The sequence below is a fragment of the Capsicum annuum genome, chromosome 3 (genome assembly GCF_002878395.1).
Source record: "Capsicum annuum cultivar UCD-10X-F1 chromosome 3, UCD10Xv1.1, whole genome shotgun sequence".
Taxonomy (NCBI): domain Eukaryota; kingdom Viridiplantae; phylum Streptophyta; class Magnoliopsida; order Solanales; family Solanaceae; genus Capsicum; species Capsicum annuum.
Genome location: NC_061113.1, coordinates 162,103,414 through 162,175,502, shown reverse-complemented (window position 1 = coordinate 162,175,502; position 72,089 = coordinate 162,103,414). Strand labels below are relative to the sequence as shown.

Genomic DNA, 72,089 nt, shown 5'->3' with positions numbered 1-72,089 from the left:
AGTTAAAGAGGAAAAGAGTGAGTTTAATTATTGATACTGAAGGCAAAGAGGTCCTTTAAGTGTTTTTAATTCATGGAAAAGAGTGTGAAGGAAGGAAAAGACCAAAAAGACCCTAACTAAAACATGCAAAAAAAATTAAGAATAGTCATCACGACTTGGGTAACGACTCGTGAGGCTTGACCATGAGTCATGGGCAGAGTCGTTACCTAAGGGTCAAAAATTAGGTCCTTACTTTCATGATGATGTTTCACTCATCATGACTCATTGTCTGACAACACAAGTCGTAACAAAGACTCGTGGTCAAGGGACTGAACACCAGAGTAACTTTCTATTGTGACAATGAGTCCCTCCTAACGGATTATTATGTCTCACAATGAGTCATACCCTAGACTCATTGTCAAGGGACAAAAAACTATATTCCCCACTACCTTGATAATGAATCCTCATCATGACTCGTTATGTCTCACAATAACTCATACCCTGGACCATTGTCACTATCAGTTTGGTATCACTTCAGAAACTTGGCTAATTCAATTACTTAACTCTTGAAGAGTCTAGAGTTCAAGAACTTAGGGTGTCATATATGGTCAAGAGATTCAACAAAACTATGAGCTAATACCTTATTAGACTACTGGTGATGTGGACAATCCCTAAGAAGTGATTTAAACCTCTTCCAAGCATGATATAAGTATTCATTCGACCTCTACTTAAAACTTAAAATCTCACTGTGCAACCTCACAATATTATCGGATGGGAAGAATCTTATGAGGAATTTTTAGACTAAGTCATCACGTGTAGTGATGGAAGTTGTTGGTTAAGCATTCGACCACTTCTTCCCTTGCCCTAAAAGTGAAAAGGGAAAGAGTATTAGCCTCACATAATCAGTGGACACTCCAGTTAGGATGAATATATGAATGATCTCCAATAAATTCTACAAGTGAACATATGGATCTTTGTGTGACAACCTAGTGAACTGACCATTGTTAAGCAAAAGTTTCACCATTTCTTGTTTTAACTCAAATGTACCTCCAGTTGTTGGTCTGTGTATTACGAAGGTGACATTTATTATAAGTGGGATTGCTACTTTACGTAGGGTCCTATGGGCTAGTTGATCTTCAGCTATAGGAGCATTAATAGACTCTTCTTGATGAATTTGTAAGATCCTATAAAGAAGTACTGCTTCTCTCCTCAGTTTATGTAAGCATTACTCGAGCTTAGGATATGGTTCAACCAACTCCCTATCCTGTGCTAGCTTAATTGATTTTCAAACCTGTGCCTGTAAATTTGAAGGCTAAGATCAAGTAATTAGCACTTAAGAAATCAAAAAGTAAAACTAAAACTAAGGTTGTTGCCAACGTACAAGTTCCCTTTCAACAACGCCAAAAATTTTACTACGCCCAAGCACATACGCTGGTCCAACTAAGTAATAAAGTCGCCTTAATAAAGACAAGTATCGATCACTAAGGGACTTGTGTTAAACAACTATCCAATTATAGCTTAATCGTGAAGATTTAAATAAGTGCTAATGTAACCAAAATAGAGTATGAAAGTTATTAATACAAGAAGTAAACTCAACAATATGGAAAAATAAAAGTTTTAATCAATTATGTGGAGAAACCCAGGTCCAAGGCACTAAGAATAATCATACCCAGCCATATAACTTCATTGGTTAAGTTAATTATCTTGGTCGTTAGTTCTCGAGGTTGACTATATGATTACAACCATTCCAACCTCTAATCAATCTGTTTAACATGTGCTTACAACTATATCATTGAGTGGGGATGCAAGTACTAAGCTAAATGCCTTTATATTTCCTCTCATTTTTTAACCAAATAGATAGTATTAGGTATATTCCTATCTTAAACACAAATTATAACTTCAACTTAATATTCATAATAGAATTAAGCATCTATCCTGAGGGCCTGAATCCTTAAGATAGTTAAAACAAGGATATAAGAACAACCAACACTAATAATAATAATAACAAACTCAATTAATTAGCAAGATTAATCATGTTCTTGTCCTCAACCCCAAAAAAGGCTTTTAGCCACTCATGAAAATACATATAATCCCAATAGATGAATCCATGTTATGATCCATAATAGAAAAACTAAAGTAAAATAGTAAAAACCCTAATTTAATCCTTTTATAGTGTGTTTTAATTCCTCAAGGTCGTCCAATATTAATGTACAATAGTTGGAATGTCCTATTTGTACTATGACCAAGCTGCCCAATTTTGACATAGCACCATAGCATACCAAACATAAAGAGGGATAATGTAATTGACATTTCTCAATGCATACAAGGTTGTTCAACTCCCTTATCGTGGTTCCTACACACTGTGACACGCCAATGAGTCCAAATTTTGTAGATTTTGTAATGCTATGTCCCATGTATTTGTCTTTCAAGTACAAGCTTTATGGTAATATTTCCTCTTGATTTCTAGATTTTATCCCATCTATATTTCATGCCAATCAACTCACCAATAATCCTACAATATCAAGAACCACAAATTAGATCTCAAAGCATAATTGAATTCAACATGATGAACTAGAATAGAAAATAGCTCAAGCTAAGCGTACTAGTTTTCTTGTTTGAACTTTAACTTAATTTTTTGACTCCAACACACATTAAACTTTATAAACACATAAATTCATATTTAAATGCTTATTTAAACAAATATTAACTTAATAAGTACAAGCAAAGTCCCCAAAACTAAGCTAAGTAAGCATAGATAACAACACTCAGGTGCTTAAATCCACCTAAGATCAGTATTTAAGTGATTATTGAATAGCCCTTGTATATGATTCTCTATTTGTTTCCAAATTTATACCTTTAGCTCTTTTATAGACTGAGTTACCTCTATCATCCCTTATACAATATCCAAAAAAACTTAGACCTAGATTTTCTCTACTAGCCCATCAATGTTACACTAAAATTTTTGTTCCTATGGTGGTTTACAAGAAATACTATGATAATTTATCTTGTGTTTGTACTTTCTTAGTTTTCCAAATACCTTTGTCCAAGTCTATGTGTCCATTATAATTAATGGATACACCATCTTAATTAGTTTATTCACTAGTTATGTATCTACATCACCTTCCTTGTAAGGGTTATGTTCCCTTAATTTCTTCTACTATTCCTTCTCTTCTATTGAGTTAACATGATGATTACTAGCTTAAACCTATATAACATGTAGTTTAGTTAGAGTTTTATTTCTCTACCTGGTGATTATGAGTTGCTACAAATGCATGCCTTCCATGTTAATACTAGAAAAAATAGAAAACTGCCTCCATAACCTAGTGGCTATGAGGTATGTTAGAAAAATATATGACGTTCTCCTCAGCATTTAATTTACAGCACTAGCATCTATAAAAAATGATAATTTTCATCTTTTTAAGATTTTCATTAATGTTAATTTTCTTCTTTCATACTCTCCAAAGAAAGAAACTAATCTTTAAAGGTAATCCCTTTGTCCATATTAGATCATAGTCTCTCCTACTTTCCTTCTTTTGCCTCAATAGGTTCCGAGCAGACTTCATTGTGAATATCCTTTGAGCATTTACCATCTATCATGGTACATCATTTACTTGCTTATTGCTTGGAGATTTGATGATTTCAATAATGTATTATGTCATTTTCTCATAGATCTACAAAGGATTTGACCTCTAACTCTTCTTCCTTGGCATTCTTCCTTTCTGCAAAATAAAGTTCCCCTTGCTTTGTCCAGCTGTCAAACTGATAGTTGCATTTCCTATTCTGATCTACCACTAAATGTTGAGTTCTACCTCTTTCTTGACTATAGTGATCTTCCTCCACACATGTAAAGATCCAAATCCCTGTGCCACACTAAGGTAGAGTTTCTCACTATATTTATACCATATTAAAGAACTCCACATGGATGTGGTTAATGTTCTAAAGTTCTACTAAAGCTTTCCAAGAAGATCTTTCTATACATCATATAGAGATCTGAATCCTAAAACTCTCTCTTGATAATATATTTTCTTCTATGCAACCTAATGTTTGCTTTTGGCCCCAACTATATTTCTCTAAAAGAATTTAGAAAAAATTATATTTAGTTGGTTTATAATACGGGTAAGGGGTTCATTGCAATAATAAGTAAAAGCATGGACACTAAAAATGATAAATAAGGATGTTCCTTCGTCCGAATTTCAACAACCTATTTTTCCATAGAGACTGATTTATCATTACTTTTTTTATCAGTTCTTCAAAGTGGCTTTTCTTCTTTCTATCATAAAAATTAGGAACAAAATAGGTGAAAGAAAAGAATCACTACCTAATCCCTCTAATTATCTAGATATAATTTCATACCCCAATAGTAACCATCTCATAAATATACTCCAAACTCTTGTGTAAGTTTATCATTTGTACTGACACCAATTCATAGTTCTTCAATACCTTTATCATTTTCCTCATATAAGTTGGCTTTCCTAAGTAAAACAATATAGTGTCATTGCATATGATAAGTGGTTTATCTTTGTACTCTATTTAGGCATTTCATACCTACAACAATCCTCATTGTAATTTTTTAGCTTTTCATGTTTAAACTATTTTGCCTTTTCTTATTATTGCTTTATTCTTTTTATAAGTTATGGGGATGGATTGGCATGGTCCCTGAAGCATTTGGAATTGATTTATATGAGTTTTAGGATTTTAGTAGGTTTAAAGTAGTAAGTTTACTTTGGTCAATATTTTGTGACCCAATTGTCAGAAGGTGGTTTCATTAGTCTCATTACATTCAGAATATCATTTTTTTCAATAGCATAATTAGTTTATACTTGAGTCTTTATTAAGTTTTGAGCATTTAAAAGAGAAATAGTTTATTTGAACTAAAAGGGTTCCCCAAGGTAACTTATTGATAACAATATCTTTTGGTAAGTCTAAGAGTTCCACTGAGTCTGAAATGTCAAAATTAGCCTAGTAGAATTATTAGCTTATTTTCTTATGGGGACCTCTAGTAGATTATTAGTTTATTTTTATGGGGCCCTAAATGAATTCCAAAGGTCCATTCAGAGAGATTTGTAACCTTAAACCACTGCTGGTGTAAGGACACTAGTGCAGGAATCAATCCTTCTTTGCATTCTTGACCATGTCATTGTATTTTTGGAGAAGGAATTTATTCTCCTTCATGAATGCAACGGAGAGACCTCATTTGTGAAAAGCATTATGAGGTCAGGTTGGATTCTATTCATCCTGTTTATAAGTAGGTGATCACATTTGTGGTAGCTCTGGGTTGGTAGATCTTAAAAAGTGAGGGGTTGGCCACATTAGCAAGTCATTATTCACAGAACATTATAAAAATCCTATATTCATGATTTTACTCTGTTTTCACCAATCTGTGAGCTTTGAGATCTCAACTTTGGATGATTTCACATAGGGTTTTCCTTAAAAAAATTTTGAGTAAGATTCTAAATCTAATTTCTATCATACTCATTGATTATAGTGCTTAAACGCCTTCAAAAACATGGATTTTAAACTTGAGATTTTAGGTTTTACCCAGTAAAGTGAGAAAATGATTTTTTAATAATTACAAGCTTAATTTCAACTTGTTTTAATGGGTTTACATATTTAAAGTATGGGTAACATCATTCCTTATTAAAATTTCAATTTTATCCTTTTTATTTTAGGGTCAATTTTGAAGTATTTTTGAATCTGAAGTAAAAGTAGCTAATATGGATATCAATAGACTAATAATCATTTATAGAATCTATTTTTGATACATTAGAAGCATTCTGAAGCTGTTCATAAGGGGAAAGCTTCTTTTTTAGGGGCCTAGGCTCTTGCTTTGGCTTTTAAGGTAGGTTATAGCTTAACTTTCTTCAGATCGATCTAGGTAGTTGTCTTTTATTATTATTGTAATTCCCATATGAGGTATTGGATTGGTTTTACTGATACCTTATATAACTTTTAACTATTGTGTTGCCATGAGATGGCTTGTACCATGATCTATTGAGATTTGAGGTGACTTAAGCTCATTTATACCATCAATGAGTTAATTCATCATATGATGTTGAATAATATATGAGCATACATCCTCATTTATTCATCCATAATGATGGGATTGGTACTACTAAGAAACTCTATTTTAAAAGAAATAAACACTTTATAAAATGTCTTATCCAAGGGATGTGCTTATATAGTTGATTGAGGAGAAATAAAACCCTTTATAAAATGCCATAATTGAAGGATATTCTGGTAAGGTTGATTGATGACCCCATGGGTCATCCACTGGAGCTGTATATGAGATGATACTAAGACATCATATTCTTATCATTTCATTAAATTGCATCACTTGCATTTCTTTTATATGATTGATATCATTTATTATGGTCTTTGTTTTTACGTGTATCTATTGTGTAGTTACTCTTATACGATAATTGTAGTTGTATTATTTATATTGTTAGGAGTTTTACGACTTAAGCCATTGGAAACTTATCTATATACAGGTAGAAGCGTTATACGACTTATTCCATTGGAAACTTATCTGTATGCAGGTGGAATGATTGCTTATAGTTTTCTTTATATGTTTAATTTTCTACTTTTCTTGGTTAAACTATGATTCCTACTAAATAAAAGTAGACCATACTCACTGTTACTTTTTTATACCCTTTTGATTCAAATCTTAGTTCTAGTGCAACTCGTAGAACTATGTCAGATTTTAGAGTGGTCTTTACTCATGCCGCTAGATTTTTGGATTTGAGTTATATCTATTTAAGATTCTAGTATTTATTTATATAATTAGCTTGATTTTATTATAAAATCTTATATTTGATTATTATTTATATTTTTTGTCTTTTATATTTCCTGTAGAGTTAGACTACCTACCAGATTTGGATTACAGTAGGTACCATCATGACATCAAATTTTGGATAGTTATAAATTAGTATCAGAGCATTAGGTTCATTGGTCTCATGATAAATATGTCAAATAGAGTCTCTCGGATTGATATGTTAATGTCTGTGTCAATCTTTAGGAGGATATGGTACATTTTGAGGAAAACTTCTCTAATTGTATTCCTTATCGTTCGTGTTGTTCATGCTCGGTATTCTAAAATTATATCTCCATCTTTTTGTGCTTATGGTGAGTACTTAATCAGGAGTTGTAGAGGATGCTTAAGTTATTGGTTGATTGTCAGGAGAGCTTCCATAACCTTGATTTTCATAAGTACTATAGTGTTGATTTCACTACCTTCTAGTTAACTGATTGGCCAAGCAGTGGTAGAGGTCTTTTGTCAGTTGTAGAGTTGTGGGTTCCCTACTTTTGACTTTATAATGACCCTCCACACAATTTCCTTGATTTTTATGTATTTTTGATATTTTAAAACTTCTTATAATAGTTATAGGTTATTTATGACTTACCGAAACTATTGATTTCATTATCAAATAGTTCATCTGGATTTCAGGTTCATTTCCCTATTTTGGAGCTTATGCTGATTAAGGTTTGGTCTTGGGCCAAAAACACCTAGTATATAAAACACCTTGGGTTTTCGCCCTTGGAAATTTCCTGAGTTTTGAACTTACTATCCTAGTAATGACTCACCATATGAGATATGGTGCGGGTACAGTTTAGGGGACCTAGTCGTTATGAGGCCATTAAAGGGTATATGGGTTTCTGTTGTGGTTACGGTTAGTAGATATGGGTTATTAGGGGTGGTTATGTTTTATTTAGTTGGTCCCTTAATCAAATCAGTAACTTAGTGACTTGACTTGGCTCTAAGTATGAGTGGGTCACTAAGAGCCATGAGGATAGGATGCGAGTGGTAAGCTTGAGTTGTATGTTTTCCAGTGTCCAATCCCTTTGGTTTCTATCTTGGGTACGACTAGACCATACCATTCATATGGTATGGTCATGAGTGGGGGTTAAGGAGTCATATGGTGGAGAGTGTATGGGTGTTCAACTCATTGTATTAGTGATGACTCTATGGTACGAGTCATATGTTGTGGTCACGAGTCAAGAGATCGACTCGTAACCACCTACGGTAATTTTACAATTTAAGTTAGGGGTATTCTAGACATTTCTCCCTTTGTAACTAACTCCCTTAGACATAAAACAGCTTTTGGGGCTTCATTAACCTATTATTCTCAATAAAACACTCTTAAAATCTCTCTCAAACTCCCTCTCAAGCAAAAGGCTAGGGTTTCTCCAGGATAATCAATTAAGGCTTTCAAGGGTGGGTTGTCTTCGCCTTCCTTGGTGTATAAGGGATGTTACCCCTCCCTCATTGTTATTTTACAAAGAGCATGCTTTTAATGTATGATTTTCATGATATTGTTATGGTTTGAAATAATGGTTGGGGGTTTTGGATGTTCATGGTTGAATAATGTTTCTTATGGTTTAATGATGTTTCTTTAATACTATTAATATAAATTTGACATTCTGGAATGCATGGTTATGGTAAATGGATCTAGGGCTACATTGGATTCCCCAAAATTACTTGGTTTTGAAACACATGTGCCCCCAACCTATTTGTTAAAATGCCAATGAGAATGATTTTGTCGAACAGTTTGACTATTCTTGAAATCCTTGCATTGCATAAAAGGTAATGGAACTTAAATTGGTTTGGTTGGTTTTAAATGGTTTAGATAGTCCTTGATAGCCATGGTTTTGGTTTAATTAGAAACTTGGGAGTCAACTTGGTTTAATGGTTTTGGTATGGCATAAAAGGATAGACTTACAAGCTCTAACTGTGGTATGGTGATACCAACAGTTAATGCCTAAACAAAAGACTCCTTGGTAAATGGTTGGAATATGTAAATGGTTTTAATATAGGCTTAAAGAAGGTTGAGTAAAAAAGTCATGGAAGTTGGGCGTCTCGAGCAGACCGGCACTGAAAACTCACATTTGTTGGTGTGAGGTTAGTCTTGGTGACCATGTGCATGATATCACACTTTATATTTTGGGAGATGTACTATTCATCTCAAGTTCTTTTCTCCAATCGTACAACTAACACGCACTGGGGTCCTTTCAGCAGAGGGGATAAACCTATATAGCCGCCCATGGGAGGTTTTACGATGGTAAAGCTACTTATCCCAGGTAAAGGTTTTAAATGCATGCTAAACTTGGGAAATCTTTAAGAGCTCAAAGAGAGAGAAAAGTGGGAAATCTTTCAAAGAAGCTACTGTAAGCTAGCCTAACTCTCTTAGGTCATTCTCCATTAATTTTCCTTTTAATTTCCATTATAATTCATGGTAAATTCTTAGAAATTAGGTCTTAAATTCCTAAACTTTAAGGGTTGATTTGAGACCCGATTTATGCTCCATTTGTGCGCAACTTTTGAGCACATATTTTTTATCCTTCGTGGGACCTCTTGGTGGATTCAATTTTGGATTCTTGTGGGGGCCGTGGTCCTGATCTTGACCTAAATTTTGATCCGATCATTAATATAGTAATATAGCTCTCATTTTACTCCAATTATATGTAGATTACAATTTTGATGGTGTGGTAATATTTTGGGTTCATAGATCAAAGACGAATGATTTGGGGGTGATTTAAGGATTTGCAGTTTGGCATCGAGATAGGCTTTTGTATACTCTTCTTCATAAGATAGTTTAATATATATATTACATGTTATATGGGGATGTTAGGATGTAATTGGGTGTATAACACTATGAATTAGCATAATTTATGATTTTGGGGATAGAAGGGTGAATCGGCCCTTAAGGTCAAATACCTATTATGCTTCTAGGATCCTATTATCCTAGGTTGCAAGCATGTTAGGCATAGTTACACCTAATGAACATTTAGAATAATGTTTACTATGATAATAGGTAGATTGTGATGGCTTCTGAAAATATATGGTTATGTCAGATATATATTATTAGGCCGAAGGCCATGATTATGATATTGGTTGGATTCAGAAAAGTGTTTTATCCTTGTAAAGGACGTGGTCGTAGTTTATACACATTTAGATACTTATAATTGTATTTTTTGGATACTAGTAATGTATTCATAGATTCGGTACATTCATGCTCACTAAGACTGTAAATGATACGATTCCAATTAAAAATATGAATTTACTACTATTCTTTCTAAAAAAGGATTTATTACAACTTTTCAGTGTTAAATGGGTTCTTTCATAATGGGAATTATACCATCTTAATGAATAACCTATGAGATTTTAAAACTAAAAATAATGTTTTAGATATTTGACAAAAATATATTTTGGTCCACAATTTTGCTGCTTCTATTTACCTCGATCGAGAGAGATTTTAACCCTTTCTACACTTTTATAATGATTTAGTCCTGAAGTTTACCCCGGTCAATAGATTTACGGACTTACACTCTTTTAGTCATAGTTTATAAATATGTGTGTGTGTGTGGTACTGGATGGAGTAGATTGATGAAGATGGTTATTGGAAATCCTAGATCAGGATTAGGTCAGTGTATACAGGTACTCCGAACCCCCTAGGGGCTCTTTCATCTGTGAGCCATCATGTTGGATAAGAGAGACCACCGTAGGACTTGCCTTTATGAGACGTTGAGATGGAGAAGGTGTATACACTGGGTTACATTATAGTATTTGGTCCAGTTATACTAGTTAAGATTATTCTTGTATTCATCCTTGCATGTTCATTGTCTATCACAAGTATGTGCCTGGATGTGCTATAAATTTATAGAACTTATGATGATTAAAATTGGAGAATATGCATTTACTTAAGGCTATTTTTTTGGATTTGATATGTTTTTGGAGTGTTTTGCAGGAAACTAGGTTTTGGATGCCGAATTGAAGAAAAAAGATGAAAATTGAAGTTTTTGGCTACTTATCGAGGCATATTTGGGCGTGAATGACACTAACCGAGTGTAGGTGACCTAAGATGTATCATAAATCAAAGTCCAAAGGCTCAGAAGCAAAAATAAGAAGGGATCATGATCAATGGCAGCTCTAACAGTGCTGTAGTAATTTTGCCAAAACTTTTCACCCCGATATCAGATTAAGGAGAAATTGTTAACTTTGGAAAGCTAACTCAATTATCTATCTGATGGTGGGGAATTTACACTAAACTATGTCCACATACAATCCATATATGGTACATACTATCCATATATGACCCAAGATAATGTAGAGATTAAAATTCCAGAGAGCTGCAGGATTTGTACTTGAATTCTGGCACTTACCATGTCCATATATGGTCCTTATGTGGTACCTACGATCCATATATGACCTATATAAGTTGTCACCGACATTAAATTTTTTGGATCATGCCAAAATCATTTCTTAGGGTTTCCATGTATCCTGCATACACTCCTATGATGTTTTTAAGTCTTTTTATGTACGTTTAGTCAAGGTTTTCCTATTTTATTTAGGATTTAATTTCTAGGGTTTTTTTAATCTATAAATACCCTTTAGACTTTATTAGTAGGGAGACTAGGATAGGCCCTTTGGGGCTAAGGTTACAAACACCTTTTGATTCCAAGATTGACTTGTGATCTTACGATCTTATTGTTATTAGTTTGTTCTTGGTTTTGTTATTCAATTTAAGACTTTCGAATTTCTTTTTTCATTATTATGAGGTTGATTTTGTAATTTTGTCTATGGATTCCATGATTGATCTCATAACTATGAGTGGCTAATTCCCTTAGCTAGGGTTGTAGGAACCTTGGAAGATTAACAAAGTAGAGAAAGTGCCAAGTCGTTCTAGATAAAGATTCTTGCATGTATTGGGTTTTCTTTGTTCTTATTGATGTATTAATGTGTGCACACATTAAGATCCCGCCTACAATATCACTACTTACTCCATAAGAGGAGTAGTGACTGGGAAAAGAAGATCACAATAGTGATTTAGGGTTAACTACCAAAATAAGCCTACCTGTACTATCTTCTTAAGAAGGTTAACTCTCTTATAATAACTTGAGACTCAAAAGGTAATCGTTAAATTGGGATCGAGGATAAGAGTTAGTAAGGTGACACCCTGAGACTCAAAAGGTAAAGGGTGAGATCCGATAATGAGTCGACAAGATAGTTGATGGTACATAACTTATTAGATTCTAAATGCTAGATATCAGAATAGTTTGATAGTTCACGATAAATCTGTGGAGTTAAGAAGCCAGGGGGAACACAAGACTAGAGTTCTTCTTAGATTATTTATAACCAAAAGCAACCAATTCTTTTCCTTTTTACTATCTAAGCAAATCCCCCTTAGATTATTTGGCACCGTTGCAAGGGAATACTGTTGTAGATTGACTGATTATAATTGTTGAAGTTGTTAGGTTTTTCTCTTTTATTCTTCATCAGGCATACGTTAGTGTATGCCTACTCTTCTTGATATGACAACTTGGATAGAGGATGTATGGAGTGATGAAGACTTCTTTCTTATTGCTCCTTATCCTTTTGACATGGTGCAGTATTGTAAAATTTTAGCAAATATAATGTGTGAACACAAGGATAGCCTAATTGAAACATTGACTCACCTTGCACACAATAATTATGAGCTTATTCAAAGGTTGACATGTTTGGCTTGTATATTTACGATTTACTAGTAGATTTAGATGCAAAAGTTGTTGTGTGTAACACCCAGCAACTTATTTATGGGTAGTGTGAGGCTCAAAAATTTTCGAGAGGCCAACTTAAGGAGCAAAAATTAGAGGAGTCTAAAATTTCTCACTCTTATGGATAGTGTCACTCTTAAGGAGAGCATACTAAAGTAATGTAGGGATACAAATAAGATTGCAATTCCTGAGTTGGGGCATCTTGGACCACATTCGATGCATTTTCCCACATTATTTTTAGATAGTTAAATCTTTATTGAGCCATTCAAACTCGAAAAAGAGTGTAAGAAGGAGGAAACATATGTCTATATTCTTGAATTTGCTGATCCAAAATCAAAGAATTACATTTCTCATGTAAGGGCTAAGAAGTACGACATGCCACATCTATTTGTCAGGTCCTTTATTTTTTTACCTCCGTTTCATGAGCATAATGGGAAATTAAAAAAATGATTAGGGGTGAAATTCATAAGTTCAAAGTAGAAAGATAAAATTTGAGGCCATCTCTCAGGCTACCATGATGAAGTCTGAGTAATAAAAGTACCCATGGGCTTGTTGGTGAAGTTTTAGTAATCAACATAGCCCCCATAATGTCGCGACGTGAAACTAGGCACTGCTTGGGAGGCAACCCAAGGTATTTGTTGTTTGTATTTATATCTGTGATTGATGTTAGATCTCTACACCTATAGTGCCACAGGTATATTCCTAACTCTCTTGTTTTGTAGCAGTTTGATACATTGAGGACAATGCATGATTTGGAGTTTAAGGTGGGGTTGGTTGTAGGTCTTATTGTCCTATTATAGTTTTTATTATCGTGCCTCTTTTCCCCAGAGTCCTGTTCCTAGTAGAGTCGGCATGTTTAGGCATATTGTGTTTTGTTTCGTGATGTTTTGTGTTTAACTAGGAGAAAAATGAGTATATAGTGTAGTTGACATATTATTTTTTTTTATTTTTGAGAAAATGATATCCCTTCAATAGATTTTTTTTTGAACTATGTGATATGTATATATATGTGACTATTGTGAATCTTGTTATGGCATTAGGATTAGGGATATGACAATCATAGCTAACAATTGCATGAACCGGATAGGTAGTAGCTTGTGATATAACCCTGTGCCATGTGCATATGAGATACTACTTAGTTCCCTTTCTATGTTAAATCTAGAACTTGCTCGATTAGTCTTAACTAGGTTGTAAGATAGTCAGTTAGGAAAAGGTCATAGGCTATTTTTTATATTAGTCCACTTTTGGCCTAAATGACCTTCCATGTGTAAATTAGTATCCATTGACCCCTATTTCGAGCCTGTGTGCCAATTTTTCTTGTTACACCTTTCACCTTGTGTTACATTTAACCTATTTTGGCCCTGTTCCTCCTTGGACATTGTGCACCTCAACTCAGGTAAATCACCTAAGTTGAGGGTGGCTATCATAGGGGTACATAATGTAAAGAGGGTATGAAGAAGGAAAAAATAAAAGAAAAAAAGTAGGGCTGGGTGTGGAAGAAAAGAAAAAGGAAAGAATGAATAAAAGAAACCACACCTAACTTGAAAGCGCATTAAAATAAAAAGGGAGAAATAAGGGAGAAAATAAAAAATAGAAGTTAGTTGACAAGTGGACCCCAAAGTGTAGTAACAAGGAGGTTGAGTCATTAAATATATCCAGATGAACCATACCAGGCCCCAGGCCTACACTACAAGCCAATAAAATTCCTATAGTGCTCCTAACTTGACAGTATGAAAACTAAGGTAATGAAAATAAGGGCAAGCCTATGGTATTTAATGCCCGTTGGTGGAACGTCTCTTTTGCGCATGAGTGTCTCTTGATCGTACCCCCATTAACATGCATGACTTCAAATGAGTGAGTGGTACTTCTTTGACGTGAGGGCACATGGGTTGTATTGCTAGCTATTTACTTGTTTGGGTAGTCTGTCTTGTATATATGCATGGTTGTTTGTTATTAATGTAATGCCATATCTTGATTCCCTTGTGTCACATTATTTCACTTCATGTATATATACAGTTGGTTTTTAAGTATTGAACTTGGAGAGGGTAATGTGTTTTGAGCTAAATTTGATGATTGATTGCCATAGGTATCTTAGGTTTCTCTTGATTAAGCATCGTTGTGTATTGTGTTGTATTTTTGTTTCCTGAGGACATGCAATGTTCAAAGTTGAGGGTCTTAATGTGCTATGAATTTTGTAGAACTTATGATTCTTAAACTTGGATAATATGCATGTACTTAAGGCTATTTTGTTAGATTTTATGTATTTTTGGAGTGTTTTGTAGGAAACTAGGTTTTGGATACCAAATTGAAGAAAAAGGATGAAAATTAAAGTTTTTGGCTACTTATCGAGGCATTTTTAGGTGTAAGTAACACTTATAGGGCATAGGAGACCTAAGTATGTATCAGAAATTGAAGTCCAGAGGATCAAAAGTAGAAAAAAAGAAAGGATCGTGGCCAATGGAGCTCTGACAGTGCTTCAGTAATTTGGCCATAACATTTCACCCCGATATCGGATTATGGCAAAATTGGTATCGCTGGAAAGATAATTCAATTATCTATTTGATTTCAGGGACTTCGTACTAACCTATGTCCACATACATCTGTATGTGGTAAATATGGTCCATAAGTGACCTAGGTAAGTGGCCACCGACCTCAACTTTTTCAGATCATTCCAAAATCATTTCCTAGGATTTTCATGTATCCTACATACACTCTTATGATGTTTTTAAGTCTTATTAAGTACATTTATTCAAGGTTCTCCTATTTTATTTATGATTTGATTTTTAGGGGTTTTTGTATCTATAAATATCATTTAGACGTTGTTTAGTAGGGAGACTAGGATAGGACCTTTGAGGCTAAGGTTACAAACACCTTTTCATTCCATGATTGACTTGTGATCTTGGGATCTTATTTTTCTTAGTTTGTTCTTGGTTTTTTATTAAATTTAATACTTTGGGATTTCTTCTTTCATTATTGTGAGATTGATTTTGTAATTTTATCTGTGGATTCCATGATTGATCTCATAACTATAAGCATCTAATTCCCTTAGCTAGGGTTGTGGGAACCCTTATGGGTGAACAAAGTAGAGAAAGTGCCAAGTGATTCTGGATAAATATTCTTCCATGTATTGGGTTTTTTTATTCTTATTGATTTCTTAATAGGTTCACACATTAAGATTCCACCTAGAATATCACTACTTACCCCACAAGAGGAGTAGTGACTAGCAAAAGAAGATCACAATAATGATTTTGGGTTAGTTGTTGAAATAAGCTTATCGTACTATCTTCTTGAGAAAGTTAACTATCATCTAGTAACTTGATACCTAAAAGTTAATAGTTCAATTGGGATCTAGGATAAAGGTTAGTGAGGCAACACCCTAAGACTCTAAAGGTAAAGGGTGAGATCCATTAATGGGCCCACAATACAGTTGATGGTACATAACTTATCAGATTCTACATGCAATATATCAAAATAGTTCGATAGTTCACAATAAATCTGTGATGTTGAGAAGCCAGGGAGAACATAAGTCTAGTGCTCATCTTAGATTGTTTACAAACAAGAGCAACCAATTCTTTTCCATTTTACTATTTCAACAAATCCCTTATTTTTAGTTTTCCACACAGCCTAGTGATTTTAATAAGTTTGAAAAAGATTTCTGACGTATTTCCTGTAGGATATACCCCAACCTAGTTGAGTTACTATATTTGATAAAGACTCTTTTATCCTTCTAAGAAGGGTTAGTTTAGGTGTTATCACCTATATCTATCAGCCTTATCAGGGGTTGCATATGTATAGGTGATGAGTATTGGTCGTGTTGTGTTGTGCGCTGATTGGACTTCCAAGTTATGGGGCTCATTTTAAATATTACTTGTCCGAGCTACCCGGTTACTTTATATTGTTATTGCTATTATGGTTAGTATGTGATTGGTTGATTATTAGATTAGTACTATGATTTAAGGTATGATTCTGATTTTTTTCTCTTATGGTTATTTTATTATGGATAATTATCTCATATTGTGACACATAATTAGAGACCTTGATTATGTTAGCTAGTTCCTACTATGATTAAGAGGCCTAATGATGCTAGTATGACTACTTTCATTGTACCTTTAAGTTAGCCTTATTTATTTGTATGTATGTATATATATAATTGTGTATGTGTGTGTACCTATGGTATTACCATATGTCCCTTCCTTCCTTTATTTATTCATGTTGTATACATTTTCTTGGCCTTGAATACTACTATGTTTATCCTTCTTCAGCTCTTTATTTGCATATTGGCCACCGATTTACTATATAGTGCTTAGGTCCTAGAGTATGCCTAGAATAGGATAGTTTATCCTTATCGTATCCTTAGCTTTACTAAGTTCCTAGATATTTAGGTGTATTTTACATTCCTGCTTGCATGTTATTTATATTTGCATTATCTTTGGAGCTTAGCCAGTATTTGCCTTCTAGTACTACGTGTTTAGTATTCATACTACCCTTTTTCAGCTGGCAGATCATAGTGCAGGTTCTCGCCATTGTTGTGTACGTTGTGCAGAGCAGCTATGGTACGGAGACGTAGTGTAAGCTCCTGGTATTCAAAGTATTACTATTCTTTATGTTGTGTAATTAGACTAATATCTATATTGCATTCAAAGATAGGTTGTATTAGTATATTTATTTAGTACTTCATTTGATAGTTGTATTATTAGAATCTCTTATACTGATTCCACTAGGTTTTGAGACTCTCTTATGTATTTTAGCCTTTTTACTATGTTTATTCTGCATCCTTTTTTTATTTTTCTTTACATTCCATTACTAGCCATTCTAGACTATGGGTTGGCCTACCTACTAGTGGATTATAATAGATGCCATCATGGCTTGAGAAATCGGGTCTTGACAGACTTCAACCCAAATTTTTGAGACTTTCCTATAGAGAATTATTACCTTTAGCTTGAGGGACAATATCAGGGGTGAGTTTGATGATTTAGAGCAGGGCTCTAGAATATTCCTACATATAAGGGTCATTTTCATGCCTTAACTAGCTAGGCCTTTGGTAGTATCTTTATAAAGCATGATAGAGTTAGAAATTTTATTAAGGGCTTGACTATTTACTATTAATTGATGACGGCTTAGTAAGTAATTTTAGGTGAGTCCTTTAATTATATTATAGATCATGCCAAGATGATTGAGACTATTCATCAAGGTACTCAAAGTGGTAGCGGTAAAAAGAAACGCTAACAGAGCAGTTTTAATGGTCATTTATATCGAGGTAGGGATATCTTAGGTAGATGTTCTCATGGTTACCAGAAAAACTAATTTAGGTAGATTTGTAGAGTTCAGAAGGTAGGGTTGCAGTTTGTAAAGCTTTAAGTGGTCAGATATCAAGTCATGTAGGTTGAGGGTCTTATTATATTTTATTAGGTTATGGAGGGTTTATTAGTTCTTTTGGGCCCTCATAGCGTGATTCAAGTAGTAGGGAATCTTTTATGTGTAATAAGTTTTGATACTTAGTGAGGAATTATCCCCAACGTGCTATGGGTCCTCCCCAACGATGTTCCCAGATTTAGCTTTTTCCAGTGTCAATGTTATTAGTTAGATATGGTACACAGGGTAGTAGAAGGGGATCTAAGGGTGTAATAGGTTAATCTATAGGAGCTCATGGTAGTGTACAAGGAGTTGCTCAGTCTATTATAGGATGTGGGCATTATTATGGTTTTCCTAGGAGACCTAAGGCAGAGGTCTCTGATATTTTGATTACACATATCGTCTTGATTTGCCATCATCCTACTTTAGTGTCATTTTACACTGGGTCTACTTTCTCTTATGTTGTTGTATGTTTTGCTACTTGTGTTGATGCTATATGTAAGTCCCTTGCTATGCTCATTTGTGTTTCTACCCCATAGTCGATTCATTAGTGGTAGATCTAGTGTACCTATCATGTGTGGTGACCTTTTTAGGGCTTGATACTTAGGTAGACTAGGTCATCCTTGATATGACTTTCCAAGAACAAATATCCTCTTCTATATATTAATGACTTATTTGATCATCTTTAGGGTGTGATAGTGTTTTCTAAAATGGATTTAGATCTAAGTACCATCAACTAAAGATTAGAGCTTCAAATGTTTTGAAGACTTCTTTCAGGATACAATATAGCTATTATGACTTCTTGATTGTGTATTTTGGGTTGACTAATGCCCCAACAATGTTTATGGAGTTGATGAACAAAGTGTTTCAACCTTATCTTAATTCTTTTGTAATTGTGTTCATCTATTATATCTTAGTTTATTCCAAGAATGAAGTTGAGCATGTGAGGCATTTGAGGGTTATACGACAGAAATTAAGGGATTAGCAACTATATGTCAAGTTCTCTAAATGTAAGTTTTTTCTGGATTCTATTTCTTTCTTGAGTCATGTGGTGACCAAGAATGTTATCATGATCAATTCGACCAAGGTGGAGGTGGTGCGTGATTAGGCTAGAACTACTTCTCCTATTGAGAATTGGAGTTTTGTTGTGTTAAAGGCATATTATCAACTATCTGTGTGGGGATTCTCTTTTTTTGTGGCTTGTTTGACTAAGTTAACTAAGAAAAAGGTTTTATTCTAGTGGTCAAATGATTGTGAAAGGATATTTCAAAACTCAAGGAGGTATTCACTTTAGCTCTTATCTTGAATTTGTTTGAGGAGAGCGTGGGTTTCACCATGTTTATGATTCTTCTAGAGTTGACTTTGGTGGTGTGTTAATAAAGAAGCATAAGGTGATAGCCTATGCTTCTAGATAGTTGAAGGTCCATAAGAAGAACTACCCTACCCATGATTTGGAGTTACCTGTAGGTGTGTTTGTGTTGAAATTCTGGTGTCACTAATTGTAAGGAGTTCATTATGAGATTTTCTCCAATCATCGTAGCGTCCAATACCTCTTCACTCAGGAGATCCTAATATGATATAGCATAATTGGTTAGAGTTCCTAAATTATTATTATCTCACTATTATATATCATTCGAGAAAGGCTAATATGGTAGTGATTGCTTAAGTTGGAAGGCAGTGAGTATAGAGAGTTTGTCTCATCTTTTGGCAGAAGGGCGGCATTTGGCCTTAGATGTTCAGTTTTTGGCTAACTAGTTGGTTCGACTTGATATTTCAGCACCTGGCATATTTTGGCGTATGGTGAGGCTAGATCTTTAGTGATCTAGGAGTTGAGAGTAATTTGGGATAAAGTGGTGAGTCAATGGAGACATCTCTTTATCCCAAGAGTGTTTCGAGGATTAGTGATCATATTATGTGTTGAGAGTTAGTAGTTGGATTGGATTAATCTTGGAAGAGCCTCATTGCTTCAGGTATTCTATTCATCCAGGAGAAGCTAAAATGTACTACGACTTAAAGCATCACTATTGGTGGTGTGGGATGAACAAAGACATTGTAGTGTTTGTGCTCAAGTATTTGAATTGTCAAAAAGTGAAGTATGATCATCAGCAACTAGGTTGTACGATGCAAATAATGCCTATCCAAAAGTGGAAATGGGAGCATATCACTATGGACTTTGTAGTTGGTCTACTCCCAACTTGGGGAAGTTTGATTCCACTTGCGTGATTGTGGATAGGTTGACTAAATTAGATGATACTTTGTACTTGTGAAAGTGAATTATAATGTAGAGAAGTTGGCAAAGATATACATTTGAAAGATTGTTTGATTTCGTGGGGTGTCTATCTCCATTATTTCTGATAAAGGTACATAGTTTACCTCAAATTTTTAGAGTTCTATGTAGAGTGAGTTGGATACCCAACCTGAGATGAGCACAGCTTTTCACCTCAAATGGATGGTCATCAAAGCAGACCATTCAGGTATTAAAGTATATGTTTTGAACTTGTTGATGTTGCCCAAAACAAACCTCCAAAGAAGTATGTTGCGGTCGATGTCAAATATAGTACCCCAAACTAGATTGGGTTCAAACCTACAGGGAAAACATTGAACAGTCTGTCAAACTTGACAAATTCATGAGAAATATAGAAAACTAAATGGGGGAATTTGAAGTCAAAAGTAACAAGCAGCAGAACTTGAATTCTTGAGGGTGTAAACAATAGAATACGAACACTAGGACTGTGTTCCCCCTGACTTATAAACTCCGTAAACTTATTGTGTTCAACTCACCTATTTTACTGCACTGCATGTAAAGTTGGAAAACTATGTATTATCAACCATCTTGTGAACGTATTGATAAATCTCACCCTTTACCTAGTGAGTCTTAAGGTGTCGCCTTATTGCCCCTTGCCTATAACCTCAGTTCAACTTTCACCCTTTTAGTTTCAAGTTGATTAGATGAGATGGTGGAATAATAAGATGGAAGTGAATCTCAAACTACTATCTTAATCCCTTTTTCCTAATGTCAAACTCTCCTTGTGAGGACGTTCTCGAATACGGGCAATCCTCAAGCTACTACAGTATCTATGAGGTTAATTAATATGAAGAAGATTAAGATACACGCAACTATAATAGAATAGATGAATCTCCCACTTTCTCTGCATATCTAAGCTACCAAGGTTTCCCTAGTCAAGGAGATTAGCCGCTCATGTTCATGCAACATCCATGATACGAACACATATAATTAATTTTACAATAATAAGAGAGAAAATCCAAAGTCTCCCATTCAATAAAAACTAATCTCAAGAATGAAATCTCAATGATCAAAGTATGCTAAAAGTATCAAAACTAATGTAAAAGTGTGTAACATAATAAAGGGATAACCCTAAGGTATTTATAGTATCTCAAAACAATAAAGAAATTCTAATAAAAACGAAATAGGAAAGGTAAGTCAGCACTCGTCACCAAGTCGTACGATGCTAATCGTAGGCATTCCAGTGAATGACTTTTAGGGCTTCAAGCTTCTTTTATCCATATTATTCATCACCATGATTCTTAGTAAGTCCTTAAGACTCGTTGTCTTCACTCGTCATCACTAGAGCCTTACACTTTCAAGGCCCTAAACACTGGTTTCTTTGCGACTTCTCATTACGAGTTGTAATACAATCTTATAATTCGTGGCCTTGTATGAATTCACCTCTTAGCTTTGGATTCTTCTCTCTTTATGAATGCTCATGAGTCGTAGCGAGTCGTAGTGACTCCTTACGAGTTGGGGTCATTCTTCACTTAGCTTCATTGGCTTGACTTTAGCCTATTTTGTTCATGAGTAAGGCTGCGGATTAGATAATACTCGATGACTTATAGGCAAACTCATAAGTTGATCAGACTTTAACATAGTCAAATCATTTTATTCCATTTTAATTCAAAGCTACTTCCTTCCTAAATCCCCTGCACTCAAGCAACAAACACATCATATATCTCAAAATAACTTAAGTCCAAGCATAAATTCTTTGTTTTAAGCATCTATTGTCTTGTGTTTCCATGATGCATCAACACCCTTAACTTAGATGTTTGTGTGTCCTTGGGAAACACAAAAATCAAAGACACAAAACACGATGCTTAAGCAGGACAATCTTTAGCTACCTTTGGCAGTAAATTTTCAACTTTAAGTTTACAACCCATTATTCCCCCTCCTATTCTTAACCTTTTCAAGAACCCAACTATATATATTTATTTGGTACATGATGTGATAGAAAGGAATCCAATGATGGTATTACATTAGCAATGGACAACTCGGATTGAATACAAATTACCTTAACCAAAAAATCTAACAATCTAACAACACAACCCTTGTACTCTCACCATCAAAGAGATCTCGTTCACTCAGATAAATCAATAAATTTATTCAGGGACAGTCAAGAGACACTCTCACACATAAAGAATTTTTCGCTGGTGTACACAGAATGCCATAGGCTTGCCGATATGTTCTTTTCTTGAGTTTTCAAACAATCGAGATAGGATCACTATAGGACTTCGTTAAGCATGTAACATAGGTTTAGGGCTGGTATGGTATCTTTTTGGAATTTTTCAGTGAGTAAGCCTCCTTGACACTATGATTACTTTGGGGTCCACTTATTTTTCAACTTTTTTCCTTTTATTCCATCTTTATTTCTCCTTTTTTTTACTTTTTCAGAATGGGTGTGGTTTCTTATTCTTTTTCTTTTGCTCATTTTTCACAATTTTCTTTTTCTGATCTTTTTTTATTTTTCATATTTTTTCTATTTTTCTACCACACCCAACCTTTTTCCTATTCACACCCTTATTTACACCCGCTCTATACTATGCACCCCAATGATAGCCACCCTAAACTTAAGCGGTTTTCCTGAGTTGAGGTGCACAGTGTTCAAGGAGGACCAGGGCCAAAATAAGTTCATTACAGTTTAAATAGAAAGGTGAATTGGTGTAAACAAAAAATAGGTCTATTACGGCTCAAACATCCGGATCAAAGGACTCATCTATCATATGGTTGGGCAATTTAGGATAAAGTGGACTAATAACAAAAAATGGCCAATGATCATCTCCTAACTGACCACCCTAGACCCTAGACCCTAGACCCTACGTAAGATCAACCGACCAAGTTCTAGATTCCATACACACCATGAACTAGGTAACACCTCACACATACATCGTACAGGGTCACATTTCTAGTTACTACTTGTCCAGTTATGCAATTGTTTGACATAGTTGTTATGTCCCTTATTCTTACTCCATTATCAAATTTACAGTCATTCCCTACGCATACACATATAACACAATTAGCAAAAGTTTGGGAGGGGCACCAATTTTTCACCACAGTTACTACAATTTCAGCACAATCATTAAAAATATGTCTACCGCCTTAAGTGCAAATTTTCCTCCCACTTAAGCATCACTCAACATAACACAGAAACAACACAGAAATGCAAAACGTGCTAATTTGGTAATTTTCAAATTGTGGCCTACGGGTTTTGAAATATGGAAACCATAACCCGTGGTGACTGTGCTACACCCCCACCCCCAACTAAAACCTATACTCTTTCCCCAGTGTATTTAGCAATAAATCATAGGGATCGATGGCATACTTGGGCACTCTAGGCGCCAGCTCATACTATATCATCATGGGGACCCTCAGATTGGGTCCCGCTCTCTGCTGTATTGGTCCCATCAACTAGAAGGACCATCTTCACAACAGTGGCACTAGTTGTGGATGGTGCTCTTAATTGTATATCAGGTAATAAGGTTGTGTCACTGTCTCTTTCAACATCCGTATTCGGTTTTGATCTACCAACACTAGCAGCCATCTCATGGACCTTTACCTGCTGAACTTTTTCATTCACGATGCTATCTCGTACCAATGTCTCAATATTTTCATCTTCGATGCTCTTTTTTTTTCTTATTATTATTTTCATTTCCTCCTTCTTCTCCAACTACAACATTCCAAAAAAATTTTATTTCTACCTCTGGCTAGATCTCCTGATAATAGGCATTGGAAAAATTGGTCTTTCATTCAATTCATTAACCATCTTTTGCAACTCAGCTACCTCAGTTTTCACCTCCAAAATATCAAAAGTTTGACCACTTTACAACTGATGTGTGACTCTCTGCTCAAAATTATTTAACCTTCTCTAGATTTTTATGCTTTGTTCTTCCAGTTTGTTCTAAACCTAGGGTTACACACCCTCCTCCACTAACTGGACCTTTTTCTCTAAAGTCGTCAACCTTGTTATAACCTCGTTCCACATAGTTTGTGAGATGCCAGAAAACTTGCTGAATCTAGATGAGGATGGGCATAGTGGTGGAGATTGTGAGAAAGTGGGGGCATTATATGTACAGGCTACATCAGACGACTTGGGCTCAGATAGCGCACCTTAAACCAAAATTTCATTTGTCTCATTCAAACCAACATCCTCAGAGTTCGCATCCCTATTCTTGAGTATTTCAGCTAAAATTATAGCTCCTTATTTTGCTTTCCTAGTCATGGGGTTAGCTGTATCTCTTCTAAATCCCAGATAAGTGGAGGTCTTCGGCTCAATGTATTGATCAGTATCTAGGAGTTCTGGCACCCCTGCTTCCAAGTAAATCTGCATCAACAAACATGGAAATGCTAGAATTACCTTTTCACCACCCACTTCTCGATCACGTATCTCTCTAGAGATGAACTATGTAATATCAAACTCATAACCTACCATGATTCATGCTATTAATGCTATACGGATAGGACTGGGCATTTTGTCCCCAGTAGTGGGACACAATCTATGTCAAGCCAATGTCTACCATGCCTTGGTCTCAAAATTTAAAGTCTACTTTGCAATCTGCTGCGAGGTCACTCCTGGGCCACCTACCAACCAACTTGTTTCTTCCCTATTTATAGCAATGAGATTAGCTATCTATCTAAAGTGCATCATTTTGTCTATCAAAACCAGTTACTTCTTTGTAATCTTCCATATCTCCTCGATGCGGTACTCAATTTTAGTGATGTTCACTGGACATTGAAACTCAGGTTTATGTAGGAATCGAGAAATAGTTCTTGGGTAAATATTTACTCGAACACCACTAAGGATCAATGACGTCATTGGGTCACCACCCTTCCACAAGTTTCCCTGAGGGTATTTCCTTTTTAATTCACCTTTTTATGTAACATAAAACTCTCATACCAATTCTGGACAAAATTTTCTAGGTGCAAAAGTCATCCACTGAAATCCATACTGTTGAAACATACCTGTGAACCCAGGCATCTCAGAAATGCCTGCTGTCGTCAATCTTCATTCTAGGTATATCCCTCCTCCTTGGACTTTCTATAGTTGGGTTTATCTCCAACCCTATATTATATATTTCCTAAATTCTAAGTTACCCTCACCATTCAATGATGGGCATCGGAGCGGGTTCAAAGGACAACTGTCCTTAGGGTGGTGGGGGGGGGGTTGAATGACTGTAGGAATAAAATCCTCTTCCTCTTTACTTCCATTCTTTGATTCTACCTCTTAGAATCTTGATTCTTCCACACCTATATCATTATCATATTCTTTTTCTTCATCATCCGCATCATCCTCAGAAGATATGATAAGTGCGGTAGGGAAGTACTTGGATTTTTTATTTTAGGACCCCTTGAAGGTGTGTCTTCTCTGTGACTATTTTCTTTACCCGATGTCATTTATTCCTAGGGTCTGTATACCCCTTGAGTGGGCATTCTATGATGTCACCACTTGACTCATCTGTTTCCTCATTTCTCAGTTGGTAATCAGACATAGGGGTCATTTTCTTCTTGGTGTTCTTTTTTGGGGTTTTCTTGGATGATGAGCCACCTTTAGGAGCCATTAGTACCTGCTTGCATTAAACCAATTAGTGAGTTCTTATAACTCTGATATGAGTGTACATGTACTGGACTATTTACAACTGGGTATAAGTCATGAGCACTAGGTATGACTCATATAAATAAGTCGTAAGGTAAATAGTAGATAAGTCAATGTTTGTTGGTTAGGTTATGAGTCCTCCTAACAAGTCGTAAGGTTAGTTTACAAATCATTACCAACACTCATAATCTAACTAAAAACATATTGTATTATGTATAACCAAACCCAGTCATTATGAATTTTGTGGATGAGTCTTAAGGATTGATTACGACTCACATGGTTGATTCATAACAATACTACAACCCACACTCATCTAATCCTCCATGGTATCAGTGGTTATAAGTCTCGTGATGACTTGTTACTTGTCGTTATAAGTTGTTAGGAGCCTCGTATCTACTGTAAAATGGGGGTTTAGCCTAAGTTAGTTCCAATTTTCAATCCCACGTGTTATAACATACTTCACTACACCCTATATTTATCCAAAAACATACTTTTAAAGAACAAGGTTTGAGTTCACTCCTATTATCATTACGTAGCACAATTTATCAAGAAATAGGGTTTTATTACTGGTGTATACACATATTCAAAGAACAAATCCTAAGACCTCGTAGCATTTTTTGTATTTAACTTAACACATAAAGATTTTAAGTATAACAACTTACTTGATTTGTTGAGGTTTTAGGTTTCTTGAGTTCGAATGTTATTGGGCCATATTTATGGATGAATTTTTAAATTTTGGGAGGAATATCTTGTTTGATTTGATGCTTTTAAGTGAATTTGGAGTTCATAGAGATTGAAAATCAACAACAATGGAGGAAGTATTCATTTAGAATTATTGACTACCTGATTTGGGTGCCCCTTTTTTGTTTAAAAGTTGATTTGGGCCAAATTGACCCGCGACCCCTGAGCTGTCAAAATTGGTTACGAGTCATGCATATGACTCATAACCAATGATTTAGGATATCATACTCCCTTCATAAAGACTTGGAACCTTACCTGGGTCTGGATTCATTACTATTAAAGGTGATGAGTCGTAACCAGGTTACGACTTATTCTAAGAGTAGTAAGGACTCTAGTAACCAATTACCTGAATGTGATCTAAGTTCCAAGCCCTTACACCTCCTTCTCATGAGTTATAATGTTTGGTTATAACTTGTAAAGAGCCCGTATGACCTTATTTCTGCATTTCTAGCTAACTCTTGCAATATTCAATCCTGCACACTTAACACACATATTACCCTATAATTTATTAAGTACAAAACATGGGTTGCCTTCCACGCAGCGCTTGATTTAACATCATGGCATGACATGGCTAAGTTGGATACTCAGACTTCACTAACTAGCCTCATGGGTTGCCTCCCATGTAGTGCTTGATTTAACGTCGTGGCACAATGCAATTGCCTTGGTTACTCAGTATTCACCAAGGTCCATTTCAAGAACCACTTTAACTTCTTTAGTATTACTTATATAGTTCTTAACCCTTTGCCCATTTACTTAAAACATGGTTTCGACATTACGTTTCAATTTTAAAGAACCATATGGAAACACTCTTACCACAGTGAATGGACCATACCTCCAAGACTTCAACTTACCTGGAAACAAGCAAAGTCTTGAGTTACATAGCAATACCTTGTAACCTTGCTCAAATACACTTTTCCCAATTTTGTGTTCATAATGCAGCTTCATCTTCTCCTTGTAAAGTGTAGAAATCTCATAATCCCAGAGTCAGAATTCATCCAACGCATTCATTTTACTTATCCATGCCTTTGCCACATCTTGCCCCTCAAAATTCATCTTCTTTTATGCCTACAGTGCTTTGTGATCAAGTTCAATAGTCAAGTGACATACTTTTACATACACCAACTGATAAGGACAAGAACCTATGGGAGTCTTGAAAGTTTTTTGATAGACCCATAATGCATCATCTTTCTTAACCAAACAGTCCTATTGGCATTCACAGTCTTCGCCAAATGGACTTTATCTCTCTAATAGACACCTAAACCTGTCAACTAGCCTATGGATGGTAAGGCGATGCCACCTTATGCTTTACTTTGAACTTCATAATCAGACTCTTGAGCAGGCGATTAGAGAAATATGACCAACCATCACTAATGATTGCACATGGTATGCCAAATTTAGAGAAGACATACTTCATCAAAAAGAAGGTGACACTTCTTCCTTTATTATTAGGGAGCTCAATCGCTTCCACCTATTTCGACACATAATCCACTGCCATGAGAATGTACTTCATACCAAAGGAGCTCACAAAGGGTTCCATGAATTCCACACACCGTACATCAAACAACTCTAGTTCTAAAATAGGGGTCATAAAAAGTTCATGGCACCTAGAGATACCTTGACGCTGGCATTAGTCACAGGCTAAAGCAAAGTCATGAGTGTCACTGTATATTGTAGGTCAATAATACCCACATTGTAAGATCTTGTGGGTTATAAGGGTTTCTCCACAGTGTTACCCAACTGGTGAAGAATGACAAGCCTCAAGGATGCTCATTATCTCCACTTCAGGGATACATATATGAATAACCCCATCCGCACAGATTCAAAATAAGTAAGGTTCATCTAAGAAAAAATTCTTTACCTCATGCATAAATTTCTTTCTTTACTGGAAGGACAGATCTTCTGGGACTAGATCACTTGCTATATAATTTGCATAGTCAGCAAACCATGGAATTTGATCTTAAGAAGAAGCCAACACCTATTCGTCTAGAAAACTATCATCAATTTTGAGCCCATCTTTAACTTTCTGCATTGATTTCTCCTCAAGTATAGATAAGTGATCTGTAACTTCATTTTCAGTGTCTTTTCTATCCTTGACCTTAAAATCAAACTCTTGCAGCAAAAGAACCCACTTAATTAATCTAGGATTTGCCTCCTTTTTTTACATCAAGTACCTCAATGATGCATGATCAATGTGCACTATTACCTTCGTCCCAATCCAAAAGGACCAAAATTTCTCAAAGGCAAAAACAACTGGTAATAACACCTGTACAATAACTGTGTAGCTCTTTTGAGTAGGGTTTAATACCTTGCTACCATAGTAGATGAGATGATGGATCCTTTCTCTTCATTGGCCTAGGACAGCACCTAAGGCCACTCTACTTGCATCACACATGATCTCAAATGGCAAGGACCAATCCAGGAACATGATGACAGGAGTCATTGTCAACTTTTGTTTTAGACATTCAAAAGCCTTCAAGCATGCTTCTTCAAAATCAAACTTTAACTCTTTCTCAAGAAGCTTGCAAATAGGTTCGGAAATCTTTGAGAAATCCTCGATGAATCACCTGTAAAAACCCACATGTCATAAAAAGCTTAGAATACCCTTCATGGAAATTGGTGGAGGTAATTTCTCGATTACTTCTATTTTAACTTTGTCTACCTCTATAACCTTTTTTTGAAATCTTGTGCCCAAGCACCAGAACCTTCTTTAACCATGAAATGGCACTTTTCACAATTAAGTACCAAGTTCCATTCCTCACACCTATGAAGAGCATTTTCCATGTGAACCAAGCAATCATCAAAAGAATCACCAACTATTAAAAATTTATCCATGAATACTTTGATGGTGTCTTCTAACATATCAGAGAAGATTGACATCATACATCTCTGAAATATGGTTGGAGCGTTAAACAACCCAAATGGCATGCACCTGAATGTAAAGGTCCCAAACGAACAAGTGAAGTTCATCTTCTCTTGGTTTTCAAGCACAATAGTGATTTAGTTTTACCCTGAATAACATCCAAAAAATAATACCACCCCTGCCCATAAGTATGTCGAGTATCTATTCCATAAAGGGCATGGGGAAGTGGTCCTTCTAGGTCCATGTACTCAATTTCCTATAATCTATGATTAATCTCCATCTTGTGACTGGACTCATTAGCACTAGCTCATTATTCTCATTAGGCACTACAGTAATACCGCCCTGCATAGGAGGATTAATCTAACACTAATGTTCTATAGTTGGAATACAATGTGGTTCAAGTTGGATCTTATGAGTACAAAAGCTAGGTGAAATACCTAAAATATCTGCAATGGACCAACTAATGGCCCTCTTGAATCTCTGTAGCACTGATAATAAAGCTTCCACTTTTTTCTGTATCAAGTCAGTTATTATTATTACAGATAAAGTGTTATCGCCCCTAAAAGTGCATATCACAAATGAGAAGGGAGGGCCTTCAACTCCAAGATGGGTGGCTCCTTAATAGACGGGCGAACAGGTGGAGTGGTTTTATTCTTTAGATCCAAATCAAGCTTCTTTGGTGCAAAACTATAAGAACTATTCCCATAGTCATCAATACCATTGTTGTCTAAGTTTATAATCATTGCTGCTAAGGCTTCAACACCCAGCCTCTCTTCAATAGTAATAGTCATTGTACCCAGATCTGAATTATCAATAGTCTTTATCACAAACACAACTCTTATATCATTTGATTGTCGTATTGACTGGTACATATTGAAGATTACCTATTCATCATTGAGTCTGAACCTCATCTATCCAAATTCCATATTAACCAATGCCCTACCCGTAACTATGAAGGGTCTGCCCAAGATGATAAGAACTTAGAAGTCTACCTCACAATCAAGTATTACAAAATCGATTGGGAAGATGAAAGATACCACTTTTGCCAACACATCACATAGAATACTAATCGGATTTTTTATTGTATAATCAGCAATCAATAATCTCATCAATGTTATTTTGGGTGCTCCTAACCCCAACTGTTTAAACACAACAAGTGGCATGAGATTTATACTTGCTCCTAGATCATATAACTCTAGAGAAAAGATGAAAGACCCAATAATACATGGAATAGTGAAGGCTTTGGGGTCATTATTCTTCTCTACTAACGATCTAGAGGCAACAACTCTATAACGATGAATATTATCCATAAGCTCATAGCTCACAGTCTACTTTCTAGTGACCATATCTTTCATGAATTTCTCATAGCCTGGTATTTTCTCCAACACTTCAACTAATGGAATGTTTACCAACAACTTCTTTAATATAGATAGGAAATTCTAATATTTGCTCTTTTCCTCCTTCTTTTTCAATCTCTAAGGATATAGTGGTCGAGGTCTTAGAATGGTTTTCAGAATAGGCTCCTCAACCTTACCCTTACCTTTGTCATCTATACTATTATCCTCAATATCAATAGGATCAGCATCATTCTTTGGCTCATTCAGGGTAGACACGTGTAGATCTATGATGGTTTTGCCAATCTGAGTAATAATTTCAAGGAAATAACTATCATTATTCTAGTTCTACACTTTATTACTAGGAAGAGTGTCAGGCTGCCTTTGATTTAACGTGGCCGACATCTGGCTGAATTGCTATTCCAAATGTTTGATCATAGTAGCATATGACTCAACCTATCAGCCCTGATAGATCTGACTTAATCTCTTTAAGACAGCTCTCTTGACTTTCTTGGCCTTTAACTCATTTTAATAGTATTTTTTATATTCTAGATTTATTATCTCGGCTACCTGGTGGGACATATCTATCACTCTTCTCTTTGTATTCATCCTTGTGCCTCCAATCACCATCTTGTTCTATGCTTCTGTCTTGGTACCTATCACTATAATAGTTCCGACCTTGATTTCCTTGCCCTTTGGCTCAAAAACTCGCTACTTTGTGATCTAAATACTATGTTTCCTCATCTATATCAGACTCATATGTTCTAGAAGTAGATCCCTGTGTTCCCACTGTGTTCACTTTGTTAGCCATCATTGCTGCAAATTGTTTAAAAATAACCCAATATCAGTTCTGAGTTGTGCAACTTTTTGTGATACCGTATCATCATAAGCTCTATAGTCAATTGTAGCCCCAATAGCATATGTACCAGCTCCTCTATCAGCCTCCTGAGTATGCTATCCTCAGTTAGTGACAAAAATTTCATCTAACAACTTTTGGTCCATCTCCCAACATAGACGCATCTGCCATTGCTCTAGAGCTGATATTCAAGGATCTATAGAACATCTCTAATAAATTTGATCTTGATATTTTGTGATGAGGTACCATACTCAACTTTTTTTTGAATCGTAACCACGCTTCATACATAAACGTCGCAAATAAATGCCTAAAATTATAGATCTCATCTTTCAACTACAGTGTCCTAAAAGGAGGGAAAATCGATTCAAAAATTATTTGCGCGGCTCATGCCAAGTCATGATTAAGCCTTTAGGAAGGTCTCCTAGCCACAATGATGCTTCACCGATTAGGGAAAAGGGGAACAATCATAATCTCAATGCATCTTGATCCACCCCCGGAATGGTATATGAAGTATATATCCCAGTAGAATTGGCTAAGTACCTATTTGCATCATCTGTTGCTTTCCCTAAGAAGACACCCTTAAGATTTAGCAACTAAATCATTGCACTAGTAATATATGTTGCCCCTGAGAAGACACCTTTAAGATTTAGCAACTGAATTATTGCACTAGTAATATCAAACTTCACATTCGGGGGTAACTCAAGTGGAACAATGGCTCCAGTCTCAGCAGGCTCTACGTACCACATGTCTTCATCCTCATCATACAGTGGTAGATACTGATATACAGGTATAACTCGATCTATGTATCCCTAGCTCTCTTCTTACCACATTGACAACTGCACGTGGATCAATTATTGGTCTTGGCCTGGATAGTTATGCTTGCTGAGCTAACTTGGCTTCCTCAGCCACTCTTGTCTCTTTAACTGCCTCTGCTAAAAATTGCTCTATTTATCTATCTACAACATTCTGTGGATCAGCAGGTAGGGGAGGAGGTACATTCTGAGTGTCTCGAACCCCAGCAGGGACACCATCATGAACTTACTCTGCCATCCTTCATGGTGTTTGTAGAATTTTTTTGAGCTCTGAATCTAATGGGAGTAAGTAACTACCTATACTCCTAGTGTTTGGCATAAACGAGCGTATGCCAAATGAAGAACAAGAAATAAAACCCATGAGCTTCACCAACTTCAATCAATAATTCACACCATCTTCCCCAGTAATGGTGTAAAATTTGATGTTGCCCAAACCCAAACCAATTTGGGGTCAAACCCACAGGGAAAACATTGAACAAAATCTCAAACTTGACAAAATTTACAAGCAATACAAAAATTTAAATGAGGGGAATTTGAAGTAAAAAGTAACAAGTAGCAGCACTTGAATGCTTGAGTGTGTAAATAATAGAAGACGAACACTAGGACTATGTTCTCCTAGCATCTCAACTTCGTAAAATTCTCATGTTTAACTCACCTATTCTACTGTGTTGTATGTAAATTTGGAAAGCTATGTATTATCAATCGTCTTATGAACGTATTGATAAATCTCACTCTTTACCTTATAAGTCTCAAGGTTTCACCGTATTTCCACTTGTATGTAACCACAGTTCAAATTTTACCTTTTTAGACTCAAGTTGATTAAATGAGATGGCAGAATTATAAGATGGAAATGAATCTCAAATTACTATCTTAATCCCCTTTTCGTAATCTCAAACTCCCTTGTAAGGATGTTCTTGAATATGGGCAATCCTCAAGCTTCTGTAGTAGCTCTAAGGTCAACGAATATGAAGAAGATTAAGATACACGCTACTACAATATAATAGATGAATCTCCTACTTTATCTACATAGCTAATCCGCTAGGATTCCCACAACCCTATTCAAGGAGATTAGTCTCTCATGTTCATGCAATAATCCATAAAAATCAATAAAGAACACATGTAATTAATTTTATAATAGTGAGAGAGAGAAAATCCAAAGTCTCTAATTGAATAAACACCCAAAATCGTAATGATCAAAGTATGCAAAAAGTATCAAAAGTAATGAAAAAGTGCATAACCTAATAAAGGAATAACCCTAAGGTATTTATAGTATCTCAAAAAATAAATAAATCCTAATAAAAATGGAACAGAAAAAGTAAGTCGGCACTCATTACGACTCGTGTAGTCTACTTGTAAGGTCTCCTTATGAGTCATACGATGCTAATCATAGGAATTCTAGTGACTGATATTCAGGGCTTCAAACTTCTATTGTCCTTACGATTCATTACCATAATTCATAGTCTGTCCTTACGACTCGTAGTCTTCACTCATCATCACTTGAGCCTTAGACTTAGGGATTTGAACACTGGTCTCTTTACGACTTCTCATTACGAGTCGTAATCAGAAATTATGACTCATGGTGTTCTATGACTTCACCTCTGAATGTTAGCTTTGGATTCTTATTTCTCTACAAATACTCCTCATGACTCGTAGTAACTCTTTACGAGTCATGATCATTCTTTATTTAGCTTCTTCATATTGACTTTTTCTACTATTTTGTTCACAGGTAAGGCTATAAAACATATAATGACTTGATGGCAGACTCGTAATTTTATCAGACTTTAACATATTCAGAGATTTTTTTTATTTTTTTATTCCAAGCTACTTCCTTCCTAAATCCTCTGAACTAAAGAAATAAACACATCATATCCCTCAGAATAACCTAAGTCTAAGCATAAATTCTTTGTTCTAAGCATATAATGTATCGTATTTCCATGGAACATCACGTGTGTTCAGGATTTTAGTAGTTATTGGGACTAATTCTTGTCCTTAAAAAAGTTTATCAACAATAACATTTACCATTTTAGCATTTAGAATATGTCTTGTGAGGCTTTGTATGGAAGGAGGTATAAATTCTCCCTGGGATGGTTCAATACTTTTGAGGTTAGGTGATAAATCCCAAGCTATAAATTCACTCTGAAAATTATACAGTCGCTATCAAATATAGTAACCTAACAAAGGTTGGGGTCGAATCCTAAGGGAATACATGGAATTTTAGCTCTCGGATGCTTTAATCAACGGGCAAAAATTGGAAAAAAAATAGGGGGATTTAAGTAGCTATATCGAACAAGTAGCTACTATCAACTTCGGTTGTAATTAGTCATAGGTGAACACTAGGATTGTATTCCCCCTGTCTTCTCAACTCCATAAGATTATCGTGCTTTATTGAACCAGCCTGATACCTTACATACAGAATCTGATAAATTATTGACCATCAACAGTCTTTTGGACTAGTTGACAGATTTTACCCGTTACCTTTTGAGTCTTAAGATGTTGCATTACTCATCCTTATCCTAGATCCCAATTAACTATTATATTTTGAGTTTCTAGTTATTAGATGACAGCTAACCATATTACTTAGATAATATCTAGTAGCATGGATCGATAGTTAAACTTCAAATCACTATTGTAATTATCTTTTCCTAGTCACTACTCATCTTTTGGAGTAAGTAACAATAATATAGGTGGGATCCAAACATTTTCAACCACTAAGATAACTATTAAAGTGAATAAAATACAATGCGTGCATGGGTATTGGTTCATAACAACAATCTCATTTTCCCTACTTTGTCAATCCGCCAGGGTTTCCACAATCCTAGCCAAGGGTTTTTAGTCACTCATGCCTGTGAAGTAATTAACAACATTCATAATTTAAATCATAACATGAATCACAATAATAACAACTAGAAAACCCAAAACTTTAACTAAATTAATCAACCAAAATCATTACAAGAGAATTCCAAAACCAAAATCAAATCTTAGAACTAAAATATGTTTGTAAGTATCAAGAGTGTGTAACTTGTACTAAAAAACACATAAGGGATATTTATAGTTCATGAGGAAACCCTAAAATCAAAGAAAGGACAAAAAAATATTGGTGGCCACTTATTTTTTTCCACATGCGGCATGGCCCAGGGCGCATGTGCTACATGCGGCCTGAGACTGGGCACATGAAGACACCTACAAGTGCCAAAAAAAATCCTGCAACTTTTGCTCTTGGTATTTTGGACTTATATCACTTACCTTACCTACATGCAGTCTACATGTGCTACATGCGGTTCACATGTTGACATAGGTAAGTGCCAAAATTTCTTTTTCAACTCTTTCACTCTCTGGATCATTAATTCTGATACTTATCTTAGTCTTGTACAGATCATATATGCTACATGTTTTCTATATGTAAACATAGGTAAGTGTCAAGCCTTCCAATACTTGCAACCAAGCTTCAAATATTCAACTTCCATCACATGCTTTGGTCACGTACATCCAAAAGTGTCACGAATACCCAAAATTAATCAAGTAGCCTAAAACTCTATTTTTTATCTTTTTCATGAACTTAGAATCCAAAACCTAGTTTTCTACAAAACATACCCAAAGTACATCATAGCTAACAAAACAACCTAATAAACTTACATATTTTCATAGTTTTAAGCATCAAAAGTGCTATATTCCTATAGCACATCATCAGGCAATGGGACACTAATTTGTTAAGAGACTCAATGGATTGACAAAGATGATTCAGCATAGACTTGTAGCTGCCCAGAGTAGGTAGAAGAGTTACATCGATCGATGGGTTTGCAATGTGGCATTCACTTTTGGTGAATGGGTTTTGTTGAAGATATCACCCATGAAGGGTGTAATGAGATTTTGGGATAAAGAGGAAGCTTAGTCCAAGATATATCATCCCTTTTAAGATTTTTGAGAAGTTTGGGGATGTGGACTATACGTTGGTTCTACCTCCGAACATGTAAACTATTCATCCGATACTCTATATTTTGATATTAAAGTAATACCGTCCAATGATTATTATGTAAGCCAGTGGGATTTAGTTACATTAGATTGTGATTTTTCCTTTGTTGATGAGCCTTTTTCTATTTTGAATAGGTAGATTAGAAAGTTGAGATCCAAGAATATTGATTATGTGAAAGTTCAAGAGAGACATCACCTGATTGAAGAGGCTCTACATGGGAGGTTGAGTCCGATGTATGAAATAGATTCCCCCAAATTCTTACCAACTCAGGTACTTCTTTGTTTTTTTATTTGAGAGCAAATACGTGTTTTAGTAATGGATATTGTAACAATCCTCACTGTGATTTTTCAAATTTTTCTATATTTTAATTATTTTACCCTTTCCCATTATTGCTTTATATAATTTATGAGGTATGGAGATAATTGTCACAATCAACGAAGCATTTGGGAATGATTTATGTAAGTTTGAGGTTTTAAGTAGCCTTAAAGAGGTATATTTGACTTTGGTCGATATTTTGTGATCCAAGTGTCAGATGGTGATTCTGTTAGTTTTATAAGATTTGGAATACCAATTTAGGTCTAGTAGCATGGTTGGTTTGGTCTTTGAGTTTTTATTTTGAGTTTTGACTGTTTAGATAAGAAGCTAGTTTATTTGGCCTAAAAGGGGTTCTAAGAGGGTAACTTCTAGATAACGACCTCCTTTGGAAAATCCAATGATTCCATTAAGTCCAAAATATTAAAATCAACGTAGTAGCATTATTGGTTTGTTTCTATGAGGCTTCAAATGAATTTTAAGGGTCTATTTGGAGGAATTTGTGGCCCTAAACTATTACTGGTGCAGGCCTTAGGCCTTTTTCGCATTTATGGCCATGCAGCCATATTTGCGGAGAAGGAATTTATTCTCCTTCTTTAGTGCAATGTAGAGAGTGCATTCGCAAATAGCTTACAGGGTCGGGTTGGGTTTGTTCTTTGTGTTTGCAATTGGCTATTGAGTTTGTGGTAGGTTTGGGTTGTTAGCCTTCAGGAATGCAAGGGGTTGACTATGTTCGTGAGTCACTGTTCACATAATAGTATAAAAACCCTATTTTTGTGATTTTACTCTATTTTCACCAATTTGTGAGCTTTGAGACCTTGTTTTGGATTATTTCAATAAGGAATTTTCTTCAAATATTTTTTAGGAAGCTTCTAAACCTAATTTCTATCATTACCCATTGACTATATTGTTTAAAACCTTTAAAATATGGATTTTAAACTTGAGAGCTTGGGTTTTACCTGGTAAAGTGAGAAAATGATTTTTCAATGATTTCAAGCTCGATTTCAACTTGTTTTTTATGGGTTGGCATACTTAGAATCCTTAAAGTATGGGTAACAGGATCCTTTATTAAAATTTTAGTTTTACCTTTTTTATTTCAAGGTTAATTTTTAAATTATGTTTGGACCCAAATAAAAGTAGCTAATATGGGTATCAATAGACTCCTAATCTCGTATCGAATCTATTTTGATAGATGGGGATCATTCTGAAACTGCTAAGAAGGGAAAGGCTTCTTGTTAAATGGTACAGGCTTGTGTTTTGGATTTCAAGGTAGGTTATATCTTTCTTCAAATCGGCCTAGGTAGTTAACTATTCATGTAAAGTATGGTATAGGTTAGGCATTTTATCATAAGATTCATTTTTTGTTATTATTATTTTTTCATATTACTTGTGTGGGGGCTTGTGTAAATCTTTTTCTTGACTTCAAAAATTATTATTATTGAGATTCCCATGTGGAAGATGATATTTGTCTTTGTTTGAGCATTATTTTCTTTTATTGTTATTGTGATGCTCGTGTGGGGGCTCGGGTTGATTATAGCGATGCCTTAATGACTTTCTACTATTGGTGTTGCCATGAGATGGCTTGTATCATAATCTATTGATATTTAAGATGACTTGAGCTTATTTATACCATTAGTGAGTTAATTTATTAAATGATGTTGAATTGGTTATAAGCATGCATCCTCATTCATTCATCCATATTCATGGAATTGGTACGACTGAGAAACTCTACTTTTGAAATAAATAAGACACTTTGTAAAATGCCTTAACTGAGGATGTGCCAGTAAGGTTTATTAATGAGATTGTGATAGTGTCTAGGTTATGAACCCTCTATGGGTCCTCTCATGGAAACTTATACTTGGAAAGTGTATATGAGCTGACATTGATACATTACATCCTCATCATTTCATTGCATTACATCACTTTCATTTCCTTTATGTGATTACTATCATGTATTTTAGTCTTTCTTTCTATATATATCTATTGTGTAGTTACCCTTATATCGTTATTGTAGTTGTATTATTTATTCTATTAGGATTTGTATGGCTTGAGCAACCGCTATTGGAAACTTTTTTATGTGTAGGTGGAAGCATTGCTCATAGTTTTCTTTGCATGTTTAGTTTTCTACTTTGCTTAGTCGGCCTATGATGCCTACTAAGTACAAGTAGACCGTACTCACTCCTACTTTTTGTACTCTTTTAATACAAATCCTAATTCTAGTGCGACCAATAGATCATGAGTTCTTATTGTTTAAGCTTTTCAAAGTCAGGTTGAGCTCTCTGTTTTGGAGTTTGTGCTTGGATTCATCTAGTTTTATGTCTTTATATTACATTCAGATATAAATTTTATGTATTTTTGTATACTGTGTCGTACTTTAGAGTGCTTTTTACTCATGACGCTAGATTGGGATTTGAGTTGTATCTATTTTAAATTTTGTAATTATTTTATATTATAGGTCTGACTTTTTCTAAAGTCTCATATTTGAGTATTATTTATCTTTTTTCATCATTTATATCTTTTTTGGTATTAGACTTACATACCAAGTTTGGGTCAGGGTAGGTGCCATCATGACCTTGAATTATCGATCATGACAATAACCTTTCATCTTAGGGTCTCTAAATGGTATGTTTAAATTCCTTGCTAACACATATGTAGAAATTAAAACATAGTTGGAAACATATCTCTTTTTTTAGCCCTCTTGAGGATTGGAAAAATCCAAAAGGCTGCCCATTTATCAAAATTAAGTACCAATTTTTAAGAAATCATATTGTAAGTCTTTTCCATTTCAAACTTTACATACATTGTGTAGTTTGTTTCTTCTGATGATATCTATAACAATATATTATGCTAATAACACATTCTTTGTTATCCTTCTTTCTTTATCAAAACTAGTTTGATTAGTAGATATCGGATTAGGGAGGCTTGAAACTATTCTTTCATGTATCACTCTTGAAATGATTATATTAGCAAAAGTACTTAAGATTATAGGCCTCAAATCTCCAAAATTATTTACCACTTATTTCTTAGAAATTAGTACTAGATTAGTATGAGTGATGTACCTTGAAAGATCTTGTCCATAAAAGAATTCCTTCACCATATTGATGATATCTTCCCCCATAATACTACATCAGATCTAAAAAATTACCCTGTGAAACCATCTTGTCCAGAGGCACTGGCACCATTTAAGGCAAAATCCACTTGCTTAACTTCTTCTTTTATTGGTAACCTCTCCATTTCTTTATTCTTCTTAGTTGTTATAGGATGTCAGATGAATTGGAGCAAAGAATAATTTTTTATCATATGATATGGGTGTGGTGTTGTTCTTCCATTTGAGTTGCCCTTCCTATCTGGATATTATTCTCCATCTCTGTTATTCTGCTCATTGTTCTCCTCCAAATTCTCATCCTTCTAAGTATTTTATTACTCTTGGATCTCTTATTCTATTATTGTAAGTATCTTTAGGTCCTCATGGACTAAATTTTCTATCCTATCTCCTTGTAATGTACCAGTAACATATTTATCATTATCCTTGTCAGGGCTATAATCATTTTCTCGGGCTTTATTTGTTACCCCTTCATTGCTACTATCTATTGTTACATTTGCTTCATTCTCAATACTTGATATTCCTTCTTGTGATTGTCTATCAACAGTTGATGCAAATAAAGAGGGGTTACGTATATGTGTATCCCTGGGGATAGAATTGATGTCTATATTTTGTGATTGATCTTCACGTCTCCCCAATTCCTTATTATGAGAACTAGGACTTCCTGGTGAACTTTCTCCCTTTTGATAGTCCTTCTGTATTTCTCTTTCTCTATCTATTGTTGTTGATTGTCTGCTCTTTTTCTTCACTTTCTCTTCACTCATTTTTTTCAACCTCCAGTGCACCAAACTTATTAATTGTTTAGACCTCCTGATCACCTTTTTTTTGTGTTCTAGGATTCCATATATATTCTCTTCTTCTGGACTTTTGCCTTCCTCTCTTATAGCCATTTATTTTTTTTGTACCGAAAAGTCTTTCTCCTTCTGCTTCCCTTTCCCTTTGTGGTCATTTTTTTATCTTCTCTTTGTAGTATGTTCTCCTTATTGACATCAATCTATTTGCACTTTTCATTTTCCCCGTCCTTTTCTCTGTCTGTCCCCTTCTAGCTCTTCCTCCTCCTTAGGATAAATTCTATGTGGATCACAATACACTCCTTCTCATTATGGCCTTACAGTTTACATGTTTCGCAATGCTTAGGTACATAATCATACTTGATAGTGACCCATTTCTCTATTATTTCCCCTGTTTGTTTCTCAGTCCTACATTTATCCTTTTAGGAAATTCCCCTCGTAGATCTACTTCCACCTTGACCCTAGATCTTGTTTTTTATTGCCAAATCTACTTGTAAGGATTTTCCTACTGCAGTAGATACAAAGAAAACTTTTTCCTAACCAAAAACATTAGGTGGTGATGATGAAAAAGATATCTATATAATTATTGTTGTTCCTTCTCCGAATCAAAAAGTAAATCCCACTTTAAAATGCGTATTGGATAAGACCAATAATTAAGAGTGATGTAGAATTATAATATAGAGAGTATGTGTACTTAGTCTTCTATTTTTAATACCCAAATTGGAATATACTTGTTGCTTAGCAGGCCTATAGTAACTTCGTTTGAGATTACATTGCTTTGGAATCAACCTCTTCAGATTTTGTATTTCTGGCCACCCATATGAAAATTTCTTTACTACTGCATATTGTAGATCATCATTAATAACCATTTGAAGAAGTAATCAGCCTCTTCAGATTTTGTACTTCTGGCCACCCATATGAAAATTTCTCTACTACTACATATTGTATATCATCATTAATAACTATTTGATTGACTTCTTCTTCCTAAACTATTCTTGGTTCACCATATAGATAAGCAATTTGTTGCCTTGTATTCTGGGTTTCTTGGAATTATTAAGTTTAGTGAATTTGCATAAGTGTTTGTTCCTAGTTGTCCTGTGGTGTTCGTATTGATGGTTGTTGTCCTATGGTATTCGTATTGATGGTTGTTGGCACAACCTCTGGTGTTAAGGCTAGCCAACGACCAAAATGGCCATGGTTAGAGAACGGTTTGAGTTCACAATTTCATTGAACACGACATCGGGGAAGAGTAGCGTGACTACTTAATACACTTAAATTAGGAATTAAAACTTTTGTTCATTAGATAATTAATATCACTTAATTTAAGCCATTACATAAATCCTTAAACACCCTTATTATATCTAATTATTCTCCCACAACTTTAAACTAATTACATAATATCCTACTTCTTAATAATAAACCCCAGATACACATGGATACATGTCGTAACCTTTCAAATACATGTGGATACATGATATAACTCCGCAAATACATGTGACTAGTCATAACTAGGGGTGGACATAAAAATCAAAAAATTTAAAAACTAAATTGAATCAAATTAATTCCATTCTTCGATTCGATTTCGATTATTTACTTCATAATTTTGACTCTTCGATTTAAGGGTCACGGTTCTTCAATACATTGAAGAACTAATATATACATTTAATTTATATGGACATTTTAATTTATATGATTGCTTTGCCGAAAGCCCCCAAACCCAAGGCCCAAGCCCATTTATTTTTCATGTTCTAAAGGCTAAAATCCTAATTCCTATCAGTCATCAAACTCTAAAATCTTAATATCCAGGATATCTCATCCATATGACCATTTAGTCAATTGTCTAGAGACTCGTAATTATGAGAGCCCATATTTTCGTACATAACTAGTTATATATACTATTAAAAATTACAAAAATTATTTATTAACATAAAAAGGAGAGAATAACCCATATTTTTTGGAAGAAAAAAAAAAGAAGAAAAACTAAGAAGAATTTACATGGAATATGCCTTAGCATGAAAATGGGAATAACTCATTATTGAGTAGAGTTTTGCATGTAAACTTGCGTCTAAAAGAGCTAGAAAAATTAATAAATAAATAAATAAATACTAGTTTAACTGCATATGCCTTGCACGTGTAACGTTTGATTATTTAAAATTAAATAATCTTATCTATTACGAAAATTTTAATGAATGAAGGGTAAAAAGTTCAAATCGGTACTTTTCAAAAATCCGTCACACTTTAATATAATAATGTAAAACTAAACATATATTTTAGCATAAACACACACACACACACATATATATATACATATATTATCACTAGAAGTTACAAGTGGTTGGTGAAATTACTTTTACGTTTGTCATGTTGTAACTTTTTCTCTTGTTGTCACATAGATTAAGAGCGACACATCAATTTAAATCATATTTGTGTATGATTATTTTTTTCTATATTTAAAATATTTCTTTTTAAAGTCAAATCCTTACAAAATAATTGATTACATTCTTATTATGTACTTAAAACTTTTAAAAATTTGATACTTCTTGAATTTTTTGTTTTTAGATTTTTCAAATCTTCTTAAAATCAAATTTAGTTTATCTAGAATTCTTAAACTAATAGAAAAGTATTAGTTATCATTAATTTTGATGTCTTTTAATATTGAAAGATTTTACCATAAATATATTTTGTAAGACCCTGCAAAATTTCAAGTTTTACTCAGTCAGTTAAAGCTTAAAAAGAGGTCCCAAACATAAAAACTTCAGTCAAGTGTTTACACTTAGAATCTTTTTTTTAGCCTTCATAAGTTGGCAAGCTTATTTCTCGATCCATACGATCCTTAAATGTCGATCTTTACGTTGATTCATGATCAGCTATGTCAGTAGGTGTTTCCGGTCAAGTTTTGAATTTTTCGGACCGCGTTTAGACCACGTTTGAGGTCTCAAAATAGTATACCAATGCGATCTTGGCGCGCCGCATCGCCTATCGCGCTAGTTAACATTGTTGCAGATTGCCATAAACAAAAGTACTAAGGCTCGACGAGACGCTTCGAGTATCGTGTCGATGGCATCGACGTACCGCGTCAACCAGCGCGTCAGCACCCAGTTTTCTAGTCATTAAAATAGCCGCAATCCTAGGGTTATTTCAGTCTTTTTCCCACTCTTACATAACCCTAAAACACGTGATTCAGCCATATTTCACCCAAACTATAGTGGTTTCTCTCAATTTCTCTCAGGAACAAGTTTAGGGTTTCCAATTGAAGATCCAAATTCAAGAAAATTCCACCGTCAATCTTCGTAAAATCAAGAACTAAGGTATGTTAGATGTTGATTCTTGGGTTCCTTCCACCCAAGAAGTTCAAGAATCCTTTTCTATATTCAAAGATTATATATTTATGAGTTTTCATGATTCATGTGAATTGAAATTGAAGTCCATGTTGTTATTGAGTTTTAATTCTTGTTTTGTTTACAAAGTTCCAAGCTTTAATCCTAATATATGATATTTATGTGATGTTCATGATAAACCCCTTCAAGATACATGTTGATTGATGTAACCATGTTAATTAGGTGTATTGAATAAAGCATGCTCCCCATATGTTTGATAAAATGCTTATGTGACAGAAATAGAGTCATTATATCATGTTGACAAAAAAATCCCCAATTGTATATAAGTTAATGCATGCCAAGTGTTTGTCGAAAGGCCTTAGTGAATGAATTATGATATGTTGCATGCATTCCTACTCATATGAATTCCTTATTGAATGAATTATGAGATAATAGTATGCATTCCCTATACATTTACATGTTTAAGACTTCCAAGTGCTTGAAGAGATGTCTCATTGATTGTGTTGTGAATGATAGCCTATTGCCATGTTATGTACGAGTTGTCCTGTCTTGTATTATTTATGTTATCGAGTCCTGGGGTATTTATACTCGACAAATTAGCTGTTTGTCTAGAGTCAGTGTCATTTTCACGATAATCTCAGTCATGCCATGATTAGTAGTACTCTCAGTCAGTTACAAAACTCAGATAGTTACAGAACTTAGGAAATGTCAGTATCAGTAGCATTCTAGCTTCAGTTCAGTAATCGATTCAGAACTCAATAATATTCCATCAGTCAACGGAACTCAGTGAATTTAGTTTAGCTCAGTCAAACAAGTACGATCAGTAACAGTTCAGTCAAGCCTAGTATGAATTAGTAATCAGTTTAGTGTCTTCCAGTTGGGAGTAGGATTCAGTACCGAGCGAACTTAGGGATGGGGGCTCACCCGCTAGATAGGATTAAGGTCCCTAGAAGAAATCCCTAAGTTCCAAAACTACGTAGCTAGCGTAGGCATGAGATGTCACCCGTTAGATAGGACTAACATACTCGGGGAACACCCACTAGTACAGGACTGATCTCAGGGATCACCCGCTAGATTAGGACTGACTCCATAGCAGTTGTCTTTATCTGTGGCACGGTATTGACACCCTTCCAGATAGGGTTACAGGTTGGACCCCACTAGTTCAGATTCAAGGCATGTCGGTTAGATGACTACCTCCCACAGTCTTAGCTTCAAAATCAGTCTCAGTAAAAGAACTCAGCTCAGTAGCATAGATTCAGGACTGTTAGATACAGTAACTCATTAGTATTATTAGTATAATTAGGGATCACCCGCTAGATAGGACTGATCTCAACCTCAGTCAATCAAATATCAGTATCTAGACTCAGTTATCAGAAATCCAGTTATTAGAATTCGGTATTCAGTGTTCCTATGATTTCAGTTATAGTTTGTTCATTCATGCATGTATCCTCATTCAGTATACTTAGATTATTTAGGCAGTATTGTTCATGCATATGAACCCCTGCATTTAGCCTTACCTCCTCTATCATACCAGTACATTCCATCGTACTGACGCATACTTTTCTGCACTATGGTGTTTTATACCATAGGTTCAGAAGCACGAGATCCAGAGCACCCTTAACAGTTCAGATTCATTTAGCAGCAGTAGACATAGCAGTGAGTCATCATCATTCGAGGATAATCTTTATTTTATTATTGCACTAGATTCAGTATTTTAGTAGATGGAGTTAGTTGGGGACCTATCCCATCAACTCCACAGTGCAAATAGTTTAGAGTCTTTTCAGACAGATGTGTCAGTATTCAGTTTTCAGTTGTATTTCAGATATTTGAACTTTATGGCAAGTTTTTCGCCAGTTTTTCATATTTTTACAGTGTATTATTCAATGCTCAGTTACAGATATCAGTCAAGGGTTAATTTGTGGTCCTTCGGGATTATGAGCACCGTGTAGCGTCCGGGGTACCAGACTCGGGGCGTTACATATTTAATTAATTTTCACTTCTTAAATATTAGAGAAAAAATAGTGAAAGACGATTTTGTCTGAAGCAAAGACTTTTAATAAAGGGTAAAAAGTTCAAAACAATATTTCTAAAGCCCTTCACACTTTTAATATACTATAGATATAGGTATAGATATAGATATATATATCTCAAGTTCATTCTTACCTGTTGGTATTTTGATTAGCAGTTAGCTCTGTTTTCTTCGTTTGATACCAGCACTCGTGGCGCAGGTACTTACTGCCTAGTACTTGTGGATGCCAAAAAAGACACAAGTTCAAAATGAGCTAAAGTAACTAATTATTGCACTGGTGAAAGGGTTAGTAAGCAGTAACTACGATATAATGTAGTTTGCAACCTTCACATTTTGTTTGTTTTGTTTTTCACTTGAATCGAAAAAACTGATTTAGAAACATTGAATCAAACTGAACGTCCAACGAGCTTAAAAATCGAACTAAACCAAATCAGGTTGGTTCGATGTTCGGTGCTTATTTTTGCAAAACTGAAGAACTGAATCAAACATTGACAAAATCAAACTGAACGCGAACTTTGACAAAATCAAACTGAACACCCACCCGTAGCCGTAACTCCCCAGATTTCCACATGTATCCGAGACTAAATCATGTCTCCGGATACGTTAACATGTATCCGCGTGTATCTAGAGAGTTACGTGTCTACAATGTATTCCCAGTTAATCATGGATCCACGACTACTCAATGTGTCCAAGTCATTTTTACATTATGCAATAATGATAGCTTATAGGAGAGGAAGTAGCTCCTACAGTAGTGAGATATATGTTGTTTACTCAATTTTTAATTGGCGATCGGGACTGTCACTCGTATGAGTGTTGTACATGCGTCAATTCCTCATTATAAAGTCGTATGACCCGAGACCAAAACTGAACAATATCACAAGTGGGTTAGCATGTTACAAGGTATCAACAACTGGATAAAATTAATTGGCAGCATCAAATTCACAAAGCCTGACCGCTAATATATTTGAAGTTTGAACTTAATCAGATCATTATCGATGAACAAATGCAACCCAAATTGCATTGTTCCAAAAATACAAAATAAAAGTTGCTAACAAAGAGTATAAGCCTGGAAAACCTTCCAACTACTAAAACAGGAAAATAAATTACAAATCAGCAAAGACATGGTAAGTTTGAGTCTGTACAACGGTAAGCTTCAAGGCAGCTACGAATGCAGCAACTGACAGGCAACCAAAGATGACAATATTTAGCCAATGCCAACTCTTCTGTAAACTAGATAACTTGTTTTTCTTCGCGACAATGTACATGTGGTTTGGGAGTATGAATGTGAGCGGAATCGTGCTGATAGCACCAGTAAGGCTCATGAAGTTTCCAAGGAAAGGTAGCAAAGCCGAGAGGAAGGTGGTCATGATAAGGTAACTACCTCTGACAATCAGTCTGAATACAATGTTTCGCAGAGCCAAGGCACTTCCTTGGATTCCATATTTAGTATCTAGGTACTCATATGTTGGACTTGCGAATATCTACAAGCAACAGGAAAGTAATAACTATAGATTAGAATAACCGACTGAGTGAACTGTTGGCCTTTTTTTAAGTGAAAAGAAAAATATAGTCACACGGTGATTATTACGTGCAAGGTGATGATAGCTTGGAAAAAAGCAGATAAGTGAGCCACCCCCAACAGCCAAGCTGGACCATGAACATTGTTGAGCAAATAGGACGAAACACCAGATCCGTAAGCCCAATACCCAATGTAAGTAACAGCATGCATGGGCACAACTCCCACCGTGAACTGAAAGTTGAGCGCTTTCACCATGTTTCCAACAACAGGTTGTCTGATTGTAGCCTGTTGCAACAAAAATTCAAGAAAATAGTATAAAACAGAGGTTGAAAGAAAACGAAGAAGTCAACAGAAAAGTTAGAGAGAAATCAACAGAAGTATTCTCCAGAAAACCACTTTCTCCATAATTCCAGCGGGTTTTCCATGCAACAGTTAAATTAACAAGATAGAATACTTCTCAATCAGCAGGAAACATCAACGAAGACTCAGAGCAAATTTTTGAAATTACAAATGATGACCAAACATTTAACTTCAAATTAATTTTGAGTTTATCCAATTCAATTAAGAGAAAGACATTTCAATCCAAATCAATTATCAAACAGATAATAATCCAGCCACCTCTGGTTGAAATTTCAGATAAATTTCAGATATATACTTGAGCATAGGCAACACATATACTGATCATGAACCCCGATTCAAAGGATAAACCTGTCATTGTAACTTGAAATTCATAACGAAGGATGGAAGTCATCACAAAAGTTGGTGGATGTATTTGCAAACCTGTATCTCAGGAATCATTCCAGTGTTAAATGCAAAGAAAAGGTTTCCAACCGCACCAATAATTGCCCAAATTTTGTTGTCTCTTGATCCTGGAATGTTATAGTCCCTCGGAGGAGCCTTTACACCTGTGATATGGAACTTAGACACTTCAGTAAACTTAGTGCCTCTGAGACCAGCATGATGATACTAAAGTAGTAGCTTCAAGTAATTCTCAAGGACCAATCAATGACAAACTAATGAAATAAACTGTAGGCATCCTGGTCACTCGATAAAATCAAACCAAAGGACCTGCTTAAAATTTAAAGCTGCTGCCGCCATATTCCAAAGACATGCATGTGATTAATATAGATATTCATTATCAAGTACAAGTCCATACAAAAATTGTAGGGTTGACACACTCCTAATGTAATAATAAGTACAAATAAACAAAGATATCAGACGGTTCATATTCATTAAGTGGGCATCACAATATTTTGGAAAATAAAAAGTTCAGAAGATAAAAGTGAGAAACGCATAGCAAGGAAAAGTTCAAATTCTTCCCCTTGACTGGTCTGCGAGAAAAAAGTGAGAGACTACACAAGATATTTTTGCATTTAAAAGACCTCGTCTGAAACTAAAAGGGAATATCTCATATTACAGAATTTTGCTTCTCCTCCATTATAATTAAGAAGTCAAACGGAAGGTGGAGACTAAGAAGGTGGCGTATGCTAAGTTGGTGGAGAACAAGAATGACGAGGAGAAGCGGACGAATAAGAAGGAGTATAAGTTAGCTAGGAGTATAGGTAGCGGTTACAGCGGCTTTCGAAAGCTTGTATGCGGCTTTAGAGGAGAAAAGTAGGGATAGGAAGTTGTATAGGCTTGCCAAGGCTTGGGAGCGAAAGGCTCGTGACCTTGACCAAGTGAAGTGCATCAAGGGGGAGGATGGCAAAGTGTTGGTGGAGGATGCCCTCATTAGGAAAAGGTGGCAATCTTATTTCCATAAACTTTTGAACGACGAGGGGGATAAAGGTTTCGTGTTGGGGGGCTTGGAGAACTTAGAGAAGAGTCACGATTATGGTTATTGTACGCGTATCAAGGTGGAGGAGGTCAAGGGGCTATTCGCAGGATGCGTAGGGGCAGGACGACTTGGCCAGACGAGATTCTGGTGGACTTTTGGAAGAGCACTAGCGAGGCAGGTTTGGAGTTGCTAACGAGATTTGTTTTAACACCATTTTTAGGGCGGAAAAAATGCCCGAAGCGTGGAGATAGAGTACGATGGTTCCTTTATATAAGAATAAGGGGGACATTCAGAGTTGCAACAACTATAAGGGTATCAAGTTGTTGAGTCATACCATGAAGGTTTGGGAAAGAGCGGTAGAGTTGAGACTAAAGAGGATCGTGACTATTTTCGAGAATCAGGTCAGTTTCATGTCAGCTTGACTACTTAGCCCATTCACCTCGTGAGGAGATTAGTAGCGCAGTTTAGGGAGAGAAAGAAGGACTTGCACATGGTTTTATCGATTCTGAGAAGGCGTATGAAAAAAATTCTCAAAAGAGATTTTGCGGAGGTGCTTGGAGGCTAAAGGGGTGCCCATAGCGTACACTAGATTGATCCAGAACATGTACAATGATGTGAAGACTCATGTGAGGACGGCAGGAGGGGATTCGGAGCACTTTCCGATTTTGACAGGGTTGTACCAGGGATCGACTCTTAGCCCGTTTTTATTTGTCTTGGTGATGGATGTTTTGACAGGGCATATCCAAGGAGAGGTGCCTTGGTGTATGTTATTTGTTGATGATGATGTACTGATTGATGAAACTCGGGGAGGAGTTAATGATAAGTTGGAGCTTTGGAGATAAGAGTTAATGATAAGTTGGAGCTTTGGAGACAGACCCTTGAGTCTAAAGGATTTAGGTTGAGCAGGACTAAGACGAAGTACTTGAAATGTAAGTTTAGTGATTTGTCGCACGAGGCGGACGTGATAGTGAAGCTTGATTCCCAAATTGTCCAGAAGAGAGAGTGTTTCAAGTACCTTAAGTGTATTGATTCAAGGGAATGAGGAGATTGATGAGGATGTCACACACCGTATTGGTGCAGGGTGGTTGAAATGGAAGCTCAGTTCGGGAGTTTTGTGTGATAAGAAGGTGCCTCCTAAACTCAAAGGTAAGTTCTACAGAGTGATAGTTCGATCGGTTATGTTGTATGGCGCAGAGTGTTGGCCAGTTAAGAACTTCCACGAACAGAAATTGAAGGTGGCAGAGATGACAATGTTGCGATGGATATGTAGACTTACCAAGAGGGACAGGAGTAGAAATAAGATTATCCGGGAGAAAATGGGAGCGACTTCGGTGGAGGACAAGATACGGGAAGTGAGGCTACGATGGTTCGGGCATGTGATGAGGAAGGCACAGATGCTCCAGTACGGAGGTGTGAGAGGCTAGCTATGGACGGTTTTAGGCAGGGTTAGAGGTAGGCCTAAGAAGTATTGGAAAGAGGTGATTAAACATGACATGGAGCAGTTACAGCTTACAAAGAACATGACCCTTGATAGGAAGGTGTGGAGGATGCGGATTAGGGTAGAGGGTTAGTGTGTAGGAGTACAGCTATGGTGTATTGGTGATACCTATGTTTTTCAGATAGATATTTTTTAGAATTACCTTATGCGTGTCTTGTTTCTGTGATTATCCTTTACCATCTGTTATTATAGTATTACCTTGTTGCATGCTTTGATGTGTTTTGTTTGTCATATTGTTATCTGTCCTGAACCGGGGGACTATCGGAAACAGTCTCTCTCTACCTTATCAGAGGTGGTGGATGGACTGCGTACACTTTACCCTTCCCAGACCCCACTTGATGGGAATACACTGGGTAATTTGTTGTTGTTGTTTTCTATCTCCCTCTACGAGATAGTTTTTGGGCCAAAAGAACAATTTCCTGAAACCATATTTTCTCTTCGATATAATCATTGAAAAATTTATTCCTTGATTCTGAACACCATAAAAATTTTATATAAGAGCACGGTGCTTGTGCATCAAAGGAATACTTCATTGTGACATCAACTACATATCACGTATGCAGACAGGATAAGCCCCTCCATGTGTAGATACCAACATGCGAACTATTCTCCTGATATGATGATTAAATGGCAGGGAATAAGATATTTTTTCTACGGTCATAAAGCTTGTTTGCAGACTTGGACAACATAGAACAGTCTAGATAGAGAAAAACATTGTTTATAAGCAAGACCAAAATCGACATAAGCATAGACCCAAAGTTTTGAGGGGCTGCTGGGTAAGGGAGGAAAGTTTACATCAAGCAATTGTTCCTAGTGATTTTTGAACACTTTCTAGAAATGAATGACAGAAAAAAAAAAAAGGTGACATCTTGTGCTGATAAATCTAGTTGTCTTCCCATGTATAATTTCACAAACTGGTGATATTTGCCATTGGGATAGACCTCGAAATTAATTATGCATCAAACACTGCTTAATAATTAATAGTTATCTGATTATGCAATCAATTGAACACAATTGATTTTCTTAAACATGCATTAGTTTTCTTATAAGAAGATTGTTTTCATAATGCAGAGAAAAACAAAACTACATGATGATCACCAAAAGCTTGCAAGTCTTTTTGATATGCAACTTGACTATGGCTTTTCTTACTGACATATGGCAATATTCAGTACAAATCCTGAAAATAGGCACAGGCTTTTGAACTTATACAATAGTTTCAACAGTGATAATCATGATTTTGTGGTCTAATTATATCATCAAATTTTATCCTCAATGGCCGTGTAGTCAATTGCAACTGGGAAGGTAATCTTCAATTACTCACACAGTATTCAATTTTGTCATCAGTTCAATAGTTTTATGTAAGAGACCTATTTTACAACTTCTTCACATTGTATGTAATTCTAGTGTTAATTTCAAGTCATTACACGTTCCACGTTATTAGTCATGTGTAATATAACTGTTGGCACATGCACAGTGTTCTCTGATGGCTGGTCAAACATTAAAGTTAGTAGCACGCGTACCATCTTCAACGGACAACACAAATGCTATGGTGAGATAGAGTAGAGTGAATAGTGATGAAAATCCGAGCCAAACCCTCAGTGCTGATAAATGAGGTGTTGCAATGGCAAAGAGGATGCATGCAAATCCAGCTATTGCTATAAAGTGTGGCAGCTTTAGCTCATGGTTATTCCTAAAGAGAATATAGAAAGCCTGGCAATCAACTCAAAGAAAAAATGCATCAGAACAATTTTAGAGTTTATATTCACTTAGAAACCTAAAAGAGATCATTTTTGTCAAGATTTACTGAACTCAATATTTGCAGTGTGCAATGAAACAATAAAGCGCCAACACAAAAATCTCATTCAATCAGTGGTATCTATAAATGGCAATGCATTGCCTCCTTTCTCTTCTCCTCCATATCTGGTAAAAGAATTTCCAGTTCACCATATCTAAGTATCCAAAGAAAAAAACAAAGTTTGCACCAGCGAAAATTTGTCTAACCTTTAGGGCTGAACCACTCATGATAACATATCCAATATTTATCAAGAAGAGATTCGCATACTGTAATGCCCATATAAGCAAATAAGCTGTTCGACCTGCAGCAATAAAATAAGCTCAATTTAAATTAAACGTGAAGGAAAATCAAACAATAAAACAAGCTATTGTTGCGGAGAGCTTGAAAATCATCCAGTTTTATTTTTGTCATTGTTCATACCATACAAAAATCCAGCAAGGTCTCTATATCTGATATGCCTCTTGCCCCCTACTTCATGGAGCTTAGCCATAAGAGCACTTGCATATAAAGACACAATTGTGGCCAAAACCAAACCAACTACTCCACCAATCCAACCCAGAGGAACCATGATTGTGCCAGAATATCCTAGTGCATACGCGCTGTTGACACCCATGCTCAGAACAATTCCCACCTGAAACCATGAATCTACATTTCACGAAACACATGAATCAAAAAAAGAGTCAAACAGCATTCATGCCAGTGCTACAAAAAAGAAACTATGATAAAAGAAACAAAAATAATCAATTGTACTGATGGATCAGGGAACCTATTTTTGGAGCTTGTCAAAGAGACGAAGCAGAAAAATGAATTTATTTTCTCATTACTAATGAGAGCCAAAAAGAACTTATAAACGCTTGATTGGAAGTTTGTAACATGGAAGTCTCATCAATAGAGGGCATTAGACAAAGGGATGCAACGGGATTCGCTGAAAAATTACACTTGTAAATAGGACAAACATGATTTCTATTGCACATATATAAGTTGTTTAATCCCTCTGGATAATTTTTTTACCTGAATCGCTCCTTTTAACCATTTGGAAAGGACGGAAATGCTTATAAAGGACCAAGAATTATCGTTCCCTTTTCTTTTTGTTTTTTCCCCAAAAAATTAGTATAAAACAACAAAGGGCAAAAAGACAGATTATCAAGAATTTTGATAGAATACGCGACACCAAGAAACTATCCAAAAAAACTCTCAACAAAGAAGGAATGTAAGGTGAATAAATGGATTCAAAGTTTCTAAAATTCCCTCCTTTTTTCATGAATTAGACACAAATAAGAGGGCATAGAAATTTCGTAGAAGTGAAAAACTAACCGTTGCTAACTTCATGGGCAGTTTCAGGAATGATAACAGAGGCCTGATCGCCTTTTTTCTCCCTACGACAATGGGCAGAAGTACCCCCATAAACATCGTTGTGGTCATTTTCCATTTTAAAATCTTGTTGAAGAAGCAGAACTCCTTCCTCTTCTTCAATTTCCAAAGCCAGCCCAAGCTACTTGCTTTTCACACCAATACGCAAAAAGGGATGCGTATATTGGTGAGAAGAGAAGCAAAGGGGCAAGGGGTGGAAACACTTTAATTGAAGACCAACCAAATGATTAGTGACCGCAGCGCTTTCTTCCCACGAAATTAGCACAGCTATTGATTCTGAAAATGGATGCAGCGGCTTCTTAAATAGACGTTTGGTTGATTTTTCTCCTTTTCTTTTCTTTTCTTTTACCATACAGTTTTCTGTTTTTCCAAACAGATGCCCATGGAATTTTTATTTTTATTTTCATGGAATTTGGATTACACAGGATCTCTTATCTTTGAACGTGTTTTCAATTTTCCCTTTCATCGCGGAATATTTGATATGGAACAAAGAGGAGTGTTTGGTACGGGAGAGATGTTTTTTTAAGAAACCAGTTTAGTAACTTTTAATTATTTAAAATTAGATTATTTTATCTATTACGAAAAATTTTAAAAGATTTTTCACTCTTTAATATAATAATATAAACATAACATATATTTTATTATAAGCACATATATATTTTACCACTAAAAATTTCAAATGGTTAATGAATCACTACTTTTACTTTTGTCATGTAGTAACTCTTTTCTTTGCTGCTAGAGGTTATGAGAGACTCATGAATTTGAATCATATTTGTAGTACGACTTTTTTTCTCTATATTTAAATTTTTTTCTTATTTTTAAAGTTAAATCTTTAGAATTTGTCTAAAGCATAGACTTTTAATGAATGGCGAAAAGTTCAAATAATATTTCTACGGTCCTTCACACTTTTAATATATTATAAATTATAAATTATAAATCTAGATAAATATAAATATAAATACGTATCAAACAACTATAGTGGGTTGGTGGCAACTTATATGCTACTGTCATTCTTTTGTCATAAAAGTTAATTACCAAAAAGAAAAATATATACTATTATCATTTCATTATGTAACTTTCAAGTAAATTTGATAAAACAATTAGGGCAAAGTGTAGAACATTAAAAAAAAAAAAAAAAAAAAGACAATTTCCCCCCCTGAACGTATCATTCCAACTCACTTTAGCACTTAAACTTAACTGCCATTTATTTACCCTCTTAACATCTTTAAAGTGTATTAATTTCACCCCTCGAAACTGAATACCACTTTCACAATGGAGAGTGTGTTACACTAGCCTACACATCAACGTCACGTCAATGCCACGTTGGAGCCACGTCATTGCCACGTAAGAAATTTGATTTTTCTAAAAAAAATTAATCCCCCACACATTATTTTTATATATTTATTTTAAAAAATATATATATTTACTATTTTATTTATATAAATGTATATACATATTTATATATATTAAATAAAAAAAAGGCACCCCCACCCCTATTTTCTTTCTTCTTCACAACCCCCAGCCCACCCCACCTCTTACCCTGCAAACACAGCCTCCCCCCTTTTATCTTCTTTAAACCACTCCACATCTTCCCTCTCCTTCATTCTCTATCTTCTTCAAACTTAAAGCATATTATCAATAGTCATTCCTTCATCAAACCACCAATTCAAGAAACAACAATACAATAGTATCACCACTTCCCAATTCAAAATTCTTCAGTCCGATATATTCCGACAAAACTCACCGAAAAACGATTAAAACAAACCCACAAAAGAATATACACACAAAATTAACACCACCACCACCATTGACGGACCACCATTGAAGATCCCCAAAATTATAATATTAATTCCACCAACGACCACCATTGACGGACACATCCTTCAAATCACACCTATATGTCCAGATTTGTAGAAGGTTGAAATTTTCTTTCTTCTACCACGGGATTCTTCAAACATCTTGGCTAAATCACTGTAACTAAAGTAAGTTTTGGTTAATTGTGATTGGTTGATGAGGAATAAGAGAAAAGGATGTGAGATTTTCTGTCCTAAAAAGAGAGAAATATGAATTTCGGGTCATGATTCGGGTTCTTTCATATCGAATTTGAAAACCCATTTTTTGTTAAAGGAATGTTTTAGAAGGTTGAAGAAAAGGTGTAAGGAAGATGATGATTGATGTTTTTCATCTTCTTGTTTTACCTTTTTTTTTTTTACGATTGAATTTGTATTTTTACGATTGAATTTGTGTTTGTTGTGAAATTAAAATCATGATGTTTGAAATTTGTGTTTGTTGAATTTGTGTTTTCTTTTTTCCTTCTTGAAATTGCTTTGGGTGCAAGCACTAATGGATCTCATCTCTCTATATGTTCACATTTGTAAGGAAGAAGAAGAAGAAGTGTCCCTTTTTTTTGAAAAAAAAATTCACTAGTCTTTTTTTTGCCATGTCAGTCATAGGGGGTGAATTTAATTCACTTGAAAATTGTTAAGGGAGTAAATAAACGAAAGTTAAGTTTAAGTGATAAAGTGAGTTGAGAGAACAAGTTCGGAGGGGGAGGAGGGGGGAGAGATATCTTTTCTCTTAAAAAAAATGCACACATACACAACGTACACATAAAATCCTTGAAACAAAAAAATTAGGAGTCCTTTTTTCACCTAAAATCTATCTACACTATTGATAATATTTCTTTATCATAGATACTATTAAGATTTCATTGAATAAAAAAATTCTATGCATAAACTTATTTTTTCCCTATATACGTTTTGGAACCTGCAAAAGTGAAGACAAAAGAAAGAAGTAAGTGAACTGAAAATCAAAAAAAGAAGGACAAAGAGGATGATGATTATGAACCAATAATATGACTCGAATCAAAGTCAAGATAAAAAGAAAACTAAAAATAGAATAAGTCAATGTTTATGTTTCTTGTAAAATTTGATTGAAAATATTACTTAAATAGAGTTGTAAAAGTTCTTTTTATATAAAGTGAATTTTAATTGATTTAAAAGTATTAAATATTATGACTTTTTATCTAGATGAAATAAGGACTTTTCATTAATTTTAAAAATTTAAATAATGTATTATTGACTTGTTTTTAATTAAAAAAAACCCCAACCTAAATAATGTATAATATTAACTTATTTAAAAACAAAAATTCCAAACCAACTTTGTTTTTTTTCAAAAAAGTCCCAAAAAAAAACATAAAAGCAGTTTTATAAAATAAATAAATCAAGTCCTATTATTTTAAATAGAATTGTACAGATCAAATAAAAAAATCATACAAAATCAAATTAATAGAAAACTCGATTATGGTTATTAAATAAAAAACAATAATAAAATATGTAACCCTTCATATCTTGTTCTCACTTCCTTTCTATATACTCCTCCAATAGTATTACGTTTTATTTCGTTTATGATTTTCAACTTTTATAAGTTCAACATCGAGTAGATTTATAGATTTTTTTTTATATCTTCTTAGATCAAATTTAGTTAATTTAGAATTCTTAAATTAATAAAAAAAATTAGTTGTTATCAATTCTGATGACTTCTAATAAGGAACAATTTTATAATATATATACTTAATTAATTTTTAGCTCTTAAATATTAGGAAAAATAGTAAAAAGACGATTTTATCTAAAACAAAGACTTTTAATAAAGGGCAAGAAGTTTAGGTGATATTTCTAAATCCCTTCACACTTTTAACATACTAGTTTAGCCGCACGTGCCTCGCACATGTAACTTTTGATTATTTAAAATTAAATAATTTTGTCTATTACAAAAGTTTTTAATGAAGTGCAAAAAGTTCAAAATATATTTTTTATTGTAAGCACAAATATATTTTACCAGTGGTTAATGAATCGCCACTTTTGCGTTTGTCATGTAGTACCTCTTTTTTCTTGCTGCTAAAGGCTAAAAGAGACGAATCGATTTGAACCATATTTATAGTACGATTATTTTTCTTATATATTTAAAATCTTTCTTTATTTTTAAAGTTAAATCTTTAAAAAATCTTTGATTACTTACTTAAAACTTTACAAATTTGGTATTTCTTATATTTTTCTTATTCTAATACTTTCATATTTATTTCTAGATTTTTCAAATCTTCATAAATTCAACTTTAGTTGATTTAGAATTCTTAAACTAATGAAAAAGATATTAACTGTCACGAATTTTGATGACTTCTAATAACGAAAGGTTTAATATAATTATTTAATTAATTTCCAAGCTCTTAAATATTAGAAAAATAGTGAAAAGACGATTTTGCCTGAGATAGAGACTTTTAAAGAGGACAAAAAGTCAAATAATATTTCTATGGCCTTTCACAATTGCTTATCGTATTTGTATTAACATCATCATTTATATTTTTGTATTCGTTGATACAATTATATTTGTATTTTATGGTTGCACTTGTATTTGTATGTATATTATAGTTCGCATTTGTATTTGTATTTTATAGTTCACACTTGTATTTGTATGTTATAGTTCGCATGTGTTATTTTATAGTTCGCACTTGTATTTGTATGTTATAGTTCGCATTTATATTTGTATTTTATAGTTCACAGTTGTATTTGTGTTTGCTAATTAGCACTACCATTTATATTTTATACAATTCGCACTTGTATTTTAAAGAATTACTTTGTATTTGTATTTTATAATTGACTAGACATTGTATTTATATTTTGTGGTTTCATTTTATTTGTATTTGTGTATTATTTTTATCGATGCACTTGTAATTTTAAAGAACTACTATTTTGTATTTATATTTGTAAGTTGACCGTATATTATATTTTTATTTGTAATTTAATTTATTTCATTTGTTTGTATTTGAATTTGTAGTTGACAAGATCATTTATATTTTTAAGCAATTGAAAAATAATTTTTACTTTTCTTTCTACAAACACTTGTATTTGTAAAAACGATAAATTATACAAATACAAATATTATATTTGCATCAAATGATACATGTTTATACAACTTGAACCATACACATACAAATGATACTTGGTCATATACAAATATAAATGATAAATTTGAAATACAAATACTAACGATATATTTCTATTTAATGACACATTGCATATTTATATATTTAAGACCCACACAAATACTATAATTCATATACTTATTTGTATACAAATTTAAATGATAAATTGTACATATTCACGATTAAACTATTTCAACTTCAAATAATAAATTTATTTAAAATATATAGTATGATACAAATAATTATAAAATATAAAAATATAAAAAATATAAAATACAACAACAACAACAACAAAAATGAGAAAAAAATACGAAAAAAAAGAGAAAGGATGAAAAGGAAAAAAAAAAAGAAAAAGAAAAAAATGGAAAAGAAAAAAGAAAGAGAAAACAAAGGGAAAAAGGGAAAAGAAAAAATGAAGAAAAAAATTAAAAAATAAGAAAAGGGAGAATAATAGAAAATAGAGAAAGAGAGAAAATAAATGAGAGACACTAAATAAAATAATTAGAAGTCTATATTTGCTAAGTCATGTAGTTATCCCATTTATTTATAGGCTTATTTCAAGCCAATGACTAACTTATATTATAAATCTATATCTATAATCTATATCTGTAATATATTAAAACTGTGAAGACCTTAGAAAAATTATTTAAACTTTTTGTCCTTCATTAAAAGACCCTTCTTTAGACAAGATTGTCTTTTCACTATTTTCTATAATTTATTATTTAATTATTTTTATTTATTAGCTAGACTTCTAAAATATATGAGACTCCTAAAATATATGGAAAGAGAATCAATTACTCTTTTTCTTTGTACTGATCAATTAGAAAAATACTCCTAAAATAGGATAGAAAAATACTCTTAAAATAGGACTCTATTAATAAAATACTTCTATAAATATTGAGATACACGTTAAACTAGAGATGAAATCGATTTACTTATTGAAAAAATATGATTGATGGTCATCTAACTTGATTCGATTACATGTCTGGATTGGTGGATGCTTAATTTTCTTACCTTCACTTCTTCACTATTTTCGTCAACATAATAGAATTCAATGTGCGTGTGTATATATACATATATATATATATATATATATATATATATATATATATATATCTTTTTTTTTTGTTTTCATTCAAGTAATTCTTTAGGGTCAATTTTTTTGCTCAGACAAGAACTATTTTCATCAAAATTGAAGCTTTGTGATCACTATTATATTATTTCATTGTAGTTTACAGGTTGTAGATGAATTTACAGATAGTAGATGAATGCCAGTCTGCTTTGAGAAAAATTTTAGATAAAGATTAGGTTTAATTGTATTGTATTTATATCTTTGCTTTAAGAATATTTTTGTGTAAAAGTTAAATTTAGTTGTATTATTTTGCCATCTCTATTATCCTATTATTTTGTTATAGTTTACAGGTGCTAGATGAACGTCGATCGACTTAACAAATTTTTTGGTAAAGGTTAGATTTAATTAAATAAATTCTTCAAAAGATGATGAATTTAGTTGTTGTATTCGTCTTTATTATTTAAACAAATATCTTATTAAATATAACATTTGAACTTAATAAAATAAGGTATACACGCAAGACGCCTACACCTAAACTAGTAATAATAAAAATATAAGTCAATGCATTAACATGCCCACGGAAGCAACAAAAAGCGTATTCTTTCTTTTCAGCAGCATACACACATTGAAAAAGGAAAACATGTTCATAACATAAAATCATAGAACTCTTAACACATATTTTTGTTTTATCATATATTCGGGACTTTTTAAATTTTAAATATATTTTCTAGTATCACATATTTTAAAACTCCTGACAAACAAAAATTACATACAAATAACATCCCTTCCTGCTGGATCATACATCCACACCAGGATTGCTTTCTAGACACATTCAAAATGATTAAAAAATGAAGAATCAAACAGCTTGAAAGAGGAAAAAAACTAAAAGAGGAATCACGAATTTTGCCACATGCAGCTTCTTCTATTTTTGATGCTCATTTCACCCAAAATTCTTAAATCTTTCTATTTGAATGAATAAGCTTCAGACCTCTAAAAATCTTGTCTAATGCAAATTATAGAGATAGCAAAGTTATTCTAGGATTTCGATCCTCCTTGAATACCTCAAGTACATGTCTATTGTTCTTTTTAAATCTCCTCTTGTAATAAATAAATAAATTTAATTTGATCAAAATAATCTCGAATCTAAGAAAAAGTGCATGAACATATTATCCTAAAAAAGGAGAAGAACATATTATCATAAAAAAGGAGAAGAAAACGAACAACATTGTATATAGTACGACTACCTTGTTTAGAGCCGAGCTAGCATCCCTTTACGATTCAATCTTTAAATCAACATATCAAACTTTCAATTACAAACATCTCTCTACATATATATAAAGATTGCCAACTTGATACTTTCTTTATTTTATTTTTTTTAAAAAGAACTAAAAACATTATCTATAGTCTCATTAAATCGTTTAAGGCCAAGCTAGCGTCTCTTTACAATTCAATATTTAAATCAACATATCTCTCTGTCAACTTTCAAAGCATCCGTGTATACATACAAAAATCATCAATAACCAATAAGGAGTAAACAAAGTTATTAACTCACATATAATTAAAACAAACACACATATAATTAAAACAAAATATGATACTAAAGAGAGAGAAAAATCTCTTCATGCATCGTATTTTTTTATTGCATTGACGTGTATAATGAAACGTGAGGTTTGTTTAACTACATTGTGGATTATATTTGTATTATTGTAGAAAGAAATGCTTATCAATTTACAGAAATATAAAATCTTTTTCTCAAAACAACAATTATCTAAATATGATTTTTTTTAATTGTTCTTCCACAAATTATTTACTATATTAGAATAACATGGATTTCAAATAAACCAAACTAAAGCGAATTATTCCTAAATATTATGAGTTTATTACCACTATAAATTTCCTACTTATTTTAATATTAAATCTTCTTTTCCGTATTATTTTAACCTTAGTCAATTTTGTACTTATTCTCCTATTTTTAGGAAAAAAGCATCGTTTTCACCTTAAACTATATCCGAAAAGTCGAAGTCATACCTAAACTATACTAGTGACCTGTTACACACCTAAACTATAAAAAAGTGAAACTATTTACACCCTGTCAGGCTACCACTACTTTGCATGTGGTGTAGTGTTTTACACGCGCTGCTACGTCAGCACCACATCAGTAAAAAATATCACTTTTTTTATAGTTAAGGTGTGTAATAGGTCACTTATATAGTTTAGGTGTGGATTTGACTTTTCGACTATAGTTTGGGTGGAAACGATGCCTTTTCCCTTAATGTTTTTAGCCGTTTACTTTTGTTATTTAATAGGCTGGACGCGCCTAAACTAAGTGTAATACGTGCCTTAGAATGGGGGTCGCGGAGAGGTAATAATATCCTTTTATATAGTTAAGGTGTGCAATAGGTCACTTATATAATTTAGATATGGCTTAAACTTTTCTTGTATAGTATGGGGTGGAAATAATACATTTTCCCGCTATTTTTATCCTTTTTCCTAGGCTATAAATATAATGTAATAATATTAGTGGTTTAGTCTCGTATATTTTAATATAGAAAAAGTCACTTCATTGGTTTCTTTTCCACGAAGGTTGTTTACTACTTTTTTGAGAAAAAAATGTTTCACGTGCTGCTTCTTTAATTCATATTTATGTTGTTCCCTTTTATTTTTTTACTACATATTTAAGACTCTTTTTTCATGTACACAAAAACCAAAACATATCAATACAAACTTATTCTATATATTATTCTTACCATATATTTTAATAATTAATTAATAATAGAAGGAAATCATATTGTTGGACAATAAAATTCTCGAGTCAGAAAATAAATAAACCAGGACAAGAAAATATTACAACAATTAATTTATTGATTTCAATATGTGAGTGTTACAATCTCTATGAATCCTCTGATTCGCCTTTTTAAATATAAATTCAAGGTCTTGAAGCTTGATCTTGAATTTGAACTTGATTTGTGAGACTTGATCTTGACTTGTGTTTGAATTCAAGGGCTTTTGAGCTTGTTCTTGAATATTACGGTCTTGATCTTGAATCTTGATGAACTTGATTTGAATGTTTGAGCTTTTTAGAGAAATTGCGGCGTTTGATCCACGAGCTTTCTCTTGTTACTTGTTAGGGTTCTGGTGCTTCTTTTTCTGAATTATGAGATCCCTATTTATAGTTGTGGAAAAGGGAAGAGTTATGATAAAGATGAACTTTCTTTGACCAATCAGATTTGAGTGACATGACACCTTTATGGGCTTTGATTTCATTGGGCCTGCTGCATCATTTTGACATGTGGCATGGTCTTATTGGTTCCTCCCCTTGACTTGGCATGTCACGTCGTTTGACATGTGGCGCTTATTTGGACCTCTAGAATATGACAATATCTTGGGCTTACTAAAGTGGGCTCATTATTTGTAACCCAAATTAATGGACTAGCCTAATAAAGATTGAACATTATTTAAATCCATAAGTATTTGGACTTAAATTATTAATCTAATTATATTAATCCACAATATTTATTTGAGACTAATCTATTTTGAATTTAATATAATTCGAATTTCGTATGGATTTTAATTTAATAAATTTCGTTGCCCACAAAATGCCCCCTACTTCAAGACTTGTCGAGATATTTAATCTTTTTGAGACTAGACTTGAAGTATGATTTATTTAAACATGCTTTCTTCGTACTTTAATGATTTCCATAAAGCTGAACCATGCAATTTACATAGATATCGCCTCTAAAAAAATCTCTTATTTTTTTCATGATCTTCTACACGTAAGACCCATTGGTGAGGCATGACATCCCATTCCAAATAGATTTTGGAAAACTTTTTATCTTACTTAATCAGGAATAAAACTCTTTCAATTTGAATTTATATTGGAGAAGGAAACAACCCTCATTTTGAATTTGTATGGGAGAATAAAATAAACTCCAATTTGAATTTGTATTGGAGATGGAAACTCTTCCAATTTGTATTGGGAAGGAAACAACCACCAATTTAAATTTGTATGGGAGAAGAAAACTACCTCTAATTTGAATTTGTATGGGAGAACAAAATAACCATCCTACAACTCTATAAAAGGATGTAGGTACCCCACTTTTTCAGTATCAATCTTGAGATTTTCAAGCCATCAATAATATTGAGGTAATTTCTTTCCCTCCTACTTTTCTCTTATTTTCATCACTTTTTTTCAGCACAGCATGTTAGTAGTAGAAAATTCATATCTATTTGTAGGAATATCGAAATCATTAACCGTTTGATATTCTAGAAACTAGACATCGAGATGTACAATATATTCAAAATTCAGCATTAAACACCTTCAATATAATTCTTGATAAATTTTTGAAGTTATCTCTGAATTTTATCATACTAAAAATTTCAGATCTGCACGTCTTTACTAAAACTTCCATATCTCAAAGTTGGAGCGATAAAATCATGAACCTCTTAATTTTTTTGAAACTAGCTCAAAATATATAACACATCCAAAATTTATGATTTAAAGCTTTTAGAATTATCCTAGATAATTTTTTTAAAGTTGCCTCTGGATGCTGATACGTTTTCAATTTTAGGTTTGCGTGGCTTCACGAGACAAATCATATCTAGGCGTGGAAGCGTTGAAATTATGAGTGTCCTTTTTTGTTGGAAAGAAAACTCTAAATTTTACAACACTTTTGGTAGGCAAGCAAACTCAAGGGTGTAATTTGATCCATCTTTGTCGATCGAGATACTCACATATTTAGGTGAGCATTCCTTCTTTTCTCTCTCATTCTTTTTTTTTCTTGTATATTTTTTTTAAATTTTCGTAGGGTTAAAACAAATAATAATATGCGACCATTGATTGAAGACAATGGACGTTGGCTTAAGGTGCAAGGGTTTAACTTTACCTTTGTCACCTCAAGACTACCCGACCAATTTTGCTTGAAGACGGTGGTCGTCGCTTAAGGTGCGAGGGTTTAATTTGCCTTCGTTACCTCAAGACTTGACCAATTTTGCTTGAAGACAGTGGCCGTTGTCTTAAGGTGTGAGGCTTAGTCACCTCAAGACCCGACCAATTTTGATTAAAGATGGTGGACGTCGGCTTAAGGTGCGAGGCTTCATTACCTCAATAGCCGACCAATTTTGCTTGAAGACAGTGGATGTTGACTTAAGATGCGAGGCTTCATCGCCTCAAGACCCAACCAATTTTGATTAAAGATGATGGATGTCGGCTTAAGGTGCGAGACTTCGTCACCTCAAGACCCGACCAATTTTGATTAAAGACGGTGGACGTTGGCTTAAGGTGCGAGGCTTCGTCACCTCAAGACCCGACCAATTTTGCTTGAAGACGGTGGACATCGGCTTAAGGTGCGAGACTTCGTCACCTCAAGACCCGACCAATTTTGATTAAAGACGGTGGATGTCGGCTCAAGGTGCAAGGCTTCGTCACCTCAAGACCCGACCAATTTTGCTTGAAGACGGTGGACGTCGGCTTAAGGTGAGAGGCTTCGTCACCTCAAGACCCGACCAATTTTACTTGAAGATGCAATGGTTTTCTTTAAGTATGGGCCCTTTTAACGTTCAACTTAAGGTGCAAAGGGGAAAATCTTGTCCGTCTTAAGGCATGAAAATTTTAAGATCATTTTAATGATAAACTCGTGAGAGGCCAGCTTAAGGTGCAAAGGGATAGATTTTATCCACCTTAAGATATGGAAATTTTGAGATACTTTTAAGGATAAACCCATAACAGGCCAGCTTAAGGTGCAAAGGGACAAATTTTGTCCACCTTAAGGCATGGAAATTTTGAAATCCTTTTAAGGATAAACCCATAAGAGGCCAGCTTAAGGTGCAAAGGAACAAATTTTGTCCAACTTAAGGCATGTAAATTTTGAGATCCTTTAAGGATAAACCCATAAGAGGTCAGCTTAAGGTACAAACGGATAAATTTTATTAGAATTGGCTTCTGTTTGATTGTATTTGATTGTATTCACCTGAAAAAAATCTAAATAGGAGGAATTAACTGGTGGTGCTTGGTCGAAGCTCCAGTAGGTAGCCACTCCCTTCTCAGAGAACCGTACGTGAGACTTCTGCCTCATACGGCTCCGTCCCGAGCTTCTGTCGTCGGCCTTGGCATTAAACCACTATCTATGCATGTATTTTCAGCCTGGACTGACGAATCTTTTGCTGGTTGATCATCCGAAAAGACCAGCTAAGCATCATTGGCTTGGTCAGCCTTTACCTAACTAACTACCTAATACTACGCAGGCTCATCAAATAGCATTTTTTAGCTTTCTTCAGGATTTGGCCCGAACTTTCCACCTTAAGGCATGGAAATTTTGAGATCCTTTTAAGGATAAACCCATAAGAGGCCAACTTAAGGTGCAAAGGGACAAATTTTGTCCACCTTAAGGCATGAAAATTTTGAGATCCTTTTAAGGATAAACCCATAAGAGGCCAGCTTAAGGTGAAAAGGGACAAATTTTGTCCACCTTAAGGCATGGAAATTTTGATATCCTTTTAAAGATAAACCCGTAAGAAGCCAACTTAAGTTGCAAAGGGACAAATTTTGTCCACCTTAAGGCATGGAAATTTTGGAGGTCTTAATTTGAAGACTTGAAAATTTTGTCAACTTTCACTCCCAAATTTGGCATTTTGAGTGGTTCAACTTCCAAATTTGGGGATTTTGGAGACTTCATCTTATGTGAATGAAGCTCATATTTCATTGGAGTTTTCCCCCCATTAAGCCACCAATTCTTGGAGTGAGTTCAAAATTTAATTAGAATGTTTTCATACTTGGTATCCATATGGTAAATACTACAGGAACATATTTTTTTTGACACTCATGCAACTGAACTTAGAATGAAATTTCAAGCGCCTACGTACCTAAATAAAGAGGATCAAGTCACAACGTAGTTCTGGGGTGAGTATTTTTTTTATACTAACTTTTGCCTAGGTCGCCTTTTTTGAGGTTTTCAACCTAGTCAACTTTCCTTTTTTTAGCCATACATAGTTTATACTATTGCAGGCCAAGAGTGGACATGCAGTTTATACTCGTACCTTAAGGAGTGTCATCTTCCTTCAAGGATAGTACTTCTTCAAGAACTTGGCGTTGATAGGGCTGATTTTCATGCCATCTGCATAAAAAAACTTGTAAGCACTATTTGTATATGCCTCTTGTACGACATATGGTCCATCCTACTTTGGGGTGATGTAACGCCTCAAATTTTGAACCCCGGACGCCACACGATGCTCATAATCCTGAATGATCATAAGTTAACCCATGACTGGTACTTGCTGCAATAACTGAATAATAATACTGTATAATGTAGAAATTTTGTGGAAACTTACCATAAGGTTCAAAACTGAAATACAACTGTATAAGGTATAACAATACCAAAACCAAAACAACTGTCTGAAAATACTCTAGTCTAAAAAGCCTCTAATATGTTTGAACTGTGGAGTTGATGGGACAATCTCCTAACTAAATTTATCTACTAAAATACTAAATTTAATGCAATAATAAAATAAAGAACATCATCGAATGATGAGGATTCACTGCTAAGTCTACTGCTGCTGACTGAATCGAACTGCTAAGGGTGCTTAGAAGCCCGTGCGTCTGAACCTATAGTATAAGGAACCATAGCACAATAAAAGTATGCGTCAGTACGTGGAAAGGTACTGGTATGCTAGATGAGGTAAGGCTAAATACAAGGGTTTATATGCATGAACATAAAACTGACTGAATAACATGAGACTACTGAATGGGGATACATGCATAAAAACATAAACTGTAACTGAGGTCGTGCTAACACTGGATATCGAGTTTTGAATACTGTCTAAATGTTTATGAGTTTATTGATACTGTAATACTGATAACTATATCTCTTAGTATTATATTACTGATGACTGCTGTTGGGTCGATCCTATCTAACGGGTGACCCCCAAGATCAGTCCTATCTAGCAGCTAATCCCTGAATTTACTGATACTGATGTTGATTGACTGTATCTAACAGTCTTGAATCTGTATAACTATCTAAGTTCTTTACTAAGCTGAGTGACTGTATCTGATAGTCCTGCTTTTTAAAACTCTGAACTGAGTTCTATTTTAAAGACTGAAACTGATACTGAAACTATGAAAAGTAATCATCTAACTGACATGCCCCCAATATGAACTAGTGGGGTCCAATATATAACCCCAGTTGGAAGGGTATTAGTATCGTACCACGGGTAAATACACTATTGTGGTCAAGCCTATCTAACGGGTGACCCTGAACAGGAAGTCAAGCCTAATCTGACGAGTGACCCCTGAGAGGTAGCCAAGCCTTAATATGATGGGTGACCCCTTATCTTGCATTGGCTACGTAGTTTTGGAGTACAGGGACTGTTACTAACGACTTGCCTAACTGATGGGGAAGGCGTTATCTCTGTTCTCGCTCGGTGCTGAATCCTACTCCCAACTGAATAGACACTGAGCTGATTCTTAGACTGTACTAGACTGGGCTAAATCTATTACTGATCATATTAACTGACTGATCTAACTGAGTTCACTAGGTTCTTTTGACTGATGAAATATTACTGGAATCTGTTAACTGACTGAATGCTACTGAGTTTCTGAATTGATTACTAAAACTAGATTGGACAGATACTGAGATTATTGAGTTTTCCTTAGTTCTATAACTGACTGAGTTCTACTGAGTTCTGAAACTGACTGAGAGTACTACCGAGTGTGACATGACTAAGACTATTTTGTAACTGACACTAGCTCTAGGCAAATAGTTAAATTATCAGGTATTAAATACCCTTAGGGCTTGATAGCATAGAAAATATAAAGCATGATAATTTTTGGAAGAACATGACAATAGTCTATAATTCACAATATAATAAATGAGGTATTTCTTCAAATACTTAGCATGCATTAACTTGTACATAAATGGGGATCTCATGTTAAAATGCTATAATGGCTCTAATTCATTCACATAGGCATTTTATCAAACATATGGGGAAAATGCTTTAGTTATACAACAATTACTACATCTAGGTATCATGGCTACATCAATAAACTTGCAACTTGAAGGGTTTATCATGAACATCATGCAAATCATCACATACTAGAATCAAATCTTGAAACTTGAAATCTAAAACATAAATCAACACCCAATAACAACATAAACATGATCTTCAATTCAGGTAAATCATGAAAAACTTATAAATGCACAATCTTGTACTTTGAAAAGAGATTCTTGGGCTTCATGGGTGGAAGGGACCCATGAATAAACATCTAACATACTTTAATTCATGTGTTTCTTGGAGTCCTTGGAGAGATTCTTGGGATTGACCTTGATTTCTTGAGACTAGGGTTTGCTAATTTGAGAGAGAGTGCTTTTGTTCTTGAGGAATAGTAAACATAATGAGCAATTTTTGGCTATTAAGGGTATAAATCCCGTATTTAGGCTGATTAGGGGCTTTTGGAAATTACCAAATGGTCCATGAAATTAAATAACAGAACCTAAACAAAAATCTCGATTTTATATACTGGTGCGACGCGCTGAAGTCGTGCCAGCTCACTGAAAAGTGGACGACTGGGAAACTGGTTGGTGGTGCGATGCGGTGATATCGCGTTACCACCTTAGATGCAAACTGAAAGGGCACCACAATGCGGTGGAATCGCATTGGTGCACTGGAGATTGACAATTCTAAAATTGAGCCTTAGCGCGATGTGCCAATATCACAGAGGCTAATTAGTTTTTGACAAATGTCATTTTGGCTGGCTCCGCGATGTGCTAAAGTACCAGGTGGTACATTGTCATACTAAAATGGCTTTAACTCTTCACCCGGGTGTTGGATTTGGGTGAATTTTATATTGATGTAATGCTTATTCAATTTCCCACATAATGAAAGTCAAAATCTTGAAAATTCCACATGTATAAAGGTGGATTCATCTTTAAAGGAAGTCTCTGACATTTTTGGAATGAATTTAAGCTAGGTAGAAGTACAGGGTATTACAAGTGAATTTTCCCCCAGACTTTTGAGAAGTAATAATGGGCCTTCTCACTGTAAAAACTTAATCTCCAACTTGGAAGCACCTCAATCGAACTCTTTTGTTGAAAGAACGAGATAGACGAGCTTGGTAACATTCAAGATTTTGTTGAGCCTTTAGACTCTTCTTATCAAGAGCTTATAACTTTGCAAGACGCAACTTAGCAGTTTCTTAATCGGTGAGCCCTTCTTGAATAACCAGTCTCAAAGAAGGTATTTGACGCTCAAGGACAGGACTGCTTCAACCCCAAAAGCAAGTGAGTATGGGGTTGTTTGCGTTGGTGTGCGGTAAGTCATTTTATATGCCCATAGAGCTTCTTCTATTCATTCATGCCAGTCTCACTTGGACTTGGAGAAGACTTTCTTCAATAGATTGCATAAAGTCTTATTAAATGCTCCAGCTAAACCATTAGCAGTAACATAGTACATTGAAGACTTGCGCTGCTTGAAGCCAAAGAGATCACAAATCTTGTTCATCAACTTATTATCGAATGGCTTGCCATTGTCGGTTATTATATATTGAGGGATTCCAAAGTGGTAGATGATATTCAATCGGATGAAATTCATAACATTCTCCTTCTTTACTTCTTTGAGAGTAATAGCTTCGGCCTATTTTGAGAAGTAATCTGTTGCGGCCAAGATGTATAAGTGTCCACCAGAAGATTTTGGTAGTGGACCAACAATATCCATTCCCTAAGCATTAAATGGCCAAGATGCTACAGTTGGGTGTAGTACTTCAGGAGGTTGATAAATGAAATTTGCATGGAATTGACAAGCGTTGCATCTTCTAGCATAGTCCTAGCAATCTTTTACCATTATTGGCCAATAGTATCCCATCCTTTTAATGTGAAAATAGAACTTCGGTCCAGAATGATACGATCCATAAACTCTCGAGTATGCTTCTTGCAAAGCTTGAATTGCTTCTTCCTCTCCCAAACACCGTAAGAGTACTTCTTTAAATGATCTTCTATATAGTGTGTCTTTGTAGTAAAGGAAATGACATGCACGTCGACAAATATCAATCCTTTTCCTTGGATCTTCTGGAAGTATCCCATAACATAAATAGTCAATGATAGGTTGTTGCCAATCTTTCTTTACAGCTTCAGACACGGCAATGAGGTATTCAACCTTATTTTCTACATTCTCATTTGACGGCGGTATTACCCATTCTTGGCGGATAGTAACTCGCATCTGATTTGGAAGAGTCAGGGTTGAGGCCAAGGTAGCTAGGGCATCAACTTACTTATTTTCTCTCTTTAGAACATGTTGGAGGGTTACTTCTCCAAGCCACCCAATTAACTTTTGTGCATAATCATGATATGGTCGTAGTTTAGGCTTTCTGACTTCATAGCTTCCCAAAAACTGCTTGATCACTAATTGGGAGTCACCAAAGACTTGTAATTACAGTTGTTTCATGCAAACTGACATCTCAAGTCCAAGTATTAATTCCTGATATTCAACAACATTATTAGAGCAACGGTTTGTTAGGGTAAAAGAGTATGGGATGACCTCTTCTTATGGAGGGACGAATACCACTCTGGCACCAGCTCCATCTCAATATGTGGTACCATCAAAGTACATCTTCCATGGAGGTCTGGCTTTAATAACCATTGTATCTTCATCAGGAAGTTCATCGTTCAGTTCCCAATCATCAGGTATCGGGTGATCTGTCAAGAAGTCAGCCGATGCTTGTCCCTTTATAGCCTTTTAGGGAATATACACAATCTCAAACTGTTGAAATTAAAAGTAACATCTTAAAAGTCGATCACTAAGGACTGATTTCGACATTACAAACTTGATGGGATTCGCCCTAGACACAAGATGAACAATATAAGCCTGAAAGTAGTGCTTTCTCTTTTGAATTGAGAAGGCCAATGCCAAACATAACATTTCTATTGGAGAATAATTTAGCTCATTTGGTGTCATCATTCTGCTCAGATAGTAAAGAGATTTTTATTTTCCTTCACTATTTTCTTGAGCCAGTAGTGCTCCAACTGACCTCTCTTGTGCTACGATGTAGAGTATCGACGGCTTCCCAGTTATAGGTGCCGCAAGAACTGGTGGCTTCATTAAGTATGATTTGATACTCTCAAAGGCATTACTATAAGTTTGGTCCCATTTGAAGGGAGTGTCCTTCTTCATGAGATGACTAAATGGTTGACATTTTCCAGCCAGGTTTGAGA

General features: G+C 34.6%; 1 protein-coding gene across 1 annotated transcript; it reads right to left on the bottom strand.

Annotated features, from left to right (window-relative positions):
- Positions 1-46,823: 46,823 nt before the first annotated feature.
- Positions 46,824-54,332, bottom strand: LOC107863582 (proline transporter 2). Its single transcript, XM_016709571.2, has 7 exons — positions 53,789-54,332; positions 52,895-53,119; positions 52,681-52,775; positions 52,200-52,389; positions 48,185-48,309; positions 47,474-47,689; positions 46,824-47,366 (listed from the first exon to the last, which is right to left on the bottom strand). Exons 1-7 carry the CDS (start codon positions 53,901-53,903, stop codon positions 46,989-46,991), a joined length of 1,344 nt encoding a protein of 447 aa, XP_016565057.1. The 5' UTR covers positions 53,904-54,332; the 3' UTR covers positions 46,824-46,988.
- Positions 54,333-72,089: the final 17,757 nt, after the last annotated feature.

Excerpts from the sequence above, each read along its gene's own strand:
- LOC107863582 (XM_016709571.2), bottom strand. The coding sequence starts at position 53,903 with ATGGAAAATGACCACAACGATGTTTATGGGGGTACTTCTGCCCATTGT. Across the intron at positions 52,390-52,680 it reads TGAGTGGTTCAGCCCTAAAG|GCTTTCTATATTCTCTTTAG; the intron begins GTTAGACAAATT and ends GTTGATTGCCAG. Across the intron at positions 48,310-52,199 it reads TGTGTTGTCCGTTGAAGATG|GTGTAAAGGCTCCTCCGAGG; the intron begins GTACGCGTGCTA and ends TCCATATCACAG.